We start from the raw sequence: 60,422 nt of genomic DNA, 5'->3' as shown, positions 1-60,422 counted from the left end.
ATAGAGGGACGGTCTATGGACTGGCTATAGAGGGACGGTCTATGGACTGGCTATAGAGGGACGGTCTATGGACTGGCTATAGAGGGACAGTCTATGGACTGGCTATAGAGGGACGGTCTATGGACTGGCTATAGAGGGACGGTCTATGGACTGGCTATAGAGGGACAGTCTATGGACTGGCTATAGAGGGACGGTCTATGGACTGGCTATAGAGGGACAGTCTATTGAACTGGCTATAGAGGGACGGTCTATGGACTGGCTATAGAGGGACGGTCTATGGACTGGCTATAGAGGGACGGTCTATGGACTGACCATTGATGATAAGTTTATAGACTTCATACACAGGTCAAACCAGTAAATCAGAATATTTTAATTTATTTCAGTGATTGCATTCAAAAGGTGTAACTTGTACATTATATTTATTCAATGCACACAGACTGATGCATTCAAATGTTTATTTCATTTAATTTTGATGATTTGAAGCGACAACAAATGAAAATCCAAAATTCTGTGTGTGACAAAATTAGAATATTCCTTAAGGCTAAAACAAAAAAGGGATTTTTAGAATGAAAATGAAAATATGAGCATGTCCAATCCTCAATCCTTGGTTGGAGCTCCTTTTGCCTCAATGACTGCATTAATGCGGCGTGGCATGGAGTGGATGAGTTTCTGGCTCTGCTCAGGTGTAATGAGAGCCCAGGTTGCTCTGATAGTGGCCTTCAACTCTTCTGCGTTTTTGGGTCTGGCATTCTGCATCTTCCTTTTCACAGATGGTCTATGGAGCTAAGGTCAGGGGAGTTGGCTGGCCAATCTAGAACAGAAATACCATGGTCCGTAAACCAGGCACGGGGAGATTAAGCGCTGTGTTCAGGCGCCAAGTCCTGTTGGAACCTGAAATCTCCATCTCCATAGAGCAGGTCAGCAGCAGGAAGCATGAAGTGCTCTAAAACTTGCTGGTAGACGGCTGCGTTGACCCTGGACCTCAGGAAACAGAGTGGACCGACACCAGCAGGTGACATGGCACCCCAAACCATCACTGACTGTGGAAACTTTCCACTAGACTTCAGGCAACACGGATCCTGTCCTGTCTTCCTCCAGACTCTGGGACCTCCATTTCCAAAGGAAATGCTAAATCCCCATCGCTTGGTCTTCCCTTTGCCTCTCTATTAATGTGTTTGGACACAGCTGTGAGAACAGCCAGCCTCTTCAGCAATAACCTTTTGTGTCTTTCCCTCTTTGTCCAATGTGTCCATGGTCGCCTGTTGGACAGCTGTCCAACCTGAAGTCTTCCCCATGTTTGTCGGCTTCAGAACTGGACTGAGACCATTTAAAGCCCTTTGCAGGTGTTTGAGTTAATCAGCTGATTAGTTTGTGGCACCAGGTGTCTTCAAAATTTAACCTTTACACAATACTCCAATTTTGTGACACACAGAAGTTTGGATTTTCATTTGTTGTCGCTTCAAATCATCAAAATGAAATGAAATAAACATTTGAATGCATCAGTCTGTGTGCAATGAATAAATATAATGTACAAGTTACACCTTTTGAATGCAATTACTGAAATAAATCAAAATATTCTAATTTACCTGTAGAAGTTCAGTATATATATTGAGTTTAGAGGAATAGTCTATAGACTGACTATAGAAGTAGAGGTTTTTAGACACATGATTATAGACCTATAGCTTTTATAGACATCTACAGGTCTATTGACGGTCTGACAGCTGCTGCAGTGATGTGTCCTCACTGCTGTCCTCTGCTCTGTCCTCAGCCTCCTATCGTCCCTAAAGTCTCCCACGATGGAGACACGTCTAACTTTGACGTCTATCCAGACGACGACTGGAAGAAGGAGCTCCCTGTGGCCCACAAGGACCTGGAGATCTTCAAGAACTTCTGAGGACGGCCAGCGGTCAGAACGGTCCCGGTCCGGTTCTGGTGCTGTGAGCTTCCCTGAGCAGAGGAACCAAAGCTCCTTTAGTTTCATACTGGCTCCGGTCCGTCCGCCTCCATCAGAACCTTTGGCTCTTATGCAAGAACTGTTCCCAGTGGAACCCAAAGACTGTTACTTTCTAGAACTTTTTCTACATTTCTACTTGTCTGTTTTTAAATGTCCATGAAGATCCAGAGTGGTTCTGGCTGACCCGGCGTTCTGTAGCAGCTCTCAGGTGGTGGTTCTGACCTGAGAACAGCCAGGGGAGACGGTTTGGACCTCACCTAGATGTCTCCAGGTCCAGGTTGGACTGCTGGACGGTCAGGAGAACCCGGAACCGACCTGGACCCGTCAGAGAGCACCATCCTGCTGCTGTCTGGTACCTCTGTCACCACCCTTCATGGTTCCGTTTGACCGGCCGGTTCTGTTGGGACAGAGAGGTTCTGCTGTCGGTTGTTTTAATCCAGGCTCGGTTCTGTGTTTCCCTGTAAAAGACCCAAATAAAATCTGTTCCTGGACTACTTTGTCCTGACCGCTGAGGGACGGACTGGACCGATTGGACCGGTCTGATTGACCGAGTGGACCGATTGGACCAGTCCGATTGACCGATTGGACCGATTGGACCAATTGGACTGGTCCGATTGGACGGATTGGACCGATTGGACTGGTCCGATTGGACCGATTGGACCGGTCCGATTGGACGGATTGGACCGATTGGACCGGTCCGATTGACCGATTGGACCAATTGGACCGGTCCGATTGACCGATTGGACCGATTGGACCGGACCGATTGACCGATTGGACCGATTGGACCGGTCCGATTCGACGGACTGGACCGATCGGACCGGTCCGATTCGACGGACTGGACAAATTGGACCGGTCCAATTGACCGATTGGACCAGTCCGATTGACCGATTGGACCGATTGGACCAATTGGACTGGTCCGATTGGACGGATTGGACCGATTGGACTGGTCCGATTGGACCGATTGGACCGGTCCGATTGGACGGATTGGACCGATTGGACCGGTCCGATTGACCGATTGGACCGATTGGACCGGACCGATTGACCGATTGGACCGATTGGACCGGTCCGATTCGACGGACTGGACCGATCGGACCGGTCCGATTCGACGGACTGGACAAATTGGACCGGTCCAATTGACCGATTGGTCCGGAGAACCGTCTGCTGAGGGGAACAGAGGAAACCATTAAGAATAAACCAGAAACCATTTCATAACCGAACAATTAAAAATAAAACTTCTGAAAAAACACCTGACTTTATTAGTGAGGATGATGATGGTGATGATGATGGTGATGATGAAGGTGAAGATGGTGATGAAGATGATGGTGAAAGTGGTGAAGATGATGGTGAAGGTTAAGAAGATGATGGTGATGATGATGAAGGTGAATGGTGAAGATGATGATGATGAGTGTGGTGAAGATGATGATGATGGTGGTGGAGACGATGACCCTTCAGGTCTACAGCCAGAAACAGCTGAGGTCTTCTAGTCCAGCCTCCTCTGTCAGACCCAGAAGTAGAACCAGACACGGTGAGGCAGCATATATGCTCCACAGACCTGGAACTAGGAACCTTTGACTGCGTCTCCTGAACTTTATTAATGAACTTTTTTCATTGTTTTATTCATAAATAATAAAATAATTTCCATTTTTTATTGGTGTTTATTTATTGATGAAGGTGAACAGAACCAAAACCTTCTCCCTGACCCGTCTGCTGGCTCAGTGGGAACCTGTTCTGACTGACCAGGACCAGATAATAGGAACTCGTTGAACCAAACAGAAACCGACTCGTCATTTTCCTGCTTCCATTGGTGGTGTTTTTTTTCCACTATTTTCAGGCTGTTCCATGTTTGCTGCGCTCCTCCAGCAGGTGGAGCTGTTTCACAGCTGGAGGCTCAGGCAGAATCTGTTTTATTTAAGGTTGGAGAGAAAATGATCAATTAGGGAACTGGGTTCCTTCAGTCCTCCAATCAGCATCAAGAACCGCATGATGATGATGATGTCACACATTTTCAGCTGGAAGGGTTAACGTTCAATGATTGGGTCTCTAAAATTCTGGAGGGTTAATTAGGAGGAAATGATGGAGCAGCAATGTCACAGTGACTGAGCCTTTGACCTTTGACCTTTACAGAAAAGCTCTGCTTCCTTTAAGAGACGACCTTCAGGATGTGACATCATCGTCATCATCATCACATATCAAGGTGTGAAGATGGAAAACATCAAAGGGTCCAATACAATTTCTAATTTATAGAACAGAACAGAATAGAACAACGGAATAAATTAGAAACACATTGATTAGAATAAAATAGAATAGAACAGATTACAATGGCATAGATTAGAATCAGATAAAATAGAACAGAATAGATTAGAATAAAATAAAATAGAACCGAATAGATTAGGATGGCATAGATTAGAATCAAATAGAACAGAACAGTATAGATTAGAATGGCATAGATTATAATAAAATAGAACAGAATAGTCGAATGGCCCAGATTAGATTAAAATAGAACAGAAGAGATAAGAAAAAAAATTATAGAACACAACAGATTAGAATGGCATAGATTAGGTTAAAACAAAATAGAAGAGAATAGATTAGAGCTGCATAGATTAGAACAGAGTTAAATGAGGAAGTTATGTCCCCCTGAAGGAAACTGCGCCTCAGAACTTCCCTACTGGTTCTTCTTCTGGGAGCAACTTATTTACTGGTCTTAACTCAAACTGGGTAAAACCAGATAAAAAGGAACGGCATTTATTCCAGTTCAGGTCGTTACAGGACAGAGAAATTGCTTGGAGTTTGCAAAGCTGTGGGCTCAAAAAAATAGAACAGGGAAGATTAGAATGGCATAGAACAGAATAGATGGTGGTTAAAGCAGCTGTGACCAATCAGGGAAGAGTATTAAAGTATTAGGGCGGGGGGTAGAGGCGACCGTGATCAGAGGGCGGGGGGTAGAGGCGACCGTTATCATAGGGCGGGGGGTAGAGGCGACCGTGATCAGAGGGCGGGGGGTAGAGACGACCGTGATCAGAGGGCGGGGGGGTAGAGGCGACCGTTATCAGAGGGCGGGGGTAGAGGCGACCGTGATCAGAGGGCGGGGGGTAGAGGGGACCGTGATCAGAGGGCGGGGGGTAGAGGCGACCGTGATCAGAGGGCGGGGGGTAGAGGCGACCGTGATCAGAGGGCGGGGGGTAGAGGCGACCGTTATCAGAGGGCGGGGGGTAGAGGCGACCGTGATCAGAGGGCGGGGGGTAGAGACGACCGTGATCAGAGGGCGGGGGGTAGAGGCGACCGTTATCAGAGGGCGGGGGGTAGAGGCGACCGTGATCAGAGGGCGGGGGGTAGAGACGACCGTGATCAGAGGGCGGGGGGTAGAGGCGACCGTGATCAGAGGGCGGGGGGGTAGAGGCGAGGCGACCGTTATCAGAGGGCGGCGGGTAGAGGCGACCGTGATGAGAGGGCGGCGGGTAGAGGCGACCGTGATCAGAGGGCGGGGGGTAGAGGCGACCGTTATCAGAGGGCGGGGGGTAGAGACGACCGTGATCAGAGGGCGGGGGGTAGAGGCGACCGTTATCAGAGGGCGGGGGGTAGAGGAGACCGTTATCAGAGGGCGGGGGGGTAGAGGCGACCGTTATCAGAGGGCGGGGGGTAGAGGCGACCGTTATCAGAGGGCGGGGGGTAGAGACGACCGTGATCAGAGGGCGGGGGGTAGAGGAGACCGTTATCAGAGGGCGGGGGGTAGAGGCGACCGTTATCAGAGGGCGGGGGTAGAGGCGACCGTTATCAGAGGGCGGGGGGTAGAGGCGACCGTTATCAGAGGGCGGGGGGTAGAGGCGACCGTTATCAGAGGGCGGGGGGTAGAGGCGACCGTTATCAGAGGGCGGGGGGTAGAGGCGACCGTTATCAGAGGGCGGGGGGTAGAGGCGACCGTTATCAGAGGGCGGCGGGTAGAGGCGACCGTGATCAGAGGGCGGGGGGGTAGAGGCGACCGTTATCAGAGGGCGGGGGGTAGAGGCGACCGTGATCAGAGGGCGGGGGGTAGAGGCGACCGTGATCAGAGGGCGGGGGGTAGAGGCGACCGTTATCAGAGGGCGGGGGGTAGAGGCGACCGTGATCAGAGGGCGGGGGGTAGAGGCGACCGTTATCAGAGGGCGGCGGGTAGAGGCGACCGTGATCAGAGGGCGGGGGGTAGAGGCGACCGTTATCAGAGGGCGGGGGTAGAGGCGACCGTGATCAGAGGGCGGGGGGTAGAGGCGACCGTGATCAGAGGGCGGGGGGTAGAGGCGACCGTTATCAGAGGGCGGGGGGTAGAGGCGACCGTGATCAGAGGGCGGGGGGTAGAGGCGACCGTTATCAGAGGGCGGCGGGTAGAGGCGACCGTGATCAGAGGGCGGGGGGTAGAGGCGACCGTTATCAGAGGGCGGGGGGTAGAGGCGACCGTTATCAGAGGGCGGGGGTAGAGGCGACCGTGATCAGAGGGCGGGGGGTAGAGGCGACTGTTATCAGAGGGCGGGGGTAAAGGCGACCGTTATCAGAGGGCGGGGGGTAGAGGCGACCGTGAACAGAGGGCGGGGGGTAGAGGCGACCGTTATCAGAGGGCGGGGGGTAGAGGCGACCGTTATCAGAGGGCGGGGGGTAGAGGCGACCGTTATCAGAGGGCGGGGGGTAGAGGCGACCGTTATCAGAGGGCGGGGGTAGAGGCGACCGTGATCAGAGGGCCGCGGGTAGAGGCGACCGTTATCATAGGGCGGGGGTAGAGGCGACCGTGATCAGAGGGCCGCGGGTAGAGGCGACCGTTATCATAGGGCGGGGGTAGAGGCGACCGTTATCATAGGGCGGGGGGTAGAGGCGACCGTGATCAGAGGGCCGCGGGTAGAGGCGACCGTTATCATAGGGCGGGGGTAGAGGCGACCGTTATCAGAGGGCGGGGGATAGAGGCGACCGTTATCAGAGGGCGGGGGTAGAGGCGACCGTGATCAGAGGGCCGCGGGTAGAGGCGACCGTTATCAGAGGGCGGGGGGTAGAGGCAACCGTGATCAGAGGGCGGGGGTAGAGGCGACCGTGATCAGAGGGCCGCGGGTAGAGGCGACCGTTATCAGAGGGCGGGGGGTGGAGGCGACCGTTATCAGAGGGCGGGGGGTAGAGGCAACCGTGATCAGAGGGCGGGGGTAGAGGCGACCGTGATCAGAGGGCCGCGGGTAGAGGCGACCGTTATCAGAGGGCGGGGGGTGGAGGCGACCGTTATCAGAGGGCGGGGGGTAGAGGCGACCGTGATCAGAGGGCCGCGGGTAGAGGCGACCGTTATCAGAGGGCGGGGGGTAGAGGCGACCGTGATCAGAGGGCCGCGGGTAGAGGCGACCGTGATCAGAGGGCCGCGGGTAGAGGCGACCGTGATCAGAGGGCGGGGGGTAGAGGCGACCGTTATCAGAGGGCGGCGGGTAGAGGCGACCGTGATCAGAGGGCGGGGGGTAGAGGCGACCGTTATCAGAGGGCGGGGGTAGAGGCGACCGTGATCAGAGGGCGGGGGGTAGAGGCGACCGTTATCAGAGGGCGGGGGGTAAAGGCGACCGTTATCAGAGGGCGGGGGGTAGAGGCGACCGTGATCAGAGGGCGGGGGGTAGAGGCGACCGTTATCAGAGGGCGGGGGGTAGAGGCGACCGTGATCAGAGGGCCGTGGGTAGAGGCGACCGTTATCAGAGGGCGGGGGGTAGAGGCGACCGTTATCAGAGGGCGGGGGGTAGAGGCGACCGTTATCAGAGGGCGGGGGGTAGAGGCGACCGTTATCAGAGGGCGGGGGGTAGAGGCGACCGTGATCAGAGGGCCGCGGGTAGAGGCGACCGTTATCATAGGGCGGGGGGTAGAGGCGACCGTGATCAGAGGGCGGGGGGTAGAGGCGACCGTGATCAGAGGGCCGCGGGTAGAGGCGACCGTTATCAGAGGGCGGGGGGTAGAGGCGACCGTTATCAGAGGGCGGGGGGTAGAGGCGACCGTTATCAGAGGGCGGGGGGTAGAGGCGACCGTGATCATAGGGCGGGGGGTAGAGGCGACCGTTATCAGAGGGCGGGGGGTAGAGGCGACCGTGATCATAGGGCGGGGGGGTAGAGGCGACCGTTATCAGAGGGCGGGGGGTAGAGGCGACCGTTATCAGAGGGCGGGGGGTAGAGGCGACCGTTATCAGAGGGCCGCGGGTAGAGGCGACCGTTATCAGAGGGCGGGGGGTAGAGGCGACCGTTATCAGAGGGCGGGGGGTAGAGGCGACCGTTATCAGAGGGCGGGGGGTAGAGGCGACCGTTATCAGAGGGCGGGGGGTAGAGGCGACCGTTATCAGAGGGCGGGGGGTAGAGGCGACCGTGATCAGAGGGCCGCGGGGTAGAGGCGACCGTTATCATAGGGCGGGGGGTAGAGGCGACCGTGATCAGAGGGCGGGGGGTAGAGGCGACCGTGATCAGAGGGCCGCGGGTAGAGGCGACCGTTATCAGAGGGCGGGGGGGTAGAGGCGACCGTTATCAGAGGGCGGGGGGTAGAGGCGACCGTTATCAGAGGGCGGGGGGTAGAGGCGACCGTGATCATAGGGCGGGGGGTAGAGGCGACCGTTATCAGAGGGCGGGGGGTAGAGGCGACCGTTATCAGAGGGCGGGGGGTAGAGGCGACCGTGATCATAGGGCGGGGGGTAGAGGCGACCGTTATCAGAGGGCGGGGGGTAGAGGCGACCGTTATCAGAGGGCGGGGGGTAGAGGCGACCGTTATCAGAGGGCGGGGGGTAGAGGCGACCGTTATCAGAGGGCCGCGGGTAGAGGCGACCGTTATCAGAGGGCGGGGGGTAGAGGCGACCGTTATCAGAGGGCGGGGGGTAGAGGCGACCGTGATCAGAGGGCGGGGGGTAGAGGCGACCGTTATCAGAGGGCGGGGGGTAGAGGCGACCGTGATCAGAGGGCGGGGGGTAGAGGCGACCGTTATCAGAGGGCGGGGGGGTAGAGGCGACCGTTATCAGAGGGCGGGGGGTAGAGGCGACCGTGATCAGAGGGCGGGGGGTAGAGGCGACCGTTATCAGAGGGCGGGGGGTAGAGGCGACCGTGATCAGAGGGCGGGGGGTAGAGGCGACCGTTATCAGAGGGCGGCGGGTAGAGGCGACCGTTATCAGAGGGCGGGGGGTAGAGGCGACCGTGATCAGAGGGCGGGGGGGTAGAGGCGACCGTTATCAGAGGGCGGGGGGTAGAGGCGACCGTGATCAGAGGGCGGGGGGTAGAGGCGACCGTTATCAGAGGGCCGCGGGTAGAGGCGACCGTTATCAGAGGGCGGGGGGTAGAGGCGACCGTGATCAGAGGGCCGCGGGTAGAGGCGACCGTTATCAGAGGGCGGGGGGTAGAGGCGACCGTTATCAGAGGGCGGGGGGTAGAGGCGACCGTTATCAGAGGGCGGGGGGTAGAGGCGACCGTGATCAGAGGGCCGCGGGTAGAGGCGACCGTTATCAGAGGGCGGGGGGGTAGAGGCGACCGTTATCAGAGGGCGGGGGGTAGAGGCGACCGTTATCAGAGGGCGGGGGGTAGAGGGGACCGTGATCAGAGGGCCGCGGGTAGAGGCGACCGTTATCAGAGGGCGGGGGGTAGAGGCGACCGTGATCAGAGGGCGGGGGGTAGAGGCGACCGTTATCAGAGGGCGGGGGGTAGAGGGGACCGTTATCAGAGGGCGGGGGGTAGAGGCGACCGTGATCAGAGGGCCGCGGGTAGAGGCGACCGTTATCAGAGGGCGGGGGGTAGAGGCGACCGTTATCAGAGGGCGGGGGGTAGAGGCGACCGTTATCAGAGGGCGGGGGGGTAGAGGCGACCGTTATCAGAGGGCGGGGGGTAGAGGCGACCGTGATCAGAGGGCGGGGGGTAGAGGCGACCGTTATCAGAGGGCGGGGGGTAGAGGCGACCGTGATCAGAGGGCCGCGGGTAGAGGCGACCGTGATCAGAGGGCGGGGGGTAGAGGCGACCGTGATCAGAGGGCGGGGGGTAGAGGCGACCGTGATCAGAGGGCGGCGGGTAGAGGCGACCGTGATCAGAGGGCGGGGGGTAGAGGCGACCGTTATCAGAGGGCGGGGGGTAGAGGCGACCGTGATCAGAGGGCGGGGGGTAGAGGCGACCGTTATCAGAGGGCGGGGGGTAGAGGCGACCGTTATCATAGGGCGGGGGGTAGAGGCGACCGTGATCAGAGGGCCGCGGGTAGAGGCGACCGTTATCAGAGGGCGGGGGGTAGAGGCGACCGTGATCAGAGGGCGGGGGGTAGAGGCGACCGTTATCAGAGGGCGGCGGGTAGAGGCGACCGTTATCAGAGGGCGGGGGGTAGAGGCGACCGTTATCAGAGGGCGGGGGGTAGAGGCGACCGTGATCAGAGGGCGGGGGGTAGAGGCGACCGTTATCAGAGGGCGGGGGGTAGAGGCGACCGTTATCAGAGGGCGGGGGGTAGAGGCGACCGTGATCAGAGGGCGGGGGGTAGAGGCGACCGTGATCAGAGGGCGGGGGGTAGAGGCGACCGTGATCAGAGGGCGGGGGGTAGAGGCGACCGTTATCAGAGGGCGGGGGGTAGAGGCGACTGTTATCAGAGGGCGGGGGTAGAGGCGACCGTGATCAGAGGGCCGCGGGTAGAGGCGACCGTTATCAGAGGGCGGGGGGTAGAGGCGACCGTTATCAGAGGGCGGGGGGTAGAGGCGACCGTGATCAGAGGGCGGGGGGTAGAGGCGACCGTTATCAGAGGGCGGGGGGTAGAGGCGACCGTTATCAGAGGGCGGGGGGTAGAGGCGACCGTTATCAGAGGGCGGGGGGTAGAGGCGACCGTTATCAGAGGGCGGGGGGTAGAGGCGACCGTTATCAGAGGGCGGGGGTAGAGGCGACCGTGATCATAGGGCGGGGGGTAGAGGCGACCGTGATCAGAGGGCGGGGGGTAGAGGCGACCGTTATCAGAGGGCGGGGGGTAGAGGCGACCGTGATCAGAGGGCGGGGGGTAGAGGCGACCGTGATCAGAGGGCGGCGGGTAGAGGCGACCGTTATCAGAGGGCGGGGGGTAGAGGGGACCGTTATCAGAGGGCGGGGGGTAGAGGCGACCGTGATCAGAGGGCGGGGGGTAGAGGCGACCGTGATCAGAGGGCGGGGGGTAGAGGGGACCGTTATCAGAGGGCGGGGGGTAGAGGCGACCGTGATCAGAGGGCGGGGGGGTAGAGGCGACCGTGATCAGAGGGCGGGGGGGTAGAGGCGACCGTGATCAGAGGGCGGGGGGTAGAGACGACAGTGATCAGAGGGCGGGGGGTAGAGGCGACCGTGATCAGAGGGCGGGGGGTAGAGACGACAGTGATCAGAGGGCGGGGGGTAGAGGCGACCGTGATCAGAGGGCGGGGGGTAGAGGGGACCGTGATCAGTAGAGACGATGTTCTGCAACAACAAGCCTTTTTTTAATTTCTGATTTTATTGTGGAAAACTCCTGAAAGCAGAACGGGTCCCAGATGAGGAGGCGACGCTGGCGTCCCCGTACAGAAGGCCCCCAGGCTAATGGATTGCAGCTGAGCATAGATCTTTCCATCCAGACGCTGAGCTGTTTTCCCTCTCTCTGACATTTCATTGGACTCTACTCCTCCTGTTTGGCTAACCCACATTATTTCTGCTCCCAAACATGAGAATAAGAAGAGAGATTTATTTCCTCACTTTTTGTACACAGGACGATGATGTCATGGCTTCTCATGATTCTGATTGGTTCTGATTAGGTCCAATAAAGATAAATCATCCTTTTTTTTAACCAAATAGATTAAATAGAAGAGAATTAAATAGATTACAATAGAACAGAACAGAATAGAAAAAAATAGAATACAATTAAATAGATTACAATAGAACAGAAAATAATAGAATGAAATAGGTTAAAATACAACAGTAGAGACTAGAGTAAAATACAATGAAACAAAATAGAATAAAATACAAAATAATAGTACACAAGAATAAAATGGAAAATAATTAAATAGAAAATAACAAAATCATAGAATTGAATAGATAAGAATAGCCAAAAATAAAATAGAATAGAATATAACATAACAGAATTGATTAGATTAAAATAGAACAATAGAATAGATAAGAATAGAAGATGATTAAATAGATTATAATAAAATAATTTTGGTTCTGGTTAAAGCAGCTAGAAGCTTTGACCAACCATTTTCTTACACAGGACGATGATGTCATGGCTTCTTATGATTCTGATTAGGTCACATAAAGAAATATCATCATTTTTTTTAACCAAAGCTAAACATTTGCTCTTCTTCTCCCTGACTTCATTGTTGCACCTCATCCATTAGATTTCAGTCTTTATTTAAGTGGCTCTTTTAAAGTCCTTAAACCAATCAAATGTAGCATCAGCTAACAGCTGAGAACAAAGCTGCTGGACAAAAAGTCACTTTTTCATGGCGGACCTACTGCTGTTGCCAACCCTTTGACTGGAACTCTTCACTTGGCTCCTTTGGTTCAATGGGATTATGTTTTGGAAAATAAGCAGACTCTTTTTCATGTACTGCTGACTTGTTTCTGACCTGCAATGAACGTGTCTATCATGGCCTTGAAGCCCAGAGAGAAACCACCATGACAGAAAATGACGAGGTATTCCCTTAAACCTTCCATCTCTCTATATTACCTCACAGTCCACATAAGATCTGCGGAAATCCTACTGCAGCCTCATTTCTCTTGAAATTATTTCACACACCGACACTTAGAAACATGTTTTCTCCTTAATAATTTATTTCCATCTCCAATAGTAAGTGACAGAATTAGGACAGTTAAATAGGGAACAAGCCTGATGAAGACATCTAGGAAGAGTTTCTGTATCCAAATTACCTGAGCAGTTATGTATTTACACAAAGCTCTGTCATGAGTCAAGTAGGGAGCTCACACGGTTGGCGTTAGGCCTCCAAGTTGGCCATGGGTGAAGCACTGTTACAGGTGAAACCCATGGTGGGTGATTTGGTGCTTTTTTACCGCCACTCTGGCGTTGTCTCCGGCAGTTGCTTGGGCGTACGGTTTGGCCACGGCTTCGCGTTAGAATACATTCAGAAATGTGGTCTTGGAGTCCACGCCGGCAGCGTTCCTGGCCGTGCAGCGGTAAACTCCAGAATCTCGTTGGGTTGGATTCTGGATGATGAGGGAACCTTGCGGGTGGAGATACTTGTTTCCGAAAAGTCGGGGCTGTGCGCTCACGACCATCCGCACCTTATCAGGCGTCTCCCAAGACACCTCTGCTGCGGGGGTCCCGGCGGTGGCACAGTTCAGCTGAACGGCAACTCCGTGTTTGGCGTAGGTCACAGAGGGCGGCCCCCAGGTAATTCTGGGTTGGTTAGCGACTATTTTTACTGAGACCGAAAGCAAAGAGCTTCCGTATTCGTTAGCAGCTCTACAAACATAGGCCCCTCGGTCGTAAATGGAAGCTTGGCGAATGGCAATGGTGCCGTTTTGCAGAATAGAATACCTTCCAGCGTTTTGCAGCCTGTTAAGAACGACCCCGCTGGGTAGGGTCCATGTCAGTCTGAGGGGCTCCCCAGTGGTTTGACAGTGAAGGAAAAGGGTCTCCCCGTCTAGGACGCTGACAGGAGAGATGTATCTGTTCAGGATCTGAGGCTTTCTCCCTGGGGACAGAGTGATGGTACTCTCAAAGAGCCCAGCAGGATTACGACCCATGCAGCGGTAAACTCCAGCCTCAGCGACGGACGGATTGCTAATAACCAGAGAGCCATCAAGCCGGTGGAAAAACTTAGAAATCCGAGCACCGGTATTCAGAGGAGTGCCATCGGGTAAGATCCACGTCAGATGAGTTAACTCCAAGCCATCGATGGTACAGTTGAGGGTGACGGAGTTCCCCACTCTCAGTGCAAAGCTTTCTTTCTCTGGGGCTTCAATCTTGGCCCCCCTGACCGTTTCCTTTACTTCCAAATGGACCAGCATTCGGACCTCCCCTCCTTCATTACGAGCCACACAGACCATCTGTCCTGAGTCTGTCCTCTGGGTGGATCGTATTTCTAAAGTACCGTTCGGATGAACGGTCCTGTGATTGCTGTAGTACGGTGCAGGAAGGATGACATTTCCTGGCAGAATCCACATGACTCGAGGGGAAGGGGCTCCCTTTGTGGCACAGTCCACCAGCGTTCTCTCACCCTGAACCGCGGTAACCTCTATAGTGTCGGAATCTCCTCTTAAGCCATTGATAACTGGAGGAGTTGGCAAAACCTCCACTCGGGTAACTTTATCATCTTGTCCAACGCTGCTTCTAGCCAAACATGTGTAATTACCTCCATCAGGTCCCTGAACCTTTTGAACAACTAGTGACCCGTCTTGAAGAACCTGGTATTTGTTCGAGTCGGGGGATATGAGTCTGTTCTTAGGGGACATCCAGGTGACGACTGGTACCGGGTCGCCAATGGCCTTGCACTGGAGTGCTACTGTCTCGCCGTGAAGAACTCGGACGGTCTTTGGACCTTTATCCTGGATTTGGGGTCGGGTGGTTTCACCTTTCACCCTGACTCGCACCTTCATCTCGTCTTTGCCGAGTTGGTTCTGTGCATAGCAGATGTAATCCCCTTCCTCTGGCAGTCCGACTTCATTAAAGTACAGCGTCCCGTTGTCGAACACCACATACCTGTAGGGAAAGGGGAGAGAGGAAGCTGTTAGGGATCAATTTACTGGACTTGGTGAGATTCGGGCAGAGCAAGAACGTACTTTGACTAAAGAGCAATGGCACACACCTGCGACTGCGTCCCCCACCGACCCTTGCTCTCTGCTTGACGGGGTTGACCATGGTCCCATCGGGTAGAGCCCAGCTGATCTGAGGGCTGGGGAGGCCAGACGCCACGCAGTCCACCTTCAGATCTTGGCCTCGAATAACCTCCTGACTCGACTTCTGCATCTTCTGCTCAATCTTGGCAGGTTTGGTCAAGACGTTGACCCTGAGCTGAATGTAGTCGTCGCCCATCTTGTTGCGGGCGACGCACAGGTAGTCGCCTCGGTCCTTGTCAGTCACTGAATGGATGCTAAGGCTGCCGTTCAGGAACACCTTGATCCTGGAGTCAAAGCTGCGCAACACAGACAGAACAGCATTGAAACGATCTTCAGATTATTCCGAACGTTTTGACTCGCTCGATCTGCGAACTCGTTCCGTTCCTCACCTGAACTGATGATCTACCAGCTTTTTAGAGGGCGTCCTCCAGATGATCCGAGGCTCTGGTTCCCCTGCCGCCACACAGTTCAGAAGCAGCGGACTCCCGTAGGTCACATCCGTCGTCTTTGGAGAGGAGGCTGTTATCGTGGCTTTAGCAGAAGATGGTTTACTTATGACTCTTAAGATCACTGCTCTGCTGCTCGATGCGGCTGCATTACCGGCTGTGCAGATGTATCTCCCAGAGTCCTTAGAGGCTAATCTCTTTATGTGAAGAGTTCCGTTTGGAAAGACGATAAAGTTCCCTCCGTTGGGTGGATGGGGATCAGGGAGCTGCATGCCGCCCGGCGCGATCCAGCGAATGATTGGCCGAGTGGCAGTTGAGGCGGCGCAGTGGATGTAGGCAGCGCTGCCCTCTGAAACAACAACTGTTTGGTCTTTCTCCTGCTCAATCAGTGCAGGAACCGCTGATACACGAAGACGTACCTGCATGCCGTTACCTCCAGGCACACTGCATCTGTAGATCCCTGCGTCCATTAAATGGGCGCTGCTTATGAGAAGAGTTCCCATCTCATCTACGGCCACGCGCTGCGGAGGAGAAGGCGCGGCCGCTGAGGTCGCAGTCATCTGGACCGAGTTCGGGAGGATCCACGACACACGAGGATCTCCTGCGACTTTGCACTCCAGTTCAGCCTTCCCTCCTTCGTACACGTGGATGTCTCTCAGTGGAGGTTGATGAGAGACAAGAAGGGTGGCGGTCATGGTGTCCGTACCGTACTGGTTCTGAACTGTGCACAGGTACCGACCCGCATCAGTTTCCTGGGAGTTTCTGATGATGAGGGTTCCGTTATGGTGTACCTCCAACCGCTGCCACCTCATGTTTTTGGCGATACTCACTCCTGCACAAACACAAGCAAATGACACAATTGTTAAAGGGAAAACGGCTTCCTAGTAAAACGCTCCATCTCAGGTAAATTACGTTCAAAGTTCTGAGCTGGATTTCTCTCCAGGCTTTGACTAGGCCTTTCTAACCCATGAACCTGATTCTATCCAACCAATCCATGGTATCTCCGTCTAGATTCGACCCGCCATCCCACACCCAGGTCTTCAGTCTGACGTCCATCTTCCCATTAATTTATTTATTTATTATTTATCTGACCAGAACATCGCAACAACAAATGTAGAGCTTGAGCAGTGAGGAAATTATTTTAATTCCAAAAAAACCTCTGATGTGGGTGAGGTTATCGGGGACCGGGCCCCCAACCCGTCCGGGTCAGGCAGGTCTGGACACCAAAACCAGCTCTGCTTTTAAAGTGATCCCTGAAAGGAACACATGAAATACATCCACTCAGTGTGTGATGCCATTTTTAAAGGAAGACGTCCTAAAGGAGAGCAGGATCGTCTCCACGGTGAAGAGAAACCGGCATTTTGATCGGCAGAGTTCTGTTAGCTATCGTAGCGATTTCAAATTACTGAAATAAAGTTAAATTAATGAAAAAAAATTAACCCTAATCAGTTTAACTTAAAATAAGTGCAGTTTTTTCCTGGTTCGAGTCGGTAAATGAGACACTTGCCCAATGGAACAAGACAATTTACATAAAAAATTTAAAAAATTTGTTTTTGCAGTGCATCACTATATAGAGCGGGGACTCTATAGTGAACATTATAGTGAACTCAGTTAACTGACCGTTCAGACAGATGATCACTGCTTTTCACTCCCAGTTGGTCAATTAACTCCGTCGGGGCGGTTCTTGCGCCATCTTTGTTATCTATTACTGCTACAACAAATCCCATGATGCTTTGTGAGGAGAGCTCTCCTCGCAAAGCATCATGGGATATCTCTGCTCATTTAGTGACCATGAATTATCGCTACTTTTAAGTTGCATTGTGTGAAATTTGGAGTCCGGTATTGTTTCATCCACTAGATGTTCGGACGTCAAAATGGCGTAACCCATATAAGGTCATTACAGCGGACGTTTGGACACAGACTTTGCCTTCACTGCAAAACCCATCTAGAAATAAATAAGAAATGTCTTAAATTAAGTGTATTTAGCCTTAATCTGAGCTGGTAATAATAAAATATAATCAGATAAAATGCCCTCGAAATAAGACGAAGCAATTGTTTTTTCTTATTTTTAATGTAAATTGTCTTGTTCCATTTTTAAAGTGTCTCACTTAACTCCTCAATTCAAGATAAAAAGCACTTATTTTAAGTTAATATGACTTATTTAGATGTCCATTTTTTGCAGTGTTATTAGTGGATAATATCGTATTGTCTTATTTTAAGGGCAAAAACGCTTCTTCTATCGGCAGATGATCTGGTTTTCCTGCTCAAATTAAGGATAGATGCACTTATTTAAAGATATTTTTTATTGCTTTTTACGATTGGTTTTTCAGTGTAAAAAAGAGGCCTAGAACTGTACACTGCAAAAAAAAAATAATCTCAAAATAAGTGCATTTTTTCTGGAATTAAGAAGAAAACAAGACAATTTATATTTAAAATAAAAAAAGAACAATTATGTTGTCTTATTTCGAGTGCATTTTATCTAATTATCTTATTTTAAGAGTAAAAATATTGATTCCATTGGCAGATCATCTTATTTACCTGCTTAAATTAAAGCTAAATACACTTAATTTAGGAAGTTTTTACTCATTTTTCCTTGAAACTTTTTGTGTTACTGTTCATTAACCCATATATATGGAGTATAAAGTCTGAATACTGCAGTAATAAATACTCATACCAGTAGTTTTATTTAAAAACATGCACATCAACTCCTCTCTAAACGCTTATTTTAAATGTTTTATGCGTGCAGATTCGGCACCCTGAGGCCCCCGCAGTATCGTTAGCATGAGTCCATGCTGGTTTTCTGCTTTGCTAACACATCTAGCCATAGACATATAGAGTAGACCCCGCACTGACACGCGCGGCGCAGGAATTACGGTGGCCATCTTGGTGCAGTCGAACTTCTAACCTATCCTGCTGATTTCAGCTGGTCAGACGAAGGATGCCTCAGCACTGTGCGGCGTTTTTCTGTTTGAATCGACAGACTATTGACGTCAGAGCTCGAGGGATAACTTTCCACAAGTTTGGCACCACATCGCCAAAGTCACACTCTGGAACTCCAGAAGGGGAAAAGCTCTGCAGAACAGTCCTTTTTTAGGGCTTTTAGCTAATATTAGAGAGATCATGTAACAAAGGGTCTCTAGCATTTTATACTTAAAAATATTGTCCTAAAATAACAATTTCCAAACTGAGTTGATGTTACGCCATGTTTGGAAAATACATACAATAAATACATTTTCATTTCAAGTAATATTTACCTTGGCTTTACTTCAAAAGTTGATGGATGAAGTCAAAATTCCCACCATGTGATGTCACTGTTCATCTCCATAGCAACAACCCAAACAATCTTTCATAGGAACTTTTTAAAGGGACATTACAGTGTTGTGAATAGTGTGGGACAACTACAATTAATTCAATTATAGTTTGATTATTTTATTGATATTTTTTACTTTTCATTTTTATCATTGAAGATCAAAGGTCTGGGTTTGGGGACGAGGACAGAACGGTAATATTTACATTTATAAATCAGGTTGAAAAAAGGTGAAAAGGTCATTACAGGCTACTAAAACAAATGTCCTAAAACAGTTTCATTGTAAAGATAACTATAAAGGTGTGAAATTTCCCTTTTTTAAAATTGTTTCATGAAATATGATCAAAGGACATAAAAGTGGCCTTAGTTAAAGAATCGACCATATAAATAAATAGATTTATATATGTGTGTGTGTGTATAAGTTTGTGTTTAACTGTGTGTTTGTATATGGTAGTAAAAAATTATTAAAATGTATGAATGGATGTTATTTGCAACATACATCCTGTCTGAATATTATATTACTTTTAACCACACTAACTAAATATTTAAATGCACTGAACCATTTGGTATAATAGCTATAGTTATTAGAAAGAAGCAATGTGAAAATTAGTTAAATATTCAGCAGGTTATGTTGACTAAAATTGATTCTGAGCCTGGTCAGCACATTACACCAAGCAGAGCAGTCGACCGCCCCAAGATGGCGCCCCTGAATCTCTGGAGAGTGGTCGATGCGGGGTATACTCTTTATATATGTCTATGCTTCTAGCCACAAGCAGGAAGAGAACGGTCCAAAGAGGCGGGACTTCCTGGAAAGTAGCCAATGGCAGCAGTTTACTTTCTCCGGTCGGTTCTAACCTCACGCTGACAAACGTTGAATGAATGAACTGATGCTTCTAACACATTAGGGACCTCATTAAATGATGAAAATGTGTTTGCAGAGCAGTGCGTTTTAAATTGACTGCTTTTTGTGCGTGTGGCAGGTTTCTGGCTTCATAGTTGGCCCAGCGTAACGCAGAGGCAGCTCGCTCTGCAGAGTCAGCACTAATTACTAATTACTACACACCATAAAACACAGGAAGAGTTCAGCCATGATTACCTGCTGCCTCACTGAGACTAACAGTCTGCCGATGTGACGGCCACCCGTGTGCTGGAGGTCATGGTGTGAGTTTAGCTCAGTGACGTAACCAGACAGCAGCAGAAAGCACATATTTACAGATAATATGAGAGGAGAGCTTTCTGCTGACTGCCACACACTGAAGCAGACCAAACATTCAGGAACTTTAACTGAGTGTGAGGCTACCTCACTGAGGCTACCTCACTGAGACTACCTGACTGAGGCTACCTCACTGAGGCTACTCCACCTAGGCTACCTCACTGAGGCTACCTCACTGTGGCTACCTCACTGAGGCTAGCTCACTGAGGCTAGCTCACTGAGGCTACTCCACCTAGGCTACCTCACTGAGGCTACCTCACTGAGGCTACCTCACTGAGACTACTCACTGAGGCTGGCTCACTGAGGCTAGCTCACTGAGGCTACTCCACCTAGGCTACCCCACTGAGGCTACCCCACTGAGGCTACCTCACGGAGGCTACCTCACTGAGGCTACCTCACTGAGTCTAGCTCACTGAGGCTGGCTCACTGAGGCTACTCCACCTAGGCTACCCCACCTAGGCTACCCCACTGAGGCTACCCCACTGAGGCTACCTCACTGAGGCTACCTCACTGAGGCTGGCTCACTGAGGCTAGCTCACTGAGGCTACTCCACCTAGGCTACCCCACTGAGGCTACCTCACGGAGGCTACCTCACTGAGGCTACCTCACTGAGGCTAGCTCACTGAGGCTACTCCACCTAGGCTACCTCACTGAGACTACCTGACTGAGGCTACCTCACTGAGGCTACTCCACCTAGGCTACCTCACTGAGGCTACCTCACTGTGGCTACCTCACTGAGGCTACCTCACTGAGGCTAGCTCACTGAGGCTAGCTCACTGAGGCTACTCCACCTAGGCTACCCCACTGAGGCTACCCCACTGAGGCTACCTCACGGAGGCTACCTCACTGAGGCTACCTCACTGAGGCTAGCTCACTGAGGCTGGCTCACTGAGGCTAGCTCACTGAGGCTACTCCACCTAGGCTACCCCACTGAGGCTACCCCACTGAGGCTACCTCACTGAGGCTACCTCACTGAGGCTTGCTCACTGAGGCTAGCTCACTGAGGCTACTCCACCTAGGCTACCCCACTGAGGCTACCCCACTGAGGCTACCTCACGGAGGCTACCTCACTGAGGCTACCTCACTGAGGCTAGCTCACTGAGGCTACCTCACTGAGGCTACCCCACTGAGACTACCTCACTAAAGCTACCTCACTGAGGCTACCTCACTGAGGCTAGCTCACTGAGGCTAGCTCACTGAGGCTACCTCACTGAGGCTACCCCACTGAGACTACCTCACTAAAGCTACCTCACGGAGGCTACCTCACTGAGGCTACCTCACTGAGGCTAGCTCACTGAGGCTACCTCACTGAGGCTACCCCACTGAGGCTACCTCACTGAGACTACCCCACTGAGACTACCTCACTGAAGCTACCTCACTGAGGCTAGCTCACTGAGGCTACCTCACTGAGACTACCCCACTGAGACTACCTCACTGAAGCTACCTCACTGAGGCTACCTCACTGAGGCTACCTCACTAAGGCTAACTCACTGAGACTACCCCATTGAGGCTACCTCATTAAGACTAACCTACTGAGGCTACCTCATTGAGACTACCCCACTGAGGCTACCTCACTGAGGCTACCTCACTGAGGCTAGCTCACTGAGGCTACCTCACTGAGGCTACCTCACTGAGGCTAGCTCACTGAGGCTACCTCACTGAGGCTACCTCACTGAGGCTAGCTCACTGAGGCTACTCCACCTAGGCTACCCCACTGAGGCTACCCCACTGAGGCTACCTCACTGAGGCTACCTCACTGAGGCTACCTCACTGAGGCTAGCTCACTGAGGCTACCTCACTGAGGCTACCTCACTGAGGCTAGCTCACTGAGGCTACCTCACTGAGACTACCCCACTGAGACTACCTCACTGAAGCTACCTCACTGAGGCTACCTCACTGAGGCTACCGCACTGAAGCTACCTCACTGAGGCTACCTCACTGAGGCTACCTCACTGAGGCTACCTCACTGAGGCTACCTCACTAAGGCTAACTCACTGAGACTACCCCATTGAGGCTACCTCATTAAGACTAACCCACTGAGGCTACCTCACTGAGGCTAGCTCACTGAGGCTACCTCACTGAGGCTAGCTCACTGAGACTACCTCACTGAGGCTACCTCACTGAGGCTAGCTCACTGAGGCTAGCTCACTGAGGCTACCTCACTGAGGCTACCTCACTGAGGCTACCTCACTGAGGCTAGCTCACTGAGGCTACCTCACTGAGGCTACCTCACTGAGGCTAGCTCACTGAGGCTACCTCACTGAGACTACCCCACTGAGACTACCTCACTGAAGCTACCTCACTGAGGCTACCTCACTGAGGCTACCGCACTGAAGCTACCTCACTGAGGCTACCTCACTGAGGCTACCTCACTGAGGCTACCCCACTGAGGCTACCTCACTGAGGCTACCTCACTAAGGCTAACTCACTGAGACTACCCCATTGAGGCTACCTCATTAAGACTAACCCACTGAGGCTACCTCACTGAGGCTACCTCACTGAGGCTAGCTCACTGAGGCTACCTCACTGAGGCTAGCTCACTGAGGCTACCTCACTGAGGCTACCTCACTGAGGCTACCTCACTGAGGCTAGCTCACTGAGGCTAGCTCACTGAGGCTACCTCACTGAGGCTAGCTCACTGAGGCTAGCTCACTGAGGCTAGCTCACTGAGGCTAGCTCACTGAGGCTAGCTCACTGAGGCTACCTCACTGAGGCTACCTCACTGAGGCTACCTCACTGAGGCTAGCTCACTGAGGCTACCTCACTGAGGCTACCTCACTGAGGCTAGCTCACTGAGGCTACCTCACTGAGACTACCCCACTGAGACTACCTCACTGAAGCTACCTCACTGAGGCTACCTCACTGAGGCTACCGCACTGAAGCTACCTCACTGAGGCTACCTCACTGAGGCTACCTCACTGAGGCTACCTCACTGAGGCTACCCCACTGAGGCTACCTCACTGAGGCTACCTCACTAAGGCTAACTCACTGAGACTACCCCATTGAGGCTACCTCATTAAGACTAACCCACTGAGGCTACCTCACTGAGGCTACCTCACTGAGGCTAGCTCACTGAGGCTACCTCACTGAGGCTAGCTCACTGAGGCTACCTCACTGAGGCTACCTCACTGAGGCTACCTCACTGAGGCTAGCTCACTGAGGCTAGCTCACTGAGGCTACCTCACTGAGGCTACCTCACTGAGGCTAGCTCACTGAGGCTACCTCACTGAGGCTACCTCACTGAGGCTACCTCACTGAGGCTAGCTCACTGAGGCTACCTCACTGAGACTACCCCACTGAGACTACCTCACTGAAGCTACCTCACTGAGGCTACCTCACTGAGGCTACCGCACTGAAGCTACCTCACTGAGGCTACCTCACTGAGGCTACCTCACTGAGGCTACCCCACTGAGGCTACCTCACTGAGGCTACCTCACTAAGGCTAACTCACTGAGACTACCCCATTGAGGCTACCTCATTAAGACTAACCCACTGAGGCTACCTCACTGAGGCTACCTCACTGAGGCTAGCTCACTGAGGCTACCTCACTGAGGCTAGCTCACTGAGGCTACCTCACTGAGGCTACCTCACTGAGGCTACCTCACTGAGGCTAGCTCACTGAGGCTAGCTCACTGAGGCTACCTCACTGAGGCTACCTCACTGAGGCTACCTCACTGAGGCTAGCTCACTGAGGCTACCTCACTGAGGCTACCTCACTGAGGCTAGCTCACTGAGGCTACCTCACTGAGGCTAGCTCACTGAGGCTACCTCACTGAGGCTACCTCACTGAGGCTACCTCACTGAGGCTAGCTCACTGAGGCTACCTCACTGAAGCTACCTCACTGAGGCTACCTCACTGAGGCTACCTCACTGAGGCTACCTCACTGAGGCTACCTCACTAAGGCTAACTCACTGAGACTACCCCACTGAGGCTACCTCACTAAGGCTAACTCACTGAGACTACCTCATTGAGACTACCCACTGAGGCTACCTCACTGAGGCTACCTCACTGAGGCTAGCTCACTGAGGCTAGCTCACTGAGGCTACCTCACTGAGGCTACCTCACTGAGGCTAGCTCACTGAGGCTACCTCACTGAGGCTACCTCACTGAGGCTACCTCACTGAGGCTAGCTCACTGAGGCTACTCCACCTAGGCTACCCCACTGAGGCTACCCCACTGAGGCTACCTCACTGAGGCTAGCTCACTGAGGCTACCTCACTGAGGCTACCTCACTGAGGGTAGCTCACTGAGGCTACCTCACTGAGGCTACCCCACTGAGACTACCTCACTGAAGCTACCTCACTGAGGCTACCTCACTGAGGCTAGCTCACTGAGGCTACCCCACTGAGGCTACCTCACTAAGGCTAACTCACTGAGGCTACCCTACTGACGCTACCCCACTGAGGCTACCTCACTGAGGCTACCCCACTGAGGATAGCTCACTGAGGCTACCTCACTGAGGCTACCTCACTGAGGTTACCTCACTGAGGCTAACTCACTGAGGCTACCTCACTGAGGCTACCCCACTGAGGCTACCTCACTAAGGCTAACTCACTGAGGCTACCCTACTGACGCTACCTCACTGAGGCTACCTCACTGAGGCTACCTCACTGAGGCTACCTCACTGAGGTTACCTCACTGAGGCTACCTCACTGAGGCTACCCCACTGAGGCTAACTCACTGAGGCTACCTCACTGGGGTTACCTCACTGAGGCTAGCTCAGTGAGGCTACCTCACTGGGCCTACCTCACTGAGGCTACCTCACTGAGACTACCGCACTGAGGCTACCTCACTGAGGCTAACTCACTGAGGCTACCCCACTGAGGCTACCGCACTGAGGCTACCTCACTAAGGCTACCTCACTAAGGCTAGCTCACTGAGACTACCCCACTGAGGCTACCCCACCGAGGCTACCCCACTGAGGCTACCTCACTAAGGCCACCTCACTGAGACTACCGCACTGAGGCTACCTCACTGAGGCTACCTCACTGAGGCTACCCCACTGAGGCTACCTCACTAAGGCTAACTCACTGAGGCTACCTCAATGAGACTACCTCACTGAGGCTAACTCACTGAGGCTACCTCACTGAGGCTACCCCACTGAGGCTACCTCACTAAGGCTAACTCGCTGAGGTTACCTCACTGAGGCTACCCCACTGAGGATCGCTCACTGAGGCTACCTCACTGAGGTTACCTCACTGAGGCTAACTCACTGAGGCTACCTCACTGAGGCTACCCCACTGAGGCTACCTCACTAAGGCTAACTCACTGAGGCTACCCTACTGACGCTACCTCACTGAGGCTACCTCACTGAGGTTACCTCACTGAGGCTACCTCACTGAGGCTACCCCACTAAGGCTAGCTCACTGAGGCTACCTCACTGGGCCTACCTCACTGAGGCTACCTCACTGAGGTTACCCCACTGAGGCTACATCACTGAGGTTACCCCACTGAGGCTACCTCAATGAGGCTACCTTACTGAGGCTAACTCACTGAGGCTACCCTACTGATGCTAGCTCACTAAGGCTAACTCACTGAGACTACCTTACTGAGGCTACCTCATTAAGACTAACCCACTGAGGCTACCTTACTGAGGCTAACTCACTGAGGCTACCCTACTGATGCTAGCTCACTAAGGCTAACTCACTGAGACTACCTCACTGAGGCTACCTCACTGAGGCTACCCCACTGAGGCTACCCACTGAGGCTACCTCACTGAGGCTTCCTCACTGAGGCTACCTCACTGAGACTACCTCACTGAGGTTACCTCACTGAGGTTACCTCACTGAGGCTAGCTCACTGAGGCTACCTCACTGAGGCTACCCCACCGAGGCTACTCACTGAGGCTATCTCACTGAGGCTACCCTACTGACACTAGCTCACTAAGGCTACCTCACTGAGGCTACCTCACTGAGGCTACCCCACTGAGGCTACCTTAATGAGGCTAACTCACTGAGGCTAACTCACTGAGACTACCTCACTGAGACTACCTCACTGAGGTAGCCTCACTTTATGAGAATAAAGTCATAACTTTATTCTCATAATGTTACGACTTTATTTTTATAATGTTACGACATTATGCCCCACCAAGGCTACCCACTGAGACTACTCCACTGAGGCTACCTCACCCAGGCTAACTCAGTGAGGCTACCTCACTGAGGCTACCCTACTGACGCTAGCTCACTAAGGCTAACTCACTGAGACTACCTCACTGAGATTACCCCACTGAGGCTACCTCACTGAGGCTACCTCACTAAGGCTAACTCACTGATACTACCGCACTGAGGCTACCTCACTGAGGCTACCTCACTAAGGCTAACTCACTGAGGCTACTTCACTGAGGCTACCTCACTAAGGCTAACTCACTGATACTACCCCACTGAGGCTACCTCACTAAGGCTAACTCACTGAGGCTACCTCACTAAGGCTAACTCACTGAGGCTACCCCACTGAGGCTACCTCACTAAGGCTAACTCACTGAGACTACCACACTGAGGCTACCTCACTGAGGCTACCTCACTAAGGCTAACTCACTGAGGCTACCCACTGAGGCTACCCCACTGAGGCTACCCCACTGAGGCTAGCTCACTGAGGCTACCTCACTGGGCCTACCTCACTGAGGCTACCTCACTGAGGTTACCCCACTGAGGCTACCTCACTGAGGTTACCCCACTGAGGCTACTCACAGAGGCTACCTCACTGAGGCTACCTTACTGAGGCTAACTCACTGAGGCTACCCTACTGACGCTAGCTCACTAAGGCTAACTCACTGAGGCTACCCCACTGAGACTACCTCACTGAGGCTACCTCACTGAGGTTACCCCACTGAGGCTACATCACTGAGGTTACCCCACTGAGGCTACCTCAATGAGGCTACCTTACTGAGGCTAACTCACTGAGGCTACCCTACTGATGCTAGCTCACTAAGGCTAACTCACTGAGACTACCTTACTGAGGCTACCTCATTAAGACTAACCCACTGAGGCTACCTTACTGAGGCTAACTCACTGAGGCTACCCTACTGATGCTAGCTCACTAAGGCTAACTCACTGAGACTACCTCACTGAGGCTACCTCACTGAGGCTACCCCACTGAGGCTACCCACTGAGGCTACCTCACTGAGGCTTCCTCACTGAGGCTACCTCACTGAGACTACCTCACTGAGGTTACCTCACTGAGGTTACCTCACTGAGGCTACCTCACTGAGGTTACCCCACTGAGGCTACTCACAGAGGCTACCTCACTGAGGCTACCTTACTGAGGCTAACTCACTGAGGCTACCCTACTGACGCTAGCTCACTAAGGCTAACTCACTGAGGCTACCCCACTGAGACTACCTCACTGAGGCTACCTCACTGAGGTTACCCCACTGAGGCTACATCACTGAGGTTACCCCACTGAGGCTACCTCAATGAGGCTACCCTACTGACGCTAGCTCACTAAGGCTAACTCACTGAGACTACCTCACTGAGATTATCCCACTGAGGCTACCTCACTGAGGCTACCTCACTAAGGCTAACTCACTGATACTACCGCACTGAGGCTACCTCACTGAGGCTACCTCACTAAGGCTAACTCACTGAGGCTACTTCACTGAGGCTACCTCACTAAGGCTAACTCACTGATACTACCCCACTGAGGCTACCTCACTAAGGCTAACTCACTGAGGCTACCTCACTAAGGCTAACTCACTGAGGCTACCCCACTGAGGCTACCTCACTAAGGCTAACTCACTGAGACTACCCCACTGAGGCTACCTCACTGAGGCTACCTCACTAAGGCTAACTCACTGAGGCTACCCACTGAGGCTACCCCACTGAGGCTACCCCACTGAGGCTAGCTCACTGAGGCTACCTCACTGGGCCTACCTCACTGAGGCTACCTCACTGAGGTTACCCCACTGAGGCTACTCACAGAGGCTACCTCACTGAGGTTACCCCACTGAGGCTAACTCACTGAGGCTACCCTACTGACGCTAGCTCACTAAGGCTAACTCACTGAGGCTACCCCACTGAGACTACCTCACTGAGGTAGCCTCACTTTATGAGAATAAAGTCATAACATTATTCTCATAATGTTACGACTTTATTCTTGTAATGTTATGACTTCATTTTTATAATGTAACGACTTTTTTCTCATGATAGAACTACTTTATTCTCGTAATGTTATGAATTTATTTTGTAATTTTACAACTTTATTCTCGTAATGTTATGATTTTATTTTTGTAAAGTTACGACTTTATTCGCGTAATGTTACAACTTTATTCTCGTAAGAGAACGACTTTATTACGGTAAAATAATTACTTAATTCTCGTAATGTTACGACTTTATTCTCAAAATAAAACAAATTTAAAAGTCAATAGCCTGGCCTGAATACTACATCATAGTGCTTCATTTGATTGGTTGTGTGTTTTTTAAACAGCAGGGGTAAACATGAGGCATAGCTCTGTGTGGGATGATTCTTACCGCTGGAAGCCTTGGTCCAGGACAGGAAAGGCATCGGCTGGCCTTTGGTATCACATGGAAGCTGAGCATCTGCTCCTGTTCGCACGGTGATCGTCTGGGAACGATCTGTTGTTATCCTCGGCTTTCCCCTCTGATTGGATGTGTGGCCAAGTGTCTGCTCATCCTGTGTGGACATCTGCTGATGAACAGGTGTCCCCTCCTCCTGTGTGGTCACCTGCGGATGAACAGGTGTCTCCTTCTCCTGTGTGGACCCAAGTGTCCTATCCTCATGTGTGGTGACCTGCGGATTAACAGGTGTCCGCTCCTCCTGTGAGGTTACCTGCGGATGAACAGGTGTCCCCTCCTCCTGTGAGGTCACCTGCGGATGAACAGGTGTCTCCTTCTCCTGTGTGGACACAAGTGTCCTATCCTCATGTGTGGTGACCTGCGGACGAACAGGTGTCCGCTCCTCCTGTGTGGACACATGCGGACGAACAGGTGTACCCTCCTCCTGTGTGGTCACCTGTGGATGAACAGGTGTCTCCTTCTCCTGTGTGGACACAAGTGTCCTATCCTCATGTGTGGTGACCTGCGGACGAACAGGTGTCCGCTCCTCCTGTGTGGACACATGCGGACGAACAGGTGTACCCTCCTCCTGTGTGGTCATCTGTGGACGAACAGGGGTCCGCTCCTCCTTTGTGGACACCTGCGGACGAACAGGTGTCCCCTCCTCCTGTGTGGACCCCTGGGGACGAACAGGTGTCCCCTCCTCCTGTGTGGTCATTTGCGGACGAATCGGTGTCCCCTCCTTCTGTGTGGTCATCTGTGGACGAACAGGTGTCCCATCCTCCTGTGTGGACCCCTGGGGACGAACAGGTGTCCACTCCTCCTGTATGGTCATCTGTGGACGAATCGGTGTCCCCTCCTCCTGTGTGGTCATCTGTGGACGAACAGGTGTCCCATCCTCCTGTGTGGACCCCTGGGGACGAACAGGTGTCCGCTCCTCCTGTATGGTCGTCTGCGGACGAACAGGTGTCCCATCCTGCTGTGTGGACCCCTGCGGACGAACAGGTGTCCCCTCCTCCTGTGTGGTCATCTGTGGACGAACAGGTGTCCCATCCTCCTGTGTAGACCCCTGCGGACGAACAGGTGTCCGCTCCTCCTGTATGGTCATCTGCGGACGAACAGGTGTCCCATCCTCCTGTGTGGACCCCTGCGGACGAACAGGTGTCCCCTCTTCCTGTGTGGACCCCTGCGGATGAACAGGTGTCCCCTCCTCATGTGTGGACACAAGTGTCCTCTCCTCCTGTGTGGTCGCCTGCAGACGAACCGGTGTCTGCTCCTCCTGTGTGGTCATCTGTGGACGAACAGGTGTCCCCTCCTCCTGTGAGGTCACCTGCGGATGAACAGGTGTCCTCTCCTCCTGTGTGGACACAAGTGTCCTATCCTCTTTTTTGGACCCCTGCGGATGAACAGGTGTCCCCTCCTCCTGTGTGGTCACCTGCGGACAAACAGGTGTCCCCTCCTCCTGTGTGGAACCCTGCGGACGAACAGGTGTCCGCTCCTCCTGTGTGGACACAAGTGTCCTATCCTCTTTTTTGGACCCCTGCGGATGAACAGGTGTCCCCTCCTCCTGTGTGGACACCTGCAGACGAACAGGTGTCCCCTCCTCCTGTGTGGTCACCTGCGGACAAACAGGTGTCCCCTCCTCCTGTGTGGAACCCTGCGGACGAACAGGTGTCCGCTCCTCCTGTGTGGACACAAGTGTCCTATCCTCTTTTTTGGACCCCTGCGGATGAACAGGTGTCCCCTCCTCCTGTGTGGACACCTGCAGACGAACAGGGGTCCGCTCCTCCTGGGTGGACCCCTGCGGACGAACAGGTGTCCACTCTTCCTGTGTGGACCCCTGCGGACGAACTGGTGTCCTCTGAAATGGCGTAGGTGAGACCACGGTGGGTGGAGGGATAGATGTCAACACTTGAACGGCTGGACTGGTGTTAGACGGCTTGTGATTCGTTGGGAAGGTTGTAGGATGGAAGTTCGAGGTGATGACGTCTCTTCCTGCGATTGTTGTGTCTTGGGATTTAGATTGACGATGTGAGTGAGGAAGTAAAACACGTGGAGGCAGTGTTGAGGTAATGGAAGCTACAGCTGTTTCCAAGCTTCTCATAACGTCTGTCCAAGCATTCAGTGACGTCTGCTGGTTTTCTCTGGGCGTTAAATCCGTCTTGGTTACCTCCTTCTGACCAGAGCTGTGGTTCCGATGCTTGGGAAGCCTCCTGGAAGTTGACAGTATTCCTCTGGAAGTTTCCCTGGAAGCTGCCTTCTGACCGCCCGCCGTGGATGAAGCAGTTGAGGTAAACTGGTAAGGCTGCGTTGAGGTTTCCATCCCAGTTGCCTGATGGACCCTTTGCAATTCTGTCAAAGAGTCGTAACGGCCAGTGAGACTGTCGTAGTGCAGCAGAGGTGCTGGTTCTGTTGTAAAGCTGGTTTCAAAGCTGTCCTCTAAAGTGTCTGCAGTCCCCAGCATGCTGTTTCCATGAGTCAAAGCTGGAAGTGACGGTGCGGCTGTAGAGCTCTGCCATGACGCTCTTGGCAGGAGTAGACGGCCGTCCTTTGTCTCTGGGAGTGGGAAAGTCTCTGTGAGCGCCTTGTGGTTCTGCCTGAGGACTGAGCTTTCTTTATGACTCAGTCTGCTTGATGACGCAGCTTGGCTCCCTGTGGATGGAACGGCGCTGCTTGAACCGACTGTAACTCGGGGCTGTTCTGTGTTTAGCTCAGAAATGGAGGCCTTGGCTGCAGGTCTGATGGTATTAGAGGCGTCCAGCTTTTCTTTCTTCCTGTTTGGCCTTTTTCTCCGGCCGCCGTTTCGTCTTTTGGAGCCGACTGGCCGCCTCTTAGACTCCGACTTTCTTCTACCGGGAGGCTTAGGAGCCGTTGAAGGTGACTTCGATGGTTCGACTTCAGAACGTGACTCTGTGGCGTCCTTGGGTTCAAACTGTGACAGAGTCGATGTCTCCCCCAGATAGTTTCCACTTCCCTCTCTCTTTACAGAATTCGTCTGACTTTCCAATGAGAATCTGTGATTTATGGAGCTGATGACATCATCCGGCTCGGCCCCGCTCTGCCTTCCCTCAGAGGGGTCAGCTGTTTGGACCGTGCTGCCGCTGGCTGTGCGCGCGCTGGGCTGGCTGATTGTGATGCCGTGCGGGGGAACAGATGTGGTCTGGGGGAGTGAGAACCCACCATCTGAACTCGTGACCAGGTTTGGCTCTGTGTGTTGGGTCGTGCGCTGTGCAGTGTAAGCACTCTCTGTGGGATGGGGTGCTGTAGTGAGGTGTCTGCTGTTATTAGCGGCGCCTCGCTCACTGTAAGGTTCAGTTGTCACATGATCATCCTCCCCATGAGGGGGGAATTCCTTGATTTGTGGTTCTGTGGACTGTTCAGGGAGGTATTGCTGATCCTCGCTATCATGTACAGTCACGCCATCTGATGACTTGTCAGGAGTTTTCAATGACTCGGTCGTCAGGGCTTTTTCAATCTTTGTTGGATAGGAAGCAGGAAGTGGGCTCACAGCATCCCGCTCCCTGGCCTTAGCCAGGATGTGCGCCCATTTCTTTGGGTCGATTTTGCTTTTGGACAGATGAATCCTCCTTCTGTTCTCAGCTGAACCATTCTGGTTTTCAGTGTGCGACCCCCGTAGCATCGTCCGCCTTTGCCAGGTGCTTCTGGAAGGATGAATCCCCTTTCTCCCTGGGGCTAGATTCCCTGGGATTCTCCTCCTGACTCCACTGATGCGGTGGCGTATCGTAGACGCATCAACGTCGCCCGATGCTTCCTCTGCGTTCTCCGTGGGGATTTTGACCTGTGTGCTAACTCCTGAGGCCGACTGTGGTCTCACTGGAAACCTGCGTAAAGGTCTGATCAGGCCGCTGCGTCTGACAATACTGACCTTTTTCACCATAGTGTCTGCGCCATGCTGATTTATAGCTACGCATTTGTAGTACCCGCTGTCTGATACCTGAGTCTTGGAGATATGAAGAGAACCATTAAAATGCACCAAGGCTTTGGAGGAATTGTCTTGGGAGTGGACTATTTGGCTGCTTGGAAGAATCCAGTTTATCTCAGCATCCGGGGAGCTGGATGCAGGGCAGTCCATAGAAATGGGGTTTCCCGCAAACTCCTCCATTGAAACGGCGGAGGTGTCGTCTCCTGGTGGGGGACTGGAGGACTCCTGGACGGACAGGTAGAAGGAAAGCACGGCGACATCTCCAGGAACCTTGGCCATGCAGTAGAAAGTTCCGGTGTCACTGTGGGTAACAGCTTTGATTCGCAGCTGTCCATCCCTGGAGACGGAGACTCTGTTTCCAGGACCGCTGTAAGGGCTGGCCAGTTCTGAGCCATCTGGCAGCGTCCACCGGATTTCCGCCGGGTCGGAGCTCCGAACGTTACAGAACATTTCACTGGGACTTCCAAGGATTGCACTCATAACTTTACGAGTCCTGTTTGTGGAATCGATCATAACCCAGGTCCTGCCCAGTCTCTGCTGCTGCTCCGTTTCCACCAATTCTGAGAGGGTGGTCCTGAGAGCGAGGATCACCGTTCTGATTGATGACTCAGCACGGTTCAGCTGTAGCTCCACAGACGGCTGCATCAGCCATGCGGGCCGTGCCCACATTTGGACTTTTAGCCCTGTGTAGTACCCGGCATCCAGCTCAGAATCCTGCTCGTACGCATAGGCCAGCTCAGGGTCTTTGGTCAGGGCGGGGCCCCGTTTCAGATGGGCGGGGACGTTGCTGTAGTAAGCGATTGCTTTCCACAGCTGCTCGTATTTCTTCCTGTCTACGGCGCACTGCAGCTCCACTGAGAGGCTGACATTGGCCAGTAGCTGGAGCTTGCTGACCTGCTCCCAGCTCACCTTGGACGGTTCTTGCAGCTCATCTACACTGCACTCCAGATCTAACTTGTTCCCATGTTCATCTGAGAGGCCCATAGATATGTTACCTATTGGGTCCTTAAAGTCCTTGGAGGTCAGCATCTGACGCTCTGACTCCGGTGGAGGTGACGTTCCATGAAGGAGGCTGATGACAGGGCTGCTGCAGACCAGGGGAGCAGCAGCATGGAGGTCAGTGTCCTTCAGAGGTCTGGGAGAGGAGCATGAAGGACACAGCTGGCCACCTGGGAGGTCTCGGTCCTTTTTACATTTCAGAACCCCTGGAGAAGCACAGAGAAGAACAGTTAGAGTGAGAGAACTGTACTTCCCCCAAAAGGGAACTGGTCTTCCCCCAAAGGGAACTGGAATTCCCCCAAAAGGGAAGCCCAGTTCAGTGCATACAGGGGACACAGAAATCTCACCTGGTGAATCTTTTTCCAAGTCGTGGAACCAGCTCATGCCACAGTCGCAGGTCCACGGGTTACCATGGAGGTACAGGCTCTCGAGGTGGGGCATGGTCCCCAGCAGCTGGGAGGGCAGCGACGTGAGTCCGTTGTCAGACAGGTGGAGGTGTCGCAGCGTGGAGATGTAGAACTGGTCCCTGAGCGCGAAGGTTCTGAAGGTGGTGGCGTGCAGCTGTTGAAGGCGGTTTCCCTCCAGCTGCAGGAAGCGTAAGGAGGTGAGTCCCTGGAAGGCGTCCGGATGGATGAGTTCCAGCTGGTTGTGATCCAGATGCAACCTGGACAAGGACCACAGGCCGTGGAACGTGCGCCGGTTAATCTCCTTTAACTTGTTGTAGCTCATCTTCATCATCTGAAAAACAGAGAGGTTTCAAAATGATCCACAACATCATCAAGGTGGGAGTCAGAACAGAGAAGGTGTGTAACTACTGGAGTCATTACAGGAACCTTTACAGCAGATGTTTCCAGCAACCCAACTGGTCCCGTCATTAAAAGTAATCAAACAGACCATGGAAACATGACTTGAATGAAAAAGAAAATAATTAAATGGGCTAACGGCATAGTGAGAAATCATCTGGAATCTGTCAGTATCAATAAAACAGCCCAGCTAATAAAGACCTGCTGGGAAGGAGCACATAGACCTTCACCAGACGGTCTACCTGATGCTAGGAGTGGTCGCAGCAGCCTGTCTAGGTTTAGATCTATACTGAACCATGAAGTAGAGCTGCTGAGCCACAGCAGACTAATGCTAAAACAAGAAATGACCAAAAAAAACAACACATCAACGCCCCAGAAAGCAGGTAGATGTGGATCTCATCCATTTAAGGGTCACCATGTTCACAGTCAGAGGTTATCTCCGTTTCAGATCCAGAACCTTGTTGGGCTGAGATCAGCAGCCCTACTTAACACATCAAAAGGGGGGGGACTGATCCATTCAGAGACCGGAAGCACCGGTCCATTAGTCGGGTCTGAACAGCACCGGTCCATTGATCCGGTTTTGGGCCCTGGTGTTGGTTCCTGGTGTCGGGTCTTGGGGTTGGTCCGTGGTGTTGGTTCTTAGTTCCCTGTGTAGGTCCTTGGCTCCTGGTGTTTGTACTTGTTGTTGATTTCTGCTGTTGGTCCTTGGTGTTGGTCATTGGTTACCGCTGTTGGTCCTTGGTGTTGGTCATTGGTTACCGGTGTAGGTCCTTGGTGTTGGTCATTGGTTACCGGTGTTGGTCCTTGGTGTTGGTCATTGGTTACCGGTGTTGGTCCTTGGTGTTGGTTCCTGGTGTTGGTCTTTGGTATTGGTTCTTGTTGTTGGTTCCTGGTGTTTGTTCTTGGTTCCCTGTGTTAGTTCTTGGTGTTGGTTCCTGGTGTTGGTCCTTCATTCTTGGTTTTGGTCTTTCGTATTGGTTCTTATTGTTGGTTCCAGATGTTCGACCCTGGTATTGGTTCCTGGTGTTGGTCTCTGGTGTTAGTCCAGGGGATTGGTTCCTGGTGTTTATTCTTGGTTCCCTGTGTTGTTCCTTGGTTCCTGGTGTTGGTTGCAGGTGTTGGTCCTTCATTCCTGGTTTTGGTCTTTGGTATTGGTTCTTGTTGTTGGTTCCATGTGTTCCAATCCTGGTATTGGTTCCTGGTGTAGGTTGTTGGCTCCCTGTGTTGTTCCTTTGTTCATGGTGTCGGTCCTTGGTGTTGGTTCTTGGTTCCCTGTGTTTGTCCTTGGTTTCTGGTGTCGGCCCCTGGTTCCACGTGTTGCTCTTTGGTTTCTGGTGTCGGACCTTGGTTCCTGGTTTTGGTCTTTGGTATTGGTTCTTGTTGTTGGTTCCAGGTGTTCCAACCCTGGTATTGGTTCCTGGTGTAGGTTGTTGGTTCCCTGTGTTGTTCCTTGGTTCCTGGTGCAGATCCTTGGTGTTGGTTACTGGTGTTGGTTCTTGGTTTCCTGTGTTGGTCCTTGGTTTCTGGTGTCGGCCACTGGTTCCAGGTGTTGGTCCTTGGTTTATGGTGTCGGTCCTTGGTTCCGGGTGTTGGTTCTTGGTTCCTGGTGTTGGTTCTTGGTGTAGGTCTCTGGTGATAGTCCTTGGTATTTATTCCTGCCGTTGGTCATTGTTTCCTGGTTTTGGTTCCTGCTGTTGGTTCTTGGTTCCCTGTGTTGGTCATTGGTTTCTGGCGTTGGTTCTTGGTTCCCGAGTTGGTCCTTTGTTCCTGTGTTGGTTCTTGGTTCCCTGTGTTGGTCCTTGGTGTTGGTTCCTGTTGTGTGTTCTTGGTTCCCTGTGTTTGTCCTTGTCCTGGTGTTGTTACTTTTTTTACCTGGTTTTGGTTTCCTGTGTTGGTCCTTGGTTTCTGGAGTTGGTCCTTGGGTTGGGTACTGGTTTGTTCCCGTTTGGTCCTTCCTGCTTGTTGGTCTTGGTGGACCTGTGTTGGTTCATGTGTTGTCCTTCGTGTTGGTTCCTGTTTTGCCCTGGTTGGTCCTTTGTTCCTGTGTTGGTCCTTCTTGTTGTTTCCTGTATTGGTCCTTGGGTTCCGGTGTTTGTCCTTGTGCTGTTCTTGGTGTTGACCCTGTTTGTTCCGTTGTGCCTTGCTGTTGTCCTTGTTTTGGTTCCTGGTGGTGTGATCCTGTGTTTGGTTCCTGTGTTGGTCCTTGGTTGGTTCCTGGTGTTTTCCTTGGTTTCCTGGTGTGGTCCTGGTTTTTTCCTGTGCTGTTAGTTGTTTCTGTCTGGTTTTGGTTCTCCTGTGTTGTCGTTGCCTTGTTTTTTCCTTTTGGTTCCTGTGTTGGTCCTTGGTGTTGTTCTGTGTTTGGTTTCCTGTGTGTTCGGTTCCTGTGTTGTCTGTGTTCTGTGTGTCTGTGTTGGTTCCTTCTGGTTTGTTCCGTGTTGTTTTGTTTCTTGTTGGTTTCCTGGTTTTCCGTTGTCCCCTGGCTGTTTTGTTTGTTCCTGTGGTGCCTGTGTTGGTTCTGTTGTTGTTCCTGTGTTGGTTCTGGTTCTGGTTCTGGTGTGTGTTTCCTGTGGTTGTGTTTGTTCCTGGTGTCTAGGTTCGTTTCCTTGGTGTTTGTTCCTGGTGTGTTGGTTACTTGTGTTCCTGGTTTGTTCGTCGGTCTGCCTTGGTTGTTATTGTGTCCTGTGCTTGTTCATTCAGTTCCTGGTGTTGGTTTGTCCTGTGTTGTTCCTTGTTCCGTTTGGTTTCCTGGTTCAGTCCCTGGTGTTGGTTCGCCTGGTGTTGTTCCTTGGTTCCTGTGCGTTCGCTTGGTCTACTGGTGTCTGTGCTTCGTTCATGGTGTTGGTTCTTGGTTCCAGTGTTGGTTTCTGGTTCAGTCCCTGGTGTTGGTTCGCGGTGTTGTTCCTTGGTTCCGGTTGTTGGTCCTTGGTTCCAGGTGTTGTTCCTTGGTTCCAGGTGTTTGATCTAGGTGTTGGTTTCTGGTGTTGCTCGTGAGTTCCTGGTGTTCCTTCCTGCTGTTGGTTCCTGGGATTGTTTTTTTTTTTGTTCTTTGTGTTCCTTCCTGCTGTTTGTTCCTTGGTTCCTGGTGTTGGTTTCTGTTGTAGGTTCCTGGTGTTGGTTCCTGGTGTCGGTTTCTGTTGTAGGTTCCTGGTGTTGGATCCTGGTGTTGGTTCCTAGTTTTGGATTCTATTGTAGGTTCCTGGTGTTGGTTTCTCTTGTAGGTTCCTGGTGTTTGTTCCTGGTGTTAGTTTCTTTTGTAGGTTCCTGGTGTTTGTTCCTGGTGTTAGTTCCTGGTGTTGGTTTCTGTTGTACGTTCCTGGATTTGGATCCTGGTGTTGGTTCCTAGTGTTGGTTTCTATTGTAGGTTCCTGGTGTTGGATCCTGGTGTTGGTTCCTAGTGTTGGTTTCTATTGTAGGTTCCTGGTGTAGGTCCTTCTTGTTGTTTCCTCGTATTGGTCCTTGGTTCCAGGTGTTGGTCCTTGGTGCTGGGTCTTGGTGTTGAACCCTGGTGTTGTTCCCCGTTGTCGGTCCTTGCTTTCAGTCCTTGCTTTTGGTTCCTGGTGGTGGACCTTGGTGTTGGTTCATGGTGTTTGTCCTTCGTGTTGGTTCCTGGTTTTTGACCCTGGTGTTGGTCCTTTGTTCCTGGTGTTGGTCCTTCTTGTTGTTTCCTCGTATTGGTCCTTGGTTCCAGGTGTTTGTCCTTGGTTCTGGTTCTTGGTGTTGAACCCTGGTGTTGATCCCCGTTGTCGGTCCTTGCTTTCAGTCCTTGCTTTTGGTTCCTGGTGGTGGATCCTAGTGTTGGTTCATGGTGTTGGTCCTTCATGGTTTTTCCTTGTGTCAGTGTTCCTGGTGTTGTTTGGTTCCTTGTGCAGTTCCTTGGTTACTGTTGTTGGTCCCTTGTTCCGAGTATTGGTTCTTGGTTCCTTCCGTTGATCCCTGGTGTTGTTCCTTGGTTCCTGGTGTTGGTTCATGATTCCTGGTGTTGGTTCTTGGTTCCTGGTGTTGGTTCCTGACGTCAGTCCCTGGTTTTGGTCCCTGGTGTTTTACCTTGGTTGCTTGTGCCGTTCCTTGGTTTATGGTGTCTGTGCTTCGTTCATGGTGTTGGTTCTTGGTTCCAGTGTTGGTTTCTGGTTCAGTCCCTGGTGTTGGTTCTAGGTGTTGATCCTTGGTTCTTTCTTGGGATCCCTGGTGTTGGTTCGCTGTGTTGTTCCTTGGTTCCGGTTGTTGGTCCTTGGTTCCAGGTGTTGTTCCTTGGTTCCAGGTGTTTGATCTAGGTGTTGGTTTCTGGTGTTGGTTCTGAGTTCCTGGTGTTCCTTCCTGCTGTTGGTTCCTGGGATTGTTTTTTTTTGTTCTTTGTGTTCCTTCCTGCTGTTTGTTCCTTGGTTCCTGGTGTTGGTTTCTGTTGTAGGTTCCTGGTGTTGGTTCCTGGTGTCGGTTTCTGTTGTAGGTTCCTGGTGTTGGATCCTGGTGTTGGTTCCTAGTGTTGGATTCTATTGTAGGTTCCTGGTGTTGGTTTCTCTTGTAGGTTCCTGGTGTTTGTTCCTGGTGTTGGTTTCTCTTGTAGGTTCCTGGTGTTTGTTCCTGGTGTTAGTTTCTTTTGTAGGTTCCTGGTGTTTGTTCCTGGTGTTAGTTTCTGTTGTAGGTTCCTGGTGTTGGTTTCTGTTGTAGGTTCCTGGTGTTTGTTCCTGGTGTTAGTTTCTGTTGTAGGTTCCTGGTGTTGGTTTCTGTTGTAGGTTCCTGGTGTTTGTTCCTGGTGTTAGTTTCTGTTGTAGGTTCCTGGTGTTTGTTCCTGGTGTTAGTTTCTGTTGTAGGTTCCTGGTGTTGGTTCCGGGTGTTGGTTTCTGTTGTAGGTTCCTGGTGTTTGTTCCTGGTGTTAGTTTCTGTTGTAGGTTCCTGGTGTTGGTTCCTGGTGTTGGTTTCTGTTGTAGGTTCCTGGTGTTGGATCCTGGTGTTGGTTCCTAGTGTTGGTTTCTATTGTAGGTTCCTGGTGTTGGTTTCTGTTGTAGGTTCCTGCACTGCAAAAAATATAAATCTCAATAAGTTATTTTTTCTTAAAATAAGTGTGTTTTTCCTTGATTTGAGGAGATAAGTAAGACACTTTGCCAATGGAACAAGACAATTTCCTTTTAAAATAAGAAAAAACTATTTTATCGTCTTATTTCAAGTAAATATTATCTAACTATCTTATTTTAAGAGTGAAAATACTCATTCCATTGGCAAATCATCTTATTTACCTGCTCAAATTAAGGCTAAATATACTTAATTTAAGCCATTTTTTACTTATTTCTGGATTGTTTTTGCAGTGTGGTGTTTGTTCCTGGTGTTAGTTTCTGTTGTAGGTTCCTGGTGTTTGTTCCTGGTGTTAGTTTCTGTTGTAGGTTCCTGGTGTTGGATCCTGGTGTTGGTTCCTAGTGTTGGTTTCTATTGTAGGTTCCTGGTGTTGGTTTCTGTTGTAGGTTCCTGGTGTTTGTTCCTGGTGTTAGTTTCTGTTGTAGGTTCCTGGTGTTTGTTCCTGGTGTTAGTTTCTGTTGTAAGTTCCTGGTGTTTGTTCCTGGTGTTAGTTTCTGTTGTAGGTTCCTGGTGTTGGTTTCTGGTGTTGGTTTCTGTTGTAGGTTCCTGGTGTGGGTTCCTGGTGTTGATTTCTGTTGTAGGTTCCTGGTGTTTGTTCCTGGTGTTGGTTTCGGTTGTAGGTTCCTGGTGTGGGTTCCTAGTGTTGTTTCCTGGTTTCGGTTCCTGGTGTTTGTTCCTGGTGACGGCCCGGGATGTTTGTCTTTCATTCTTCTATAGACCTGTTTGCCTGCTGAGAGAAAAGCATGGGTCCCTCCTCCAAGTGCCTCCTGTTGTTTGAAGACCACAGACATAAGAGCAGCAGGTCTGACCTTTGACCCCTGATGGACCTGGGTGAGTGTTGGAGCTCTGCAATGGCTCCCACTCTTCAGGAGTCACACATCTAATGATGGATGGATGCGTTATTTAAGCTTTATTTGTCGAGCTATCATTGAATCTATTGTGTAAAATAATCCAACACAGAATAAAGTTGGTGTTGAACGTGTTTTTGAATAAAGGTGTTTGAATGTGGAGCATCTCTGACCCGACCCTGATGGTGGAAAAACAGAAGACACTGATGGAGGTTCACTAAAGGTCTGGTTCCTCCAGTAAAGCTTTAAAGGGAGGATTACTGGATCAGAACCAGTTCTCCAGCCGGTACCTGAAGTGATGCCAGGTCCCTGAAGGCTCCATCAGGCAGAGAGTGGATGTTGTTGCCGTGGACCATGAGCAGCTCCAGCTTCTTCAGCCCAGACAGGGAGCCGACCCCTATGTGGCCGATGCTGTTAAACCTGAAAACATGCAGAGTGAAGAGCTGGATCACCAGAACAAACACCCTCCGCTGATCCCTGAATCCCTTCCTCACCCCAAGTTAACGCGCTTCACATGCCGGGACACGGCGCCTGGGACGGAGAGGAGGGAGCGGAACGTGCAGTGCAGCTCAGCCGGATGAGGGCAGGAGCAGGGTCGGGGGCAGGGAGCAGGAAGCCCAGGGGGCAGGAGCACCAGGAGAGTCTGGAGGAGCCACAGCGTGCAGTGCTCCCTCTTCATCCTCACAGACGGCAGGTGGGGAGGGGGCTGCTTGGAGTGCCTGGAAAGTCTGAGTCTGTCTGCCTGGAATCACATTTTATGCACCATTTAACCAGAGAGAGAAGACAGAAACCAGAGCCTGGAGCGGCAGGACAAGATGAGGAAGCACTCACCTCAAAGTACTGGGAACCTCCCTGCAGGCAGCTCCTCCTGACCCATCCTGTCGCTATGACCTCAAACAAGCCTGGAGAACCGGACAGAGGAGAGCCGGAGACGTCCGGGAGGAAAACGGGAGACGTCTGGGAGGAAAACCGGAGACGTCTGGGAGGAAAACTGGGGGAGAAAACTAGAGACGTCTGGGAGGAAAACGGGAGGAGAGGTCAGATCCAGAGTGCTTCCTCAGCCCCAGTCTGAAGGGAGTGAAGCAGCAGCTGCTAGAGCGAAAGCAGGAGACGCAGCGGGAGGAGTCTGACGGAGGGCAGGGCAGATCCTCCTCCTGCTCCTCCATCCAGACACACCGATCCTGAGTGCAGGAAGCGGCTGAAGGCTGTTTGCTCAGAACGTGCTGGTGCAGACCGGCTGACCCGGACGGTTTCTCTGTGAGGAACCAGACCCGGTCCTGGATCCACCTCCAGAACCCTTCATGGTGAGATCGTGGGTCAGAGCAGAACCTGGTTCTTTAAAAACCTGCTGGGTTCCAGGCTTTCTGGTGTAAGTTTCTGGGTCACGTACAGCTGTTGGACCTGAAAGGATTCCTATGGAGACTCAGTCATGGAGCATGATGCTGAACCTGGAAGCTAAAGCTAAAAGTCAAAGGGAAGCGCTTTAGCCAAAGATGGCTACCAAGCGTTAAGCTATCAGGAAAACTGCTGTCTGTTGTCCATGATCAGTCCTGCTCGTCTCCAACAAACTCCCAAAAAAAAGATTTTTTAATGAAAAACCTAAACCCTTTATTTTCTCAGCGTCTTTAACTTAGCCACTCTCATTAATAACGTTAGCTTTATAAGCTAACGGCTAAAGGTGCCTAAATACAAACCTTTCAGGAAGGAAATCTTGTTTTCATTTTCACTTATAGTTTCAAGCTTTGAGGTAATGTCTTCATGTGACCGCTAGCTCATGCTAGCTGTGGCCACCAGAAGGTCATGAATCCAAAATGGCCGATATTAGAAGAAAGGGTAGCACTTTGCTGACATGGTGGGTGTTAGCGTAGCGTTAAACCAGTGGAACACACGGTTCTATGTATTAAAAAGTGTTTTTTCTTTTTGAATGTTTAAAGTGTCTTCATGCGACCGCTAGCTCATGCTAGCTCTGGATACTGGAAGTTCATGCATCCAAAATGGCCGATATTAGAAGAAAGGGTAGCACTTTGCTGACATGGTGGGTGTTAGCGTAGCGTTAAACCAGTGGAACACATGGTTATATGTGTTAAAAAGTATCTGTTTCTTTCTGAATGTTTAAAGTGTCTTCATGCGACCGCTAGCTCATGCTAGCTCTGGATAATGGAAGTTCATGCATCCAAAATGGCCGATATTAGAAGAAAGGGTAGCACTTTGCTGACATGGCGGGTGTTAGCGTTGCGTTAAACCAGTGGAACAGACGGTTCTATGTGTTAAAAAGTTTTTTTTTTTTTATGTTTAAAGTGTCTTCATGCGACCGCTAGCTCATGCTAGCTCATACTAGCTCATGCTAGCTCATGCTAGCTCATGCTAGCTCTGGATACTGGAAGGTCAAGCATCAAAAATGGCCGATATTAGAAGAAAGGGTAGCACTTTGCTGACATGGCATATGTGTTAAAAAAGTATCTTTTTCTTTCTGAATGTTTAAAAGTTGTTAGCCCACGGGGCCCTCAGGTTCCTCTGGATTCCAGAACCTTCTGCAGCTGCAGCCTCTCCGTCCAAACGTGCCAAAACCAAAAATCAGCCTTCAGAGCTGCAGAGGTTCCCTTTCTTCAGGTGAAACGTGTCATTTCCTGTCCACCATCTCCTTGGTGGCAGTCAGGGATTCAGGTCTCAGAACTGCCTGCAGGCCTGCACCTGGGTGCCAGCTGCTGGGAAACTCTCATTACAGAAGGACTCCATAAAGATTAAACACATACAGCTATGTAGCATCAGCAGGTTAGGTCGCAGTGAGGATGGGGTAGATTACGCCGCCGTCTCTTGGACTCAGAGTCTGGTTCCAAACCTTCCAGAGGAGGTCAGGTCAGGTTAGGATGATGGCTCCGGACACAAAACAAGGCAGCGAGGGAGGGAGTTTATCCCAAAATGTAGCATTGCTGATGAGGGGAGGGTTCCTGACATGCTAGCCTGTCATTGAACTAAAGCCTCCTCTGACTGACGGAGAACATCTGTTGGATGTGGGATTGCTGCTGTCGTTCAGCTGAATATTAAAGCAGAACCCGCTGTTTGATGTTCACATTGGGAGCTAAGCTAGGCTGTCCACACCACCCGCTGTTTTGTCCATTCTGATGATCAGCACATGTTCTGCATATTCTTAAAGGAACCTGGAACTTTCCTGCTTTGCGGCAAAAAATATAAAAGTAGGATTGAAGCCTAAACTGGAGGGAGACAGAGAGGAGAGCTCCGCGTTGGGAGGTCCGTCCATGTTTACAGTAACCGCGCGTTACAGCTGCGGGAAAGACGAGACGGACATCATCACTCAGTTATGCCGGTGAGTAATGAGCAAGCTTCATGGGAAAACAGCTGTTCCTGGATATTCTGTTTAACAGGATGTCTCCATGGACGTATCCGTTTCTCTGACAGTAACCCCTGTCTCAGAGATCTCTGATCCACAGCGGCTCGTTTCCTCGCTGGGATGGCCAGCATCAGCCAATCAGATCAGAGAAGAGTGTGAGGCGCTGCCTGGAGCCTGAGCAGCATCAGGTTAAGAGGTCAGACCAGATGAAGCTACTATGAGAAAAAGCAGAGAGAGCAGAAGGTTAGAGATTGAACTAACAGATTCTGCAGAATAGGAGAACAGAGATAGAATGAAGCAGAATGATGAAAAAGGGGTCCCTATGTCCTCCAGCAGTCTAAGCCTATAGCAGCAGAACTATAGAGATAGATCAGGATAACCTGAGCCACTCTAACTAGAAGCTTTATCAAAAAGGAAAGTTTTAAGCCTAGCCTTAAAAGTAGACAGGGTGTCTGCCTCACGGACTAAAACTGGTAGTTGGTTCCACAGGAGAGGAGCCTGAGAACTAAAAGATCTGCCTCCCATTCTACTTTTAGAAATTCTAGGAACCACTAGTAAACCTGCAGATTGAGAGCAAAGTTCTCTGTTAGGAACATAGGAACAATGATATTTGATTTCCTAACCTCATCGCTGACCGGATGTGGACAGATTTAGAGTCCCTCTAGCAGAAAACTGACCTGGAGTGTTCTGAGAATTCTCAGATTATTCTGACATTTCCCATATTAAACTGAAATAAAATGTAAAAATCAGTTAACTTTTTTTTTTCAGTGGCCCTAATCCTCATCTGTAGTTTGTAGACTCCAAATGGTCACAAAATTATATTTTATAGGAAAAAGGCCACAGTTTTTGAACATAGAAACATCAATGACCTCTTTGGAAAGATAAGACGTAGATGTAGATTGTCTTCAGAGCTTGGCGGCCTGAGGCAGATGGAAGCAGGCTGAGGTCATCCTTGGAACGAATCTTTCTGAGTTAGCTGGGAGTATGAAGGACACGGGTAGCAGCTAGCAGAGCCAGGTCGTTAATCGCTGTGAACGGGGGCTCCTTCAGAGCAAACGTTCCGGGGTTCTGGGTTTCAGCCACCAGATGGATCCACGCCACCACAGCAGATACCATGGAGGCTCCCACAGAGAAGGTCCCCTGGTCTGAATCCTTTTCTGTTACGTTCCGCCTTCTTTAGGTGAACTGCTGATGATGTGAAAAAGGACAGACCTAGAGATGGAAGGACAGCACCTACTAATGACCACTATATAGGGCCCTATATAGTGGCGTAACCACTATAGTGCCATAACCACTATATAGGGCCCTATATAGTGGTTATGGCACTATAGTGGTTACGCCACTATATAGGGCCCTATATAGTGGCGTAACCACTATATAGGGCCCTATATAGTGGTTACGCCACTATATAGGGCCCTATATAGTGGTTACGCCACTATATAGGGCCCTATATAGTGGTTATGGCACTATAGTGGCGACCCCCCTTTCAGAGACATAGACAGGTATGGGGCATTGCAGGCTAACAAAGAAGCCAAATGACCCCCATTCCAAAGGGGGGGACCCGTTCATCCGTTTCTATTTGCATGTTTTCTAAACTAAAACCAGGCTTTGTTGGGCTGCTGGATAAAACCTGGAACTAAACGCTATTTCTGACATTTTGAACTGAAAAAGCTTCCTGGATGGAAGAGAAACGTCTTCAAACCTGGAAACAAAGTCCAGAGGATTGATTTCAACTTTTTTTGGAATAATGTTAAAGTGACATAATAATGATAATATTTCCAGATGTTTCTCCCTTAAGTAGACACCTGGGCTTTGCTCTCAGTCTGGGTGGAGCCGTCTAGACTCGGAGCCTCTGGTCTGTGTTGTGGCCATGATGGACAGTCCTGATTCATGCTGGCATGCGGCCGTTAGAGCGAGCAGGAGTTTCCTACCCCTCAGAGCTAAACCTTTAAAGAGAAACCAGAGATGAAGGATCTCCTCTCTGGGATTCTCAGGAAAGCACAAATATATCAGGCAGGTGCTGATTGGACAGAGGACAGGTCCGTCCTTCTTCTTCAACTGCATGACACGGCGCTAGGCGAGTTTGGCTGGGAGTTCATTCATAGTGCCGCCTCAGAGGAGAAGAGACAAGCCGTGTCACCTCCCTGCTGATGTGCAGGTCCTCACCAAGCCTGGCACAGCATTAGCAGCCTTCTTTGTCAGGAAGCTGATAGTTTTCACCTCATGAGACTCTGGCAACATCTGCAGAGAAGACAGGGCGTCCATTTAGCTTCTGTAGCCTCATCAGAGCCGTGCTGAATGCAGAAGCTGATCCGTATGGAAGAAAAACTGTCCCATTGGAATCTGCCTTTTTTTGTTCCCCAAAGTTTAAACAAACTTTTTTTTAACAGCGTATTTTAACCACTGTATTTTTATCCAGTGAGAATTCACCTGCTAATGTTGACCTTTTGGTGAACTCAAGCCAGACCAATCTAGTCGAGCAGCTTCTAGCCAATGAAATCAGCTCATTTGGTCACGTGACACAACCATTGGCTGAATGAGTTTTTCTTCTTAAATAAATCTGAAAACAAAAATGTCAGTTAGCTGCTAACAGACAGCCATTAGAGCTTCTAATGGGACTGGGTGAACTAACTGAGCCGATCACAGCTACTGCAGCACCCCCGTCTGCCAAGACTCTTGGTTTGATCCGGAAGAAGCGTTCGGGGGCAAACTTTTCTTTCTGACCAAATGAGGTCATTTCATTGGCTAGAAGCAGCTCGACTGCATCGACTATAGATTGCTTTGGCTTGAGTTTGCTGAAAGGTCAACGCAGTCACAGTTCTTGCAGAATTTTTTTCAAGCTACTTTTGCAGGTGAATTTTTTGCAGCCGAATTCTATGCAGACTATTTCGAGGCTGAATCTTTTACATTCTATTTTTTTGCAGCTGAATTTTTTTGCAGGGAAATTTTTATTTTGCAGCTGAATTTTTTGCAGGCAATTTTTTTGCAGCTGAATTTTTTGCAGGCAATTTTTTTGCAGCTGAAATTTTTGCACATACATGTTTTTGCAGCTGAATTTTTTGCATGCATTTTTTTTTCAGCTGAATTTTTTGCAGGTATATTTTTTGCAGCTGGATTTTTTGCACATACATGTTTTTGCAGATGAATTTTTTGCAGGCAATTTTTTTGCAGCTGAATTTTTTGCAGGTATATTTTTTGCAGCTGAATTTTTTGCACATACATCTTTTTGCAGCTGAATTTTTTGCAGGTATATTTTTTGCAGCTGAATTTTTTGCACATACATCTTTTTGCAGCTGAATTTTTTGCAGGTATATTTTTTGCAGCTGAATTTTTTGCACATACATGTTTTTGCAGATGAATTTTTTGCAGGCAATTTTTTTGCAGCTGAATTTTTTGCAGGTATATTTTTTGCAGCTGAATTTTTTGCAGGCATTTTTTTGCAGCTGAATTTTTTGCAGGCAATTTTTTTGCAGCTGAATTTTTTGCAGGTATATTTTTTGCAGCTGAATTTTTTGCACATACATGTTTTTGCAGATGAATTTTTTGCAGGCATTTTTTTTTGCAGCTGAATTTTTTGCAGGCAATTTTTTTTTTTGCAGTGAATTTTTTGCATGTATATTTTTTGCAGCTGAATTTTTTCAGGCAATTTTTTTGCAGCTGAATTTTTTGCAGGTATATTTTTTGCAGCTGAATTTTTTGCACATACATGTTTTTGCAGATGAATTTTTTGCAGGCAATTTTTTTGCAGCTGAATTTTTTGCAGGTATATTTTTTGCAGCTGAATTTTTTGCACATACATGTTTTTGCAGCTGAATTTTTTGCAGGTATATTTTTTGCAGCTGAATTTTTTGCACATACATGTTTTTGCAGATGAATTTTTTGCAGGCAATTTTTTTGCAGCTGAATTTTTTGCAGGTATATTTTTTGCAGCTGAATTTTTTGCAGGCATTTTTTTGCAGCTGAATTTTTTGCAGGCAATTTTTTTGCAGCTGAATTTTTTGCAGGTATATTTTTTGCAGCTGAATTTTTTGCACATACATGTTTTTGCAGATGAATTTTTTGCAGGCATTTTTTTTTGCAGCTGAATTTTTTGCAGGCAATTTTTTTTTTGCAGTGAATTTTTTGCATGTATATTTTTTGCAGCTGAATTTTTTCAGGCAATTTTTTTGCAGCTGAATTTTTTGCAGGTATATTTTTTGCAGCTGAATTTTTTGCACATACATGTTTTTGCAGATGAATTTTTTGCAGGCAATTTTTTTGCAGCTGGATTTTTTGCACATACATGTTTTTGCAGATGAATTTTTTGCAGGTATATTTTTTGCAGCTGAATTTTTTGCACATACATGTTTTTGCAGATGAATTTTTTGCAGGCAATTTTTTTGCAGCTGAATTTTTGCAGGTATATTTTTTGCAGCTGAATTTTTTGCACATACATGTTTTTGCAGCTGAATTTTTTGCAGGCAATTTTTTTGCAGCTGAATTTTTTGCAGGTATATTTTTTGCAGCTGAATTTTTTGCACATACATGTTTTTGCAGATGAATTTTTTGCAGGCAATTTTTTTGCAGCTGAATTTTTTGCAGGTATATTTTTTGCAGCTGAATTTTTTGCACATACATGTTTTTGCAGCTGAATTTTTTGCAGGCATTTTTTTGCAGCTGAATTTTTTGCACATACATGTTTTTGCAGCTGAATTTTTTGCAGGCATTTTTTTGCAGCTGAATTTTTTGCAGCCAATTTTTTTGCAGCTGAATTTTTTGCAGGTATATTTTTTGCAGCTGAATTTTTTGCACATACATGTTTTTGCAGATGAATTTTTTGCAGGCATTTTTTTGCAGCTGAATTTTTTGCACATATATGTTTTTGCAGCTGAATTTTTTGCAGGCATTTTTTTGCAGCTGAATTTTTTGCAGGCAATTTTTTTTTGCAGTGAATTTTTTGCATGTATATTTTTTGCAGCTGAATTTTTTGCAGCCAATTTTTTTGCAGCTGAATTTTTTGCAGGTATATTTTTTGCAGCTGAATTTTTTGCACATACATGTTTTTGCAGATGAATTTTTTGCAGGCATTTTTTTTTGCAGCTGAATTTTTTGCAGGCATTTTTTTTGCAGCTGAATTTTTTGCAGGCAATTTTTTTTGCAGTGAATTTTTTTTGCAGTGAATTTTTTGCATGTATATTTTTTGCAGCTGAATTTTTTTGCAGGGAAATTTTTATTTTGCAGCTGAATTTTTTGCAGGCAATTTTTTTTCAGCTGAATTTTTTGCAGGTATATTTTTTGCAGATGAATTTTTTGCAGGTATATTTTTTGCAGATGAATTTTTTGCACATACATGTTTTTGCAGATGAATTTTTTGCAGGCAATTTTTTTGCAGCTGAATTTTTTTGCACATACATGTTTTTGCAGATGAATTTTTTGCAGGCAATTTTTTTGCAGCTGATTTTTTGCAGGGGAATTTTAAACAGATAAAATTTAATTTTAAGGAATTCAATATGTAGAAAAATTCAGTTTAAATTTTGGTTTACCTAAAACAGCCAGATTCCAGTGAGACTGTTTTTCTCCCATTATCCCATCTGCTGATCGCCCACAGCCCCGTCTGTTAGCAGGATGCTCAGGAACTCAGTAGCAACTTTATGCTTCTACTGAGATGGTTCTGGGAATCTGTTTTTATTATCTGTCCAATCAAACTTATCATTCACTTCATCCATTTAAAAAAACTTGATTTGTTGGAAGAAATCCAGCTTAATAAAAAATAAAACCAAGTTGGAACAGAGGCTGAACTGGATGTTTTCTGAGGAGAACCCAGATCTGTAATCTTTTAAACACTCATCCTAAGGTTTGGGATGCATAGAGCTAGGCTCGGTAGAAGGAGTGTCTCCTTCTCTTCAGAATGGTCCAGCATCTTTCCAACCTGATGCAGAGGCTGGAGATGCAGGAGGTGCTGATGGACAGACTGCAGTCAGGTGAAGGTTCCAGGTGGGCCTGAAATGGGACGGTCATGATGAAGATGGCCTCAGTCTACCTGCCTGACATCTGTTTCCGCTCCACTGCTTTCCTCCAGTTAGGTCTGAGGTAGAGCAGCTCCCAGGCTCTTCAGGGTGAACCATCAAGCTGGAGGAAAACTTCATAGATCAGAACCACAGGCCTGCAGCTGCTGGGATCATCTGCCAGCAGCAGTGAAGTCATCCCCCCCCCCCTCACTGGAGGATCATCCTGGTAGAAGGAAACATTAAACACAGACTCATGGCTGTTAGACATCCATCATGGAGCTGCTTGCCAGCAGCTGCGACTCGCTTCATGCCGCCAGCTGTGAACACGTGAATCATCCGTCTTCCTCACACTTAATGAGTCTTCCTCAGTTTAACTGCAAGCAGATGGGCTCACACTCAGACTCCCACCCAGAAACAGCTGACATGACAGCGGGGGTGTTTGCAGATGAGGCTCCTGTGCTGCCAGCTCTGCTCGTCTCTGCATGAACCAGGAATTAGTCACTGACGCCTCATCCTGAAAATCAGCAGTCTGTCATCGTCTACCTATCAGCTGGGAGTCTGTGTCAGTGGCAACATTCATGTGTCTCCATGGTGAAATACGACCATGTCCAACCATTTCCCACTGGAGACCTGTGGGAGGCCAGTTGGAGACCTGTGGGAGGCCAGTGGGAGACCTGTGGGAGGCCACTGGGAGACCTGTGGGAGGCCAGTGGGAGAACTGTGGGAGGCCAGTGGGAGACCTGTGGGAGGCCACTGGGAGACCTGTGGGAGGCCAGTGGGAGAACTGTGGGAGGCCAGTGGGAGACCTGTGGGAGGCCAGTGGGAGAACTGTGGGAGGCCAGTGGGAGACCTGTGGGAGGCCAGTGGGAGACCTGTCAGAGGCCAGTGGGAGACCTGTGGGAGGCCACTGGGAGAACTGTGGGAGGCCAGTGGGAGACCTGTGGGAGGCCAGTGGGAGACCTGTGGGAGGCCAGTGGGAGACCTGTCAGAGGTCAGTGGGAGAACTGTGGGAGGCCAGTGGGAGACCTGTGGGAGGCCAGTGGGAGACCTGTGGGAGGCCAGTGGGAGACCTGTGGGAGGCCAGTGGGAGACCTGTCAGAGGCCAGTGGGAGGCCAGTGGGAGACCTGTGGGAGGCCACTGGGAGACCTGTGGGAGGCCACTGGGAGACCTGTGGGAGGCCAGTGGGAGGCCAGTGGGAGAACTGTGGGAGGCCAGTGGGAGAACTGTGGGAGGCCAGTGGGAGACCTGTGGGAGGCCAGTGGGAGACCTGTGGGAGGCCAGTGGGAGACCTGTGGGAGACCACTGGGAGACCTGTGGGAGACCTGTGGGAGGCCAGTGGGAGACCTGTGGGAGGCCAGTGGGAGGCCACTGGGAGACCTGTGGGAGGCCAGTGGGAGGCCACTGGGAGACCTGTGGGAGGCCACTGGGAGACCTGTGGGAGACCTGTGGGAGGCCACTGGGAGACCTGTGGGAGGCCAGTGGGAGGCCAGTGGGAGAACTGTGGGAGGCCACTGGGAGACCTGTGGGAGGCCAGTGGGAGACCTGTGGGAGACCACTGGGAGACCTGTGGGAGACCAGTGGGAGACCTGTGGGAGGCCACTGGGAGACCTGTGGGAGGCCAGTGGGAGACCTGTGGGAGGCCACTGGGAGACCTGTGGGAGGCCAGTGGGAGACCAGTGTTAGACCAGTAGGAGACCAGTAGGAGACCAGTGGGAGACCTGTGGGAGACCTGTAGGATACCAGTGGGAGGCCACTGGGAGACCAGTGTTAGACCAGTAGGAGACCAGTACGAGACCAGTGGGAGACCTGTTGGAGACCAATGTGAGACCTGTTGGAGACCAGTGTGAGACCAGTAGGAGACCAGTAGGAGACCAGTAGGAGACCAGCAGGAGACTAGTGGGAGACCTGTTGTAGACCAGTGGGAGACCTGTTGGAGACCAGTGTGAGACCAGTAGGAGACCAGTAGGAGACCAGCAGGAGACTAGTGGGAGACCTGTTGTAGACCAGTGTGAGACCTGTTGTAGACCAGTGGGAGACCTGTTGGAGACCAGTGTGAGACCTGTTGTAGACCAGTGGGAGACCTGTTGGAGACCAGTGTGAGACCTGTTGTAGACGAGTGGGAGACCTGTTGTAGACCAGTGGGAGACCTGTTGGAGACCAGTGTGAGACCTGTTGTAGACCAGTGGGAGACCTGTTGTAGACCAGTGGGAGACCTGTTGTAGACCAGTGGGAGACCTGTTGTAGACCAGTGGGAGACCTGTTGTAGACCAGTGGGAGACCTGTTGGAGACCAGTGTGAGACCTGTTGTAGACCAGTGGGAGACCTGTTGGAGACCAGTGTGAGACCTGTTGTAGACCAGTGGGAGACCTGTTGGAGACCAGTGTGAGACCTGTTGTAGACCAGTGGGAGACCTGTTGGAGACCAGTGTGAGACCTGTTGTAGACCAGTGGGAGACCTGTTGGAGACCAGTGTGAGACCTGTTGTAGACCAGTGGGAGACCTGTCAGAGGCCAGTGGGAGAACTGTGGGAGGCCAGTGGGAGACCTGTGGGAGGCCAGTGGGAGACCTGTGGGAGGCCAGTGGGAGACCTGTGGGAGGCCAGTGGGAGACCTGTGGGAGGCCAGTGGGAGACCTGTGGGAGGCCACTGGGAGAACTGTGGGAGGCCAGTGGGAGAACTGTGGGAGGCCACTGGGAGACCTGTGGGAGGCCACTGGGAGACCTGTGGGAGGCCAGTGGGAGACCTGTGGGAGGCCAGTGGGAGAACTGTGGGAGGCCAGTGGGAGACCTGTGGGAGGCCAGTGGGAGACCTGTGGGAGGCCAGTGGGAGACCTGTTGGAGACCAGTAGGAGAAAAGTGAGAGACCAGTGGGAGACCAGTGAGATACCAGTGGGAGACCTGTTGGAGACCAGTAGGAGACCAGTAGGAGACCAGCAGGAGACTAGTGGGAGACCTGTTGTAGACCAGTGGGAGACCTGTTGGAGACCAGTAGAAGAAAAGTGAGAGACCAGTGGGACACCAGTGAGATACCAGTGGGAGACCTGTTGGAGACCTGTGGGAGACCAGTAGGAGACCAGTGGGAGGCCAGTGGGAGAACTGTGGGAGGCCACTGGGAGACCTGTGGGAGGCCACTGGGAGACCTGTGGGAGACCACTGGGAGACCTGTGGGAGACCAGTAGGAGGCCAGTGGGAGACCTGTGGGAGGCCAGTGGGAGACCTGTGGGAGGCCAGTGGGAGAACTGTGGGAGACCAGTGGGAGACCTGTTGTAGACCAGTGGGAGACCTGTTGTAGACCAGTGGGAGACCTGTTGTAGACCAGTGTGAGACCTGTTGTAGACCAGTGGGAGACCTGTTGGAGACCAGTAGGAGAAAAGTGAGAGACCAGTGGGAGACCAGTGAGATACCAGTGGGAGACCTGTTGGAGACCAGTAGGAGACCAGTAGGAGACCAGCAGGAGACTAGTGGGAGACCTGTTGTAGACCAGTGGGAGACCTGTTGGAGACCAGTAGAAGAAAAGTGAGAGACCAGTGGGACACCAGTGAGATACCAGTGGGAGACCTGTTGGAGACCAGTAGGAGACCAGTAGGAGACCAGCAGGAGACTAGTGGGAGACCTGTTGTAGACCAGTGGGAGACCTGTTGGAGACCAGTAGAAGAAAAGTGAGAGACCAGTGGGACACCAGTGAGATACCAGTGTGAGACCAGTAGGAGGCCAGTGGATGGCCAGTGAGAGACTAGTGGAAGACCAGTTAGATACCACTGGGAGACCTGTTGGAGACCAGTAGGAGGCCAGTGGGAGATCAGTAGGAGACTAGTTGGATACCAGTCGGAGACCTGTTATAGACCAGTGGGAGACTAGTGGAAGACCAGTGGGAGACCGGTTAGATACCAGTAGGAGACCAGTTAAATACCAGTGGGAGACCGGTTAGATACCAGTAGGAGACCAGTTAAATACCAGTGGGAGACCAGTGGGACACCAGTTGGATACCAGTGTGAGACCAGTAGGAGGCCAGAGGATGGCCAGTGGATGGCCAATGAGAGACTATTGGGACACCAGTCAAATACCAGTGGGAGACTAGAAGGAGCCAGTGGGTTACTAGTGGAGGTTGTTTGTCTTTTCAATTCAATTCAGTTTATTTATTTAGCGCCAAATTCACAACACATGTCATCTCAAGGCACTTTACAGTTTTCAAAGGGAGGTTTCCTCTCCACTGTCGCTGCATGCTTGGTGTGAGGGAACCGCTGTCTATCGTCTCCAGCTGCTCCACTGGGAGGAGAGAATCCAGTTGCTGGATGCAATCAACTGTTATTATTCCTTAGATAGAAAACTTTGAAACTGTAATCTGACTGGATATTCTGATTGCTCTGGATCTATAGAATGTCTTGGAGCTATAGAAATGAACTGAATTGTATTATCAGTCTGGAATTTGAAATTGACTGAAAATGTGAGTCTGTGGCAAAACATCTTGAAAAAGCAGTCTAAGCTTTTCATTTATGTCTCTGGTTGAACTGTAAAGTGCCTTGAGATGACATGTGTTGTGAATTTGGTGCTATAGAAATAAACTGAATTGAATTGAATGTCAAACTGGTGCAAATTGAAAAGCATTGAAAAGGGAAATCGTTCCGTTATCCCTTTTTATTTCATGTAAGCGGTTTCCTCGCTTTGCTAAAATCTTCTGTTTAGCCCCGCCTACGTTTCTGAGCAGCGTTAGGGAGCGCTTTAGTTCTGGGTCAGACTGGCTCTATCACCTCCTCAGCAGGAGCAATGCTCCTCTTTCTCTCGTCTCCTGACATTCCAGAGGGCTCCTCCATTATCGGTCTGATGGAGATCCAGTGAGGGGTGGGGTCCTCAGCCTGGACCCTCCCTGTCAAACCAAGGCTTCTGTCTAACAGACCGACCCCTCTAATTAAAGCACTTTAAGCAGGACCATCAAAGAGTCTCTCCTGGACCTCTGCCTTCCCCTCAGGCCTGTTTGGAGCTGAAGCAAGTCGCTCACAGGTCACAGGTCATTAAAATGTTCATCCGCCTCAGGCAGGCGGGTCCAGAAAGTCACTGAGCCCCATTATGGGGTCCGGTTCCAGTAAGACTTGATGTCCGATAGATTAGCTAGAATGCTGACCTGAATGTTCTCCATAGACCCCAGTCTGCCAGCTTAAGATATAAAACCCGCCTTCTGGAACTGTCTAACTATAAGAATAACCACAACCGCTAACACGTATACCCCTTTAACGATAGCTGAATAAAAAAAACATCTGGAACACTGGAGGCGGGTCGACGCTATAAATGACGTGATACCATTGAACACAACATACGGGCGTAAACATGAGGCGCTAGTCGCTTCCGATCTTACAAACAGAAATGACTGTTTCCATTCGATAAACACGGAGCAGCTCTGGTTTCAACAGATAATAGAGAGAAACACTCGGGCTTCCTTCCATGCTGCTCTCCATTGTTTACATCCCTGATTTCTGTCGCACTTAGCTTTGGTGTTAGTCTAGCTGTAAGAGTTGCTGTAAGATAACTGTTACCCTGACTATTAGCCTGACTGTTAACCTGACTGCTAGCCATGCTGCTATCCTTACTGTTAGCCTGGCTGTTAACCTGACTGCTAGCCATGCTGCTATCCTTACTGTTAGCCTGGCTGTTAGACTGGCTGGTACATGACTTTTAGCCTTGCTGTTAGCTTTTAGCTTGGCTTTTAGCCTGGCTATCAGATTACTGTTTGCATGGCTATTAGCCTGGCTGTTAGCCCAGCTGTTAGATGACTCTTAGTCTGGCTATTACCTTGGCTGTTAGCTTGCCTGTTAGTCTAGCTTTTAGCCCAAATGCTAGCTTGGCTGTTAGCCTGGCTGGTAGATAAATGTTAGCCTGGCTGTTAGATAACTGTTAGCGTTGCTGTTAGATGATTGTTAGGATGGCTACTAGCTTGTCTGTTAGCCTTTCTGTTAGTCTGGCTATTAGCCTGACAGATAGCATGACTGTTAGCTTGGCTGTTAGCCTGGCTGTTAGTCTAGCTTTTTGCCTGACTGATAGCCTGACTGTAAGCTTGGCTATTAGCCTGCTGTTGGTCTAGCTTTTAAACTGACTCATAACCTTAATGTTAGCTTGGCTGTTTGCCTGGCTGGTAGATGAATGTTAGCCTGGTCGTTAGATAAAAGTTAGCGTTGCTGTTAGCTTTGCTGTTAGTCTAGCTGTTAGGTAACCGTTAGCCTGGCTATTAGCTTGGCTGTTAGCCTGGCTGTTAGTCTAGCTTTTAGCCTGACTGTTAGCTTGGCTGTTAGCCTGGCTGTTAAATAACTGTTAGCTTTGCTGTTAGGTCACCTGTTAGCCTAGGTCTTAGCTCGGTCTAGAGCAGGATAGCTGCGCAGAATACATCACCATGCTCCTCTGAAGCCTCTATAATTCAGGATAAACCAGTAAATGCTTTCTTGTTGTTGTAAAATAACCATATGGCTAAATAACGTTTCTGAGTAGAAATAAAAACCAGCCTCTTCAAACACACGTGTCTTTAATTATAAACATTTTTTTATCTTGTTCCCAAACCTTTCAGCTTAAACTCAAGAAAGGTTTGAAGAGCAGAATTAATTGTGGAGCTGTATTTATTTTCATGGAAGCATGACTGCGTGTGAATCAATACTGCATTATGTCATCAGGGGGTCATAAATCCTGTAAATGAGCTGCAGCAGCCTGGATCCTGCTTCTACTCCCTCATTAGCGAGAGGCAGCCCGCCCGCTGGCCGCCACAGGCGCTGCTACCACAGGACTGAGTGGAAACCTTTCCAGTCTGCCCAGTAAAGCCATTATGCTTTCTGGGTCAGCTCTGCCTCTGCACTGGTGATCAGTCACAGCGCTCCATGCAGATAAAGATGGCTCAGCAGTAATAATCTGCAGCGCTGATGGCCTCTCATTACTGGACTGCATGGAGAGCTGCAGTGCCCCCTGCTGGTGAAACTACTGATGCGGCAGAATAACAAAGATTATGAGATCTCTGATTGGAAATAATCCATCATGCGACACCAGTGAAATCATTTCAATCCAAGCAGCTGTGATGAGATGAGAGAGACGGAGTATTAGGTCCACGGTAGAGATCCGTTTTAAGTTTTTACTCTGAGAATAAAGGTGCAATATTACAAGAATGAAGTCATCAAACCACAACCTGTTTCAGAAAGAAAGCTTGGAGCTCCGCCCAGCAGATGATGGTCAACCAGCTCCACCAATCAGCAACCAGAGTCCACTTTGACATCCTGCCCAGTTTGATGCTGCTGCTAAAAGATTTCCTGATTCGTCAAACCGATGCTAAAGTAGAACTTCACACGATGCTCCACATTCCTCATCTAAAAGTTCTCATTAAATACTTTATTCTCTCAATATTACGACTTTATTCTCATACTTTTAGGACTTTATTCTCATAATATTGTGACTTTATTCTCATAATTTTAAGAATTTATTCTCGTAATTTTATGACTATTCTCATTGGGACTTTATTCCAATGAGCGGACGTTGCAGAGAAGGATTGATGGCAGCGGTGGTCTGAGGGATCTCTCTTTAGCTTTGCATTTAGCCCCCCACTGCAGCCTTGCTTTCCCCGTCTCGCGCATCTCTTCCTCCGTCCGTTATTTTCAGCTGTTGTCTTGTTGACATACGTTCTTAGCACTTCGCAGCTTTTTAAACGGTCAAAAATGTCCATCCATCCATCCATCCATCCATCAGCGGCTCTACTCTGAGTCCTCCCCGGCTGACTGAGCTCCTCCTTTTTTTTCTCAGCAAGACCCCAAGATACTTAAACTCCTCCACTAGGGGCAGTACATCCTCCCCAACCCGCAGAAGGCACTCTCCATGGTCTCGGCTTTGGAGGCACTGATCCTCATCCCGGCTGCTTCACACTCGACTGCAAACCGCTCCAGCGAGAGCTGTAGATCACGCCCTGATGAAGCCAATAGAACCACATCATCTGCTAAAACAGAGATGCAATCCTAAGGCCACCAAAACAGATCCCCTCAACACCTTGGCTGCACCTAGAAATTCTGTCCATAAAAGTCATGAACAGGATGAGTGACAAAGGGCAACCTTGGCGGAGTCCAACCCTCACCGGAAACGAGTCCGACTTACTGCCGGCAATACAGACTAGGCTCTTACACCGGTCATACAGAGACCTAAGAACCCATATTAAAGGGCCTGGTACTCCATACTCCTGGAGTACTCCACACAGGAGCCCCCCAGGGACATGGTCAAATGCATCTCCAGATCCACAAAAAAAATGTCGGCCCTGTGGCTGGCTGGCTTGTGGGCCCTGCTGCTGGTCCCTGGCCCCCGGGTTATGGTAGTGCGATTGGTGGGTCCCTCCTTTCTGGTGGGGCTTTCGGGGAACAGGGGTGCCTATTGGAGTCAGCGGGGGAGCTGGCTCCCTGGGAGTGCAGTAAGCCCCCCAGTCCTTTGCTCCCCATTACCACAGTCGGCTCCCCCCATCCCCTCTCGCATTTAGACATTGAGGGTTCTGGGTTGTCGATTGGGCGGTGCGCTGTCACCGCCTGTCTCCCGGAGGGTGGGGTGGACTGTGCTGGACACCCCCTTTTGGTACTCCCAGTTTTAATTACACCTGAGAGCAACACGCAACAACACCAATTTAAGCAGGAGCAGGGAGGAGCGGGGTCTTCTCACACCCCTGTTCCCTGGCTGCCACCAGGAGTCTGGGGCCTGGAGGAAGAGCGAGCTGCCTGGTCCGTGGTCTTGGTGGGGAGCCCACATAATCCTCAAAGAAGGTTGGAGGGAGGAGCGTGTAGTGGCTAGTTGAATTAGTTTGGGGGGGGGGCTCTGGTTGGGTGGCCTGTGTGGGGCATGTGGGCCCCGATCCTGGGGCAGCTTTTGCTGGGGGTGGTCTGGTCCGGGTGCAGGGTGGGGGGCCGGGCTCGAAGCAGGAATGAGATGGGTTGGTGTGGTGATGTCGCCGCTCCTCTCCCCCCATCTGGATTTAAGGTTCACTTATTGGGTCATCCAATAATCCCGGGACCAACCACCGGTGCCGCCGGGTCTTTGGTCCTGGGAAAATTGGATGTGAGTGTTTTTTTTTTCTGTGTGGTGTGAGTGGGGGCACTAGGGTGGAAAGGCGTGATTGAGACAGATTTTTTTTTTCTCTCTTCCAGGTTGGGGTCTGAACTGCTCCCTCTCCCAGGCAAATCTCAAGTCTTATCATTATCTCCATTTTATCTCCTCTTTCTTTCATCTTTTCCCATTTTTTCCTGATTTTCCTTCCTGTTCTATTTCCATTGCAGTGTCCATAGAATCTGTAAAACACCCTGCATAATTATAATAAAACTATTTAGATGCATAAATCTAGCGGAACACTATGGTGATAGCCGTACTGCTCCACTGGAGAAAATAAAATCTGTTGGGCTTTTTTTGGCATCAAGACTATTAATCTTATTGCAACATTGCCAGACAGGACAGACAGACCTGTGGACCTCCAAACGCCTGCAGGTCGGACCTGAAGCCTCGGTCGTTAATCCACGATGAGCGGATGCAATGAAAACCCAGATTAGCCAGAGAGCTTTTATTTCCATCAGAATAAAACAGCAAAAGCACAAGTTAAAACATGAGTCACAGCGTTCAGGTGTATAAAGGTCAGTGTTTGAACCAGGAGGTAATAAAACCAACAATCTCAGCATCTCTATGCTATCACAATCTATTAGAGATTAATAATCTATCACTATAAATCAATAATCCATTACTAACAGAGATTAATAATCTACCACTATAAATCAATAATCCATTACTAACAGAGATTAATAATCTACCACTATAAATCAATAATCCATTACTAACAGAGATTAATAATCTACCACTATAAATCAATAATCCATTACTAACAGAGATTAATAATCTATCACTATAAATCAATAATCCATTACTAACAGAGATTAATAATCTACCACTATAAATCAATAATCCATTACTAACAGAGATTAATAATCTACCACTATAAATCAATAATCCATTACTAACAGAGATTAATAATCTACCACTATAAATCAATAATCCATTACTAACAGAGATTAATAATCTACCACTATAAATCAATAATCCATTACTAACAGAGATTAATAATCTACCACTATAAATCAATAATCCATTACTAACAGAGATTAATAATCTACCACTATAAATCAATAATCCATTACTAACAGAGATTAATAATCTATCACTATAAATCAATAATCCATTACTAACAGAGATTAATAATCTACCACTATAAATCAATAATCCATTACTAACAGAGATCAATAATCTGCTACAGAGATTAAAAACCTACTACTAAAAGATATTAATCCATTTTTTAAAATGTTGAACTATTAGTGGAGAGCATGGAGAGGAAGTCCATCCATTAAACCTGCTCAATCAACGGTTCCATGACAACTTCCTGGTTTCAGCCGTAACATCCCAGGTAAACCCGTGCAGTGCAGGGTAGAGTGTTCAGGGTGTGAATACTTTAATCTCTGGGCTGGGTTTAAGGCAGAGAGCTCTTATTCTGGGGAAGCAGGAAGCGGTCCAACATCTTCTGGATGTTCTGGAAAGCATCTCTGCCCAGGTAGTCAGCCTGTCCAGCCTCCCACATCCTGCGATGCTCCGCCGGTCTGACTTCCCTCTGGTCCAATAGAAAGCCACAGAAAGGACAATGTCATCACCACAGAAGAAGAAGAAGGAAGTCCTGCTTGCTGACCCTAACATGAAACTGTCCTGTTCTGATCCTTAGATCTAAAAGCTGAAGAGACTACGTCCATTGTTTCTGCAGATGATGATGATGTCATGATGTCATATAGTAACAGAGATTTTCTCCATAAAAGCCTGATGAGGATCCAAACCGCCTGCAGCTGTGTCCCTCCATAACAACAGATCATCATATCTGAGACGGAGAACCTTCTAGATCTGTTCTACTGCTAGTCAGCGGAACTCGCTGCCCCTTAGAGGCAGCCGGCTGGTCCCTCTGGTTCTGGTTCTGTCCCTCTGGTTCTGTCCCTCTGGTCTAACCTGCACCTTTGGTTCTGGTTCTGGTTCTGTCCCTCTGGTTCTGGTTCTGTCCCTCTGGTTCTGGGTTTGTCCCTCTGGTTCTGGTTCTGTCCCTCTGGTTCTGGGTTCTGTCCCTCTGGTTCTGGTTCTGTCCCTCTGGTTCTGGTTCTGTCCCTTTGGTCTGACCTCTCCTCTGATTCTGATTCTGTCCCTCTGGTTCTGGTTCTGTCCC

General features: G+C 50.2%; 1 protein-coding gene across 1 annotated transcript; it reads right to left on the bottom strand.

The window, feature by feature from the left end:
• Nucleotides 1-12,683: 12,683 nt before the first annotated feature.
• On the bottom strand, nt 12,684-40,939 carry LOC119779183 (immunoglobulin superfamily member 10-like). Its single transcript, XM_038278742.1, has 9 exons — nt 40,687-40,939; nt 40,350-40,597; nt 40,146-40,275; nt 33,485-33,875; nt 29,506-33,343; nt 28,151-28,383; nt 15,108-15,996; nt 14,688-15,014; nt 12,684-14,581 (listed from the first exon to the last, which is right to left on the bottom strand). The coding sequence occupies exons 2-9, from the start codon at nt 40,532-40,534 to the stop codon at nt 12,991-12,993; spliced, it is 7,584 nt and encodes a 2,527-aa protein (XP_038134670.1). The 5' UTR covers nt 40,535-40,597; nt 40,687-40,939; the 3' UTR covers nt 12,684-12,990.
• Nucleotides 40,940-60,422: the final 19,483 nt, after the last annotated feature.

Source organism: Cyprinodon tularosa, unplaced genomic scaffold, assembly GCF_016077235.1.
Source record: "Cyprinodon tularosa strain WSP-4 unplaced genomic scaffold, ASM1607723v1 ctg1433, whole genome shotgun sequence".
Taxonomy (NCBI): Eukaryota; Metazoa; Chordata; class Actinopteri; order Cyprinodontiformes; family Cyprinodontidae; genus Cyprinodon; species Cyprinodon tularosa.
The sequence above is the reverse complement of the archived record's forward strand: the minus strand, read 5'-3'. Positions and strand labels throughout refer to the sequence as shown.

What these genes read in the sequence shown, in the direction of transcription:
- LOC119779183 (XM_038278742.1), bottom strand. Translation starts at nt 40,534, where the DNA reads ATGAAGAGGGAGCACTGCACGCTGTGGCTCCTCCAGACTCTCCTGGTG. An exon ending in GGGACCTGGCATCACTTCAG is followed by an intron (nt 33,876 to 40,145) that starts GTACCGGCTGGA and finishes TCTGTTTTTCAG; the next exon opens with ATGATGAAGATGAGCTACAA. An exon ending in CTTGGAAAAAGATTCACCAG is followed by an intron (nt 33,344 to 33,484) that starts GTGAGATTTCTG and finishes GTGCTTCTCCAG; the next exon opens with GGGTTCTGAAATGTAAAAAG.